The sequence below is a fragment of the Ischnura elegans genome, chromosome 1, assembly GCF_921293095.1.
Source record: "Ischnura elegans chromosome 1, ioIscEleg1.1, whole genome shotgun sequence".
NCBI lineage: Eukaryota > Metazoa > Arthropoda > Insecta > Odonata > Coenagrionidae > Ischnura > Ischnura elegans.
This window is the reverse complement of record NC_060246.1, coordinates 1,031,193-1,103,281: the sequence shown is the minus strand read 5'-3', so window position 1 is coordinate 1,103,281 and position 72,089 is coordinate 1,031,193. Positions and strand designations below refer to the sequence as shown.

General features: G+C 39.1%; 1 protein-coding gene across 1 annotated transcript; it reads left to right on the top strand.

Moving 5' to 3' along the window:
- The first annotated feature begins 15,751 nt into the window (after nt 1-15,751).
- On the top strand, nt 15,752-46,716 carry LOC124154128 (zinc finger protein 497-like). The gene is made up of 5 exons (XM_046527665.1): nt 15,752-15,764; nt 17,131-17,343; nt 20,116-20,403; nt 44,485-44,698; nt 46,171-46,716. The coding sequence occupies exons 1-5, from the start codon at nt 15,752-15,754 to the stop codon at nt 46,616-46,618; spliced, it is 1,176 nt and encodes a 391-aa protein (XP_046383621.1). The 3' UTR covers nt 46,619-46,716.
- The last annotated feature ends 25,373 nt before the right edge of the window (nt 46,717-72,089 follow it).

Here is a 72,089-nt window from a genome sequence, read left to right as displayed (position 1 = left end):
TGATTTCTCATGTTCTCAAGGGTGTGACTAGAACCGTAGCTAAGGAATAGAGGCCGAAATGGGGTCACAAGGCGCGCAATGGAATACTGTCTTCTGAATGAACGTTGGCCATCTGTGAAAATTCCCACAAAAAATATAATTTAACTAGTTTAATAGAGGAACACGTTTTGCTCAATAGGGAAATTGCATACTTTTTATAAACAGTATGCTGATATACTACAGTAAACACTTAGTACAGCAATATACTTTTTTCCGCTTAAAATTCAGTTTATACCCTAGAAAATGACTCCCAAAAGTCGCCCGAGTTTCGCGGGCTAAAAAATACCGCCCCCACTAATCTTTGGCTGTGACGTCATAGTTCAGTACGAGTCTAAGATCCAAGCCCAGTAACTGCAGGTTTGGAAGAGCCACGTTGCGTTTAAAGGAGAACATGGGTGAAATAAGGAAAACATACAAGTGGTGCATTGTTCCTCTGTGCAATAACACCCCAGAAAAAAATTTCGTCTGCATTCCCACGGAGGAAATTAGAAGAAAAGCCTCGATGCATGCCGTCTGTCGGGATGAGCGTTTCGGAAAAATAAGAGTATGATAAACGGAACGATAAACCCGTGTGCTATTTGAGCGAAGATAACTTTAATATTAATAATATTTCCATATTTCATTGACTGAATAACTTGAAACATAGATTATTCGATAATTCGGCCGCCGTAGAATAAAAACTCAACTTCCGAACAAAAATCGAGATAGATGTTTCTCGATGGTTACGATCGTTACGATGGACTCAAATTATTAAGGCACTTGTCAAATTTCAGTTACGGAAGGACATAGAAAATTCCATGATGTTTAAAATCAAGGGAGGAAATATGAAAATATAGAGCAACGTTGATCCTCATGCATTCGAGTGCCAGCCGAGAAGACAGCGTTTTCTTCTACTGTCGGCGTCAAAATGATGTGCCGCTGTACTTGGCAAATTTATATCCTGGCTTCACTACATGCTATAATAATGAACTATACGTCATTTTAAAGGAAATTTTATCCTAAATTCTGATTTATTTTATTACAAAAAAATTGAAAAATGTAGACACGGTCAGTGCAATAAATGACTCCGCGCACCGAAAAATTAGCCGTTTTGTCAACTTCATGAACTTTGCAACTCAACCTAAGGAAAACTACTACGTTTACAGCATTCATCTTCCACATTAATTTACACTCATCAGTGCGGATCAATAAAATGGATTTTGGGTATTTTTCGAACTTATATTTTGTTATAAATTAATGAAAATATTTAAACATTATCTTGTCCCATGGTTTACCCCGAAAGATAAAGGAAGTTGTAGATGGAAAAAGAATGGAATCCAGAGGTGGTCACAAAAAATGAATCGCAGCATTCTTTGATTTTATTCTACGCCGTTGCTTGCTTTTCAAAAAAAAGTTGAGTCACAAGAGGAATGTTCCGCTGCCTTTGATTTGGAAACTATGGAGATAAGAATGGACATGTGTGGATCAGCAATTTCCATTTAGTTGGTTGTCAGGATAAACCAAGGATCCATTTAAAGGTTGTCAGGCCATCGTATAAAGATAGGACTGATGTGCACCACAGGGGAAATGGTGTGTTTAAGGGAAAGTCAAACCCAAAGTTGCCCAAAGAATGCGCAGTTTTATGTTGCTCTTTCCCCAGTTAAAACCAAATAGAAATTGGATTGGGATGATATTTTCACCACGGGTTCCAGTGATAGTGAGAGTGCAGGTGATCACGGTCATCGTCGAAAGTCATCCCTCTAGGATTTCCGATATGGAATTTTTAAGTGACAACCGATCGCAATGACGATGAGCTCGCCTTTAGAGTAGGTTTCAGATATATCGTGAGAAAAGCTCCCAAAATGTATTAAAGACTCTGTTTGGAAAACATGCACATTTTAATGCTAATTTAGGAAGTATTTCATTTCAAAAGTAACTTATTAACACCTGAAGACGTTGTGTTTATTATATTGATCGAAGTGCGATTGACCGATTCTTTCTGCAGAATAGGAAGTGGCTTCGGGGTTTTTAGTCACAAGATGGTAGATTGTGTTGGAAGTTCGTCTATATTATCGCTACTTAATTGAAACATTGATAGTCTGGCTTCCTCAGAGCTTCCTGTCGCCCTCCAGGCAAGGTATTTTTAAGTTGAAAGTATCATCGACAGCTTCGAGGTGGAAATAAGTTCACCATAAGACTCTACCGGACTGCCAAAAGAATACACATTTCACATGAGTATACGCTTTCGCCAATATTATACGCAAGTCTCACTTTGTTATGAACTATAAAACATTACAGATGCACATCAGCTACCTTTCCATTTCTCGGCATCGACTTTCCGAGCCGACGAAGTCTACAGTTTCACTAAAATACCCTGTTATCATGATGGAATCAGTAACAGGGAGCTTGCTAGGATCAGCGTAAGAATAACCATATGCCTTCATCTTTACGCAATCTATCGCTTTCGATGGAGGAGAAATAGATCAAATAATAGCCCTGAAGTCACAATGAACAACTCCGATACGTCTGCACTTCAATAAATGAATCATAACCACGCCGTCGCATGTATTCAATTATGCAACCTCTACTATGGCCGTGCCGCCGTGCCTCGTACTGAACTATGACGTCACTTTTCTACCAGCCAATCATCGGGCGTTTTCGCTTCTCACTTGAATTTGAAAATTTTCGTGAACTTTGATGCATTAAATATCGCAAACCACGTCATAAAATAATAAAAAAAACTTTCACCGAGGTATGCAAACATATATTTTTATATAATTTTGGGGCTATTGATTATATCTGAAATATATGCAAGTTCCCTATTCCACCCAGTTTTCTTACAATTTTACGCTGTTTCTTGCGGAAAAAATGACGTGATACTTGCCAGGACCCCCCTCCCCTCCACGTGAGATTGGGTGAGAATCGGTTCGACCCCCTTGCCCCTGAACGATTCACGCAATCAACCTGCTGCGTGAACGGCGGTGATATATCCATGAATTTCCCATGAGAAAATATTCCCCTGAACCGGGAATCGAGGCTGTGATCTTGGAATTCCAGGCCACTGAGCAGACTTTCTTTGATTCCCATGGCAATTGTTCCGAGGCTCATGGTACAAGATGAGAGTGGCGGATCCATGGGGAGGGGAGATGCTTAGGAGTCGTAACATACGCTATAGATAAAAATTGAAATTTTCATATGTCACTACTTTGACATAAAGCAGATAGCAAAATTTTCCGGCAAATTTACCAACTATAACGAGTCAAAATACAAATTATTTTTAACCTTATGGGGCCTATTTTAACGCTTTGGCATTGGTAAAACGATCTACTACGCCTGCATAATATAGTGTCTTTTTTATCAATGAATTAGTCTAAAACAGCCGTTTTTGAGTCTGGAAAATCCTAACTTTCAAAATCCCCGAACCCCCCTTCGGCTAGGGGGAAATTCCCCTGGTTGTGTAGTAATTCACGAAGATAGGCCCCCCACCTAGTTGGTGCAGATCTATATCCGTCACTGCTAGATTTTAAACCCTTGTGGTTCGTCAAGGATGCCAACGCGGGAAAAAAGGACTTCAATGAAGCCGCAACCCAAGACTGGAGCTAGGGCGTTGCAGGGGGGCGTGTGCCTCTGGCGAAGATTTCAGAGAGGGGAGCAGAAAATTTTGAAACATTTATTAGAAAAGTTATTTAACTTTCATAATTAAATTAGTTAGCCAAAATAATTAAAAATCATTTTAAACTAATATTAATAAAAGTTCTTCACAGCATACATACGGCGAGTAATTTCAACTTATACCGCACAATAAAAAAATGGATTACATAGGTATTATATTTTAGGGGTGGAAGAGAGAAGGGGATCACGGGAGGGATAGTGGCAAACTGACCGTTGCACCCCCTGAAAAAAGTCCTAGTTATGGCCCCTTCACGCCTTCACGACCGGTTAAGAGTCTCAACCCTGCCCTAAAGACGCGCATGGCGGTATGACCGCAGTTCGATTCCCGGTTCAGGAGATTTTTTTCTCATGGCAATTCTTGTATATTTGGTAAGTTTTGGTTAGTGAGTAATCATTTCCATCGAAAAATGTTTTGCAATAGGATCCAAAATCAATCGCCTTAGGACTAATTTTCTCGAGACCTCCTTAAAATAAATATCCTCGCTTTTTCTCATTCTTCATTATTTTCCCCTACCAAACACCCTAAAGGTGGCTTGCTGGGTATTATGTAGCTTTACAAGTATTAGAAAGAATTTAGAGCCTCTCTTAAGATAAAAATAACGTAATTTCATCAGTTCCGTTGCTATTTCCCGTAAGATCTCATGTAATAGGGTTGTTCAAGCCTATCAAAACGGTCTAAAAAAACGAATGTATATCACTTCTGATGTAATTTCATTTTGATTGGGATGAATGACAGATGCGTTGAAAAAGTAATGATGGAATTATTAGCAATCAAAATTCGAACAATTTTAAACGCCGCCAAAAACGGTCGGCCATCTTGAAATAGAGGTGATGACGACACAAGCCTGTACGGCTGGCCTGTACCCTCGATCGCTCGATGCCAAGCTGAGTACTCTGCATGCCGACTGGACATTTGCCAAGGTTATTCCTTATTTTGAAATGGCCTATGTTGTGCATGAAGCTTCCGGATGGATCAAGGCGACATGAAATCCTTTCTTCAAGTTAGGCAGGCAATGTGTGTAGCGTTGACAGGAATTGAAAGTTTTGTATTGCTGCATTTGCTAGGAAACTACGTGCAGTGAACTTTCATTGTGCTTCTAGTGCAAGTGAACACAATTTGTGCCCTTAATGTACCCCTAAGTGAATGATTGCATATAGACGATGAAGTAAAGAGTGAAGTGAGTTGTGAATGTAACTGCTTCGACGAAATTATTTATTTCTTCCATGCTAGTTCAATCAACCCTATACATTTCGATCTAAGGTATCTAACTATTGCCTAGGGGATATTTTTCATATTTGAGCTAGTTGTGCTTTAGGGATACATCGAACGCATATTAATTTTCAATCGTTTGTTCGCTTCTAAGTTCCGTTTGATTTTATTACCTATTCATTTTGAGCATTCACGAGTGTTTACATTTCACGAATTTCGTTGCGCTGTTGTTTGTTTTTGTTTTGGTCATATTTTGGTTACGGTAAGAGTACGGGTGAGAGTAATAGTGAAATTCGAAGTTTTTTGATGTTACAATAACCGGTTTAGCTATTTGTTTCAGCCTATTCATTTCATTGTCCTCGAAATGTCAATGTGAAATAACGTAAACTGATTCTAAGTCGTTAGTGATGAGTGAGAAGTGAGGTGTGGAGAATCTTTCGAACTTCAAGGAGTGCAAATTCTTTTAGCGTGTGCATAGTGATTGGAAAACCGATTATCATGTTTTATTAGTATTTTATATGTATTGTGAGTCAAGTTTTTCATTGAATCAGTTGATTCGGAATATATTCGAATAATTCGTATCAAAAAGACAACTCGTGAAATGTGTACGTTGTAGTGCTATTTATGATATGATGAGCAATAAATATGTACCAGTAAGGGTAATTTTGCTTATTATTACTCTTATTAAAGGATAAATTTGGATTTTCTTTAAACACTGATCTGGCGGCAGACGCTGGAGATCTTAAAAAAAAGTGGAATAACCCTGCTGAGCCACTTAAACAACACTGCAGTAGGGCATCTACAGGCTTGTGACGTCACACATCAATTCAAGATGGAAGTAGGGCTTTTTGGCGTAACGTAAAATTTGTCACTGTTTAAAGCCTTCTCTAAACATGTACAATTAAGAAAATAGCATAATATTATTGTCATTGCTCCTTCTGAAGCACGATCTTTCGATTTCTTAAATAAAAAAAATATGGTGAACAACCCTATTCATGTTCTCAAAAGAGCGCCTCTACCGGCCGAAGACTCAACTACGTGCGCTGTCCCAGCCTTTTCCCGACGTTGGACGGCCTTGTATATAACGTAGGCTACGCTCTCATCATGTATCAACTTCGTAGTTATTATATGACAATATAGAGGACTCTGTAATGGCGAAATGCGCTTCCGGCCATGTTCTAAGCGCGTTAATGATCTCAAGCATCGAGTCTTTTAGCGTGGTTTGAAGGGTTATGGCGTGAAATCCAGGATCTTATTCGTGTTTCAAAGTGCGAATCGCATACTAATATCATTATTTGGTGAGCACTAAATGCGATGGCGGATAATGAAAGGCGAGGAGGATACAGTTGGTGTTCTGGAATTGATTGCAAGAATAACTCAGGAATACCCAAAAGCGACCTAAGTTTTTTCCGTTTCCCGAAAGATCTCGCAAGGTAAGTTTGAAATTATTTATGGTATTAATATTATTTATGTTCCCATAATTGGACAACACATGAGGTTCGATGCCTTTGCTTATATTTCAGTGCATCATCTAATGCTGCCTTGTAAAAGATTGGTATCGTTGAGATATTAACTAAACTATGCTGAGTGATAAGGAACAGAGTATTGATTTCTAGATGTTTTACATTTGATTTCTACATTACAACTGAATTATTGGTTATGGATTTCATCATTAGAAGCCAATGTTAAGTATAGTAGAAAAATGGCGGACATGGGAAATACAGGCTCTACTCATACTTCAAGCCTTATTGGCTTCTTTGTAGCGTAATTCTGTGTAAAAAATGTACTTTGATTCAAGTCTTCTGCTTACGTAAGATTTTAAAGTCTGATAAATACTCGCAAGACTACGGCTATTGACGCGTTTGAACCCCTGCCACTTGTGCAAAGGGAAAGGTATATTAATAATGGGGGAATAACTTTCCGCAATCGGGTTCAACTCCGAAGGATAGAAGGGCGTGGGAATAACGATTATAATCGAGAAATAAAGCACAGAGTTCCTCACTTTATATTCAGGGAATTGGCCGTGGACGTGATGGTTGCGAATCAGTGAATGGTATATTTGAATACGCGCCGTCTTTTGACGTGCTTAGAAAATGGCCGACGCGAAGTAGCTTTTGTCCTCTCTGTATACTCTGTGGATGCGGAAAGCGGACTGCGGAAACGCTGCGGAAAATGGTCTGGGGGTGGGGGAGGCTGCGGAAAAGCGGACGGCAGTTCACATGGACGCGGAAAGGTTGCGGAGCGCGGAAACATATTTGCGGGAAACTTGATTCTGAAGCCGCGAAACGCTGACGATAAGTATTCTATTCTGAAATTCAGTCTCTCTATTTTCGACCCTGCATTCTTGGATTTACTCTATTTGATATAATAATTATTTGGTTGCCGTTCGATCTCATTACGTTTATTTTAACTCTGCAATTTATTGGACGACGATTTTTCTGGATACGGAATATAATTGACCGCTGTCAACCCAGCCCTTTTTTTGGAAGGATTATCATCTTAAAGGTAGGTTATACAATATGAAATCAAATTTTATCATAGTATTTGAGATATTTGAGACTTGATACTATTCGTCAAAAAGTCGTCTTATGCCGAAATTAACGTGAAACTAAATGAGGCCCAATCATTAGTGCATGCATTAATTTGCAATATTGCATAACTTACCCAATCTTTGAAGCTCAAAAAAGACCATGGGATTCATAACAACGTCTTTTAGGTACTGTAACCTGTACACTTAAACGCCTTCTAAAGCTTGTTTCTTTTGTGGAATTATTTCATATTTAGGATATGGAGGAGGAGTTAGAAATGCTTCTCATTCTCCGTTTGAGGAGGAGAAGAGAAGGGAGACGAATGAGACAGGCCATTGCAATGCGACGCTGGTGGCAAAGTCACATTTTGCAACGGAGAGTTGAGTATGGCTTTTGGGAGAACCTCATCCAAGAGATGAGGAATCAGGAGCCGGATAAATTTTTGAATTTCCATAGGATGTCAGTCATTCAATTCGACCAACTCTTGCAAAAAGTTGAGCCTCATATTTCCCGTCGACAAGTAGTCCGAGAGCCCATACCAGCCGGCCTTAAGCTATCATTGACTTTAAGGTAAGAACTTTCTCCTATATGGGTGGTGTAAAAGTACAGTTTTATTATTATTATTCATATAGAGAAGTATAATTATACTTCTCTTTCTCGTTATTTTTTCCATCCTTTTTATTTTTCCTAATTCCTGGAGATAACATTGCCTTTTCATGGGATACCACGTTTCATTGTGATAACTATGAGGCTCAGTACCTAAAACAGTACATTCTATCTTCACAATTCTTCTACATCCTGCTACCTGCACCCTAATGAATTTCAAATCTGAAACAACATGTTCTCGGTCTGAAAATGGTGAATTTGGAATAGGTTTGGAACTGAAATAGAACATATGGAACTACTCAGGAATATATGGAAATTTTTTTGAACCATTAGGGAACTGAGCTCAGATTTCATATGTGGAACTCAGGTTCCATCACCTAAACGTACGCTCCACATCTAGAATATCCCCCTGTTCCACATCTGGAACATCAGTTTCATTTCAGAAACTTCAGTCCCCTATCAGGAACATCAGTTTGAGTTATGGTGAATCCACCCGTTCCATATCTAGGACTATAGTTCCATATCAGGAACTTCAGTTCCATGCAAGTTCCATATCTGTTACTTAGTTTCATGCTAGTTCCATAGCCGAAACCTTGGTTCCTCATCAGTTTCAGATGTGAATTTGTTTGGAAAGTAATTGGACATTTTTGATAGGGCAATTCATTGGTCTGGAATATTGAAAGGTTTACATAGACAGTTCATACATTAATGTATGGACTGTCAGCTTTGTAACCCTTGGGAAGTAATCCAATATGGGGAGATAACCCAAACAAGAGAAACCAATAAATGAATTTGTTTCCCTCCACCCTAATTTTTAATGCACTCCCTTTTTTGAAGATTTCATTATCAGTTTATCTCTTTTGTAAGCGACTGAAAAAAAGGCGAAGCGGCGGGCATTGCAGGTTGTTCGTTTAGTGGGCAGTAAAACAGTCAGTCTAAACAAAGTGTAAAGCAGTGTGTTTATTCTTAATTGCGATTACGGTTTTAGCAAAAATTTGTGCAAAATGAATTCTTACGTAGGTGTGCAAGGTTTTACTTGACATAATGGTTTTCAGGAACGTAAAAAGTGATTTCAAGGCATTTTTCCATGCAGAATTTGGAATTTTTGTCGTCACTTTTTTCGCCGTGTTCACAATAATTTTGGTTCCTGTAACTGCGACAATGTTTCAGCTATGATGATGCCCAGGCGACGCTCGCCCGGGCGACCACCATAGCGAAGCCGAAAAGCAAATGCGGGAAGATGCAAAAATGGAGAAGGATTTACGTCACCGCTGCTATTGCCATTGATGAAGACAGGGACTCATATTTATGCGATAGTTCGGCATTCCCACCGTAAAAAAGTGCCCCAGATATGATACGATAATATTTTTTTCGCATAGGAATTGTGAGGTCTAGGAGCCGATATTCACTTTTACATTGCTTCTTATGGGATATTATGCTTCGATTAACGTCATTTCGTTTATCATCACATTTTTCAGGAATGGTAAGTGACAAATATACGAGGACTCACTGTATGTATAAAATTTTAGTATAGGTATTTGAAAATGGTGTAATAGCGGAAACCGGTAATAAAATGGAATCTCTGTGAATTTTGTGGAAGTAACAAAGTGTTTTTCATTATTAATATGGAGCCAAGGCCCTTATATACTGGTTACTAATCTTCGGCTCAATGTTGTTGCCTTGACTGACGCTCCCACCCCTCAAACCCCTCCAGAGAAACTCTGGCGCGCAGTGGCGCTACCACTAGGGGAAATATGGAACTAACTGCGGTCTCGGCGGCGGTTCGAAAGCAAATCGGGACGAGATGTAGTGATAAGAGTCGGATGTGGACGAATTATAGGAGGGACGATTAGATTAATTGAATAATTTCACCATGGAAATGCGCTATGGGCTGTAAATCACTAGTTTCTTAGTTTCGGCGGGTAAATAGGACCTAGTGAAGCCAAAGTAACAATAAATTTATCTGCATTAGGGTTTCACCTAACTCTCGGAATTTTCTGATTAAATGCTATGATCGAAGGCGGCGGCAGTTGGAAAAAAACATATAGGTACATTAAAAGGCATATCTCCCGTTAACGGCCATTTTACACCGTGCACATAATTGCACAAACTGATGAATTTACTAAGGCGCTGTCAAAATAACATCGTGCAAAGCGATAAAGTGCTAGAACGAATACATGCAAGATGGTGAAATAGCCCCTATTCTAATTTCATTGAAATATCCGTGCAATTGCACGCCAGATGGAGATAGAATAAGATCTCATGATGGCCACTGCTAGTCTTCTTTACAGAGTGAGTCAACACTTCCAATGGTCATTTTAACAAAACACAACAAAGAGTCACTCTCTCGTCGCCTAGGGTCCGGTCTCCCAGATGCCAACGTATGGTGAGGATATGATTGATCAGTTCACCTTACGCATGCTTATATAGGGTTATGTTATGCAAGCAGTTACATAACATACAGGGTGAATTCTGAAAGTGATGCAATTGAATACCCCGTGCCACCCCAATTGGTTGGAGTGGGATCAAACTACTTGGAGTAGGAGGAATGGACTCTAATCATTGTTGCAAGACCAATCTGATCGCTTTCTAAGCTATGGAAGGACGTAAGTTATTATAAACCCCCCCCCTTGGCCGACCTTGTCAAGGAAAAAAATGGAATCAACAGTCGAGCAAAGTTTAAGTTTTATGCTAAATATCTTTAGGAAACGAAATAAGTTGTGAGGCTTCTAGCGACTCTGTTCTGCCCTACTCACAAGTTTTGAGGGAGTTAAAAGCCTTTACAATAATAATAATATGCCTTTATTCAGGCGAGGTTGAGACTATGAAGTCCCCTCTTCCACCTATTGAAGGGCTCCTTGCCACAACATGCTACGAATCCACACCCTGGTTCCTGGCCAAACACCAGATTCATATGCTGCCTCACCTGTAGTCCGGAGGTCACCCCATCAGATATTTTTGTGCAAGTTAGGATTAAGGCAGCCCTGAAATGAACCCATTCTTCATCCATAGAAGAGATACAAACAGCCATGAAAAAGACCTTACGAGAAGCCTCCGAAGAAACCTCCTTGGGCATGTACTCAGTCACAGCACAGTCGCTGGAAAAAAATGTGCAGAGGCCTAAAGACAGTACTTAATCAATTTCTTATTACTCTAAATTAATGACACAATATCCAGATCACAAAGGAAATATAGTTAATTATTAACCTATGCTATTTAATGTCTCTTTAGAAGTGCACCCTATAACATTTATTGAATTAGAAATATAGAGCGGCTGTAAAATATACAAGACCATTTCAATGCACTACTCTCCAGTGTTAGGAAAAATCTGAGAGAGTAAAAAGTTCTCTCTTATCTTTTGGAAATAATCACTAGGATTACCTCTATCAGGAAAAAAACACCTTTTGAAGCTTACCAACATTTATTTCCGAGAAAAATTGATAAGCAAACATTTTCAGGTATACATTCTATCAAAAGGAAGTAAATTTCCACATCAATTCGTCAAACAATATCTCTCTATAATGTCATGAAACAGACAGCCATAAAAAGCATCAATTATTCTCCTGAAAACGGATTAAATAAAAGCTAACTGTAAGTTCTTCATTTGAATTCTAGTAGGAAACAGCCACCATAGGTCTTGAATATTGAAGTCCACTGATGAATCATCTTAAGGAACAGCCTTCAAGGAGTTTCACAGACATCATATTAGCTGATAGAACAAATAATAAAAAAGGATTAGCACAAGTATAAGAACATGACCTGAAACATGACCTGAAAAGGTAGAAACCGGTTGGGTTTTTGATGCATACTGTATGGAATGCAACAAATTTTATTTTTGTGTCCATTATATATATTTATTAATTAATATGCTCATGCAGACGATAAATAACCTATGTGGCCTGTGTGTCAGCGTTTGGCGCTTCTCTTTTGTCAAAGGTCCAGTGATTGGTTGGTTTCATCCAATTGGATGAAAATTTAGAACCTGTCCTACCCATTTGGACAAAACCGTGTTTTGTACAAACCAAAGGACCAAAAGCCATAGAATGTAGATCCTGCCATGAATGTCAGTTAGTGGCTAGGAGTGACCCACTAGAACCAATAGTACGATCTGAATTGCCATGTCAACCATTGTAAGTTTGTATTTCCTTGGCCCCTAACCATCAGGTGGCAATTTGTTGATAGTGTTAGATTTGCACAGTCCTTATTTGTCTAAAGGCTTGTTCGCACGGTATGGTTTGCTAAAATCTATTTCATCAGATAATGGACCACCATTTAAAGATGCAGGATTTCAGAGGTTTCTGAAAGATTTAAATATTATCCATCATTTTTCTACACCATATTGGCCCCGGGCAAATGGAGCGGTAGAATGCCAAAACAGGAACATTATGAAAAGATTAAGGATTGCTGGCGCATAAAAGATAAGTTGGATAGAGGAACTTCTGATATACCTATCCTCATATTGAGCCACTCCCCACTTGGTAACAGGTTGCCCACCAGCAGCGTTGTTTTTAGGATGCAAGATTTGGTAAAAAAATTCCTGATTTACAGTTATGTATGCAGGTGAACCTGATATTAGCTGTAATAATTAGAGACAGGGAGTTAATGTTGAAAGATGATGGTAAATTGTATGCTCATTTAAACTGTCTTGCAAAGCCTAGTCTTGTGGAACCAGGGGATGTGGTGTTAATGAAACAATTAAGCTTGGGAAAACAAACTATCCACTCCCTTTAGACAAGATCCTGTGACCATTATAGAATCTAATGGAAATTCGGAGTTCATTTATGATAATCAAGGGAAACCTCATAGAAGGAATACTTCTCATGCTAAACCATATCTTCAGAGGGAACAAGAGAATGGGAATAAGGAAGAGAACTACAATGAGCTAACACCAAGGGAGGATATAGTACAGTTGAGGACCAAAAATACGGAATCCAGAAACCCAAAAAAAAAACAGAATCTAAAATGTTTGAAAATTCTTCTGCATAGGGTTTCGACTAGACACCTCGTGGCACCGGCCTCTGAGCCTTGTTCTGGGACGAGTAGGATGTTAGTACACTCTGTAAACATACACTAACAACCTGGGCACTTAGGGATCTCAAATATCAAGCACAAGAGCCTGAACACATTTATAAATTAATTAATTAACAAAACATACCATGAAGACCAGAAATCCAGAAACCCTTTGGTCCCAAGCTTTCTGGATTTGAGGTCCTCAACTGTAGATGGAGGAAAGAATTTGCAACCTAATCCTTTGATGGCAGGAAACAATTACAGGAAAACAGGAGACTCTCCAGGAGAGATGAGGTCAATGAGGGAATGTAATAAATCTAGTTCTTTGCAGTATTATAAAATGTAGATCACTGAATAACTAGTATTTATTTATTATTTATTTAATGAACACTCAGTATTTAACATGCGCTGATTATTTAACATATGCCAAGCTTGTAAAAAGACTTTTGATTTATCTGGAATGAAGAATGTTATTTTGGTTTATAAGTGAATTGGTGTAGTAAGTATCAGGATTTGCATTTGTTTTTGTTCAAGACTTTACGTTTATGTAAGGGTAAGAATGTCTCTTAAAGGAGAAAAGGGATGTTGAGTCCTAAGGTTTGCCACCATGCTCAGAAGTTGGGAATGAGAGTTCCGGTGTAAGAGTGATGAATAATAAAGATGGCGAGATGCAAGGTGTGCTTACACATCGTTGATACATACTCTAATAGGTGACTGATCACCCAAGCTTGGTAGTACATATACCAACTTTTATGTTATGCTTAATGGTCTAAACTACCTAAACCTCTCACAGATGTTGGACATTGAAGTTGTAAAAATTATCCATAAAATAAAACTTGGGCTCATGTCACCTTACTTAAATTAATAAACAATAATAGTGATATTCATAAATATGAGAGCAAAATTTTCATATTACTTCTCTGAGTAAATCGGGACACAAATGTTCAAAAGAACAAGCTCAGATCAGACATCAATATACATTTACATATTTTCAAATTTACTCACATTGCTGGAAGGCGGCTGTATTTCTCTTGAGGACATACAGTATATTTGGATCTGAGGGTCTACATCATTCTTTGTATCTAAATGTTCGACTCCTCCAGACAGTATTATTAGGTTTCATCTCCCAAAATTACTTCACATTAAATTACATTCACAAAGTTTCATGCTTCACTGGTTTTATATATCAGTTAATCCTGGGGAAAAATAAAGAATAATTAGTTCTCAAAGCCACTTACAGATCCAACATCAATATGCATTCATGTATTTTCAAATAGTAGCACGGTTAGACAGAAATTGTTCATGAAACATGCAGGATGTGTCAGGCTTGTCAGCAACTGGCTAGTTAGTAGGCCATTTATGACTTGGCAGGGAAAGATGGCCAATTTCTCTTGATTATCCAGATAATTTGCACTGAACCGAATCGATAAATCTCAGCAATTGTATAAGCAGATCAAATTGATAAACCTCGACATCCAATTATTTCCAGAAAATTTATTGCAAGGCATTTATTAAATAACTATTTCAATTTGTTAATTCACGCATCTGGTCTTTAAAAGCTCCCGAGTAAAACAGTCATTGGTTCCGGTCATTGATTATAATTAATTGTAATTCCCAAAATATCATATCATAGTAGAACATAGAACACTTCGAAATGGCAGAGCAAAAATGAAGTTAATTACATTAAACGCAAAATCAACCAAAGGAAATTATTGTGCGCGACATTGCGAGATACCTGTTACGCTTTATCTATGAATCCTACATAAAAAGTTAATGTTTGTCTGTGTCTGTCATACAAAAATCATCATATAAATGTGGTTTTTATCCGATCGAGCTAAAATAACGTAAAATAATATTTATCGGTTGTTTAAATTGCAATGCATTTAAATTCTTCAAGACTATTAACCCTGCAAGGCACTAATATACGCTAAAAATAGAGGCTAAGATAGAGAAAAATACACTTATTTGCGGTGTGTAGTAGGATACGATCGAGGAGTACTCCTCTCTGCTACCATGAACAAAACTTATGAACCTTGTGACGAAGAGAAATAAACAATAGCATTTTCACGCACAACGGCCAACTTCAATGCACAAAGAATTAGGCAAATTCTCTAACTCATCTCCGAGCTGCTCAAAACCAAAGGGCTTCTCAGCTAGTAATGTATATAAACAAGAAACCCAAACCAAAACATCAGGTCCATTCCAGATAAAAAAACTTAAAAATAACTTTTCAAGAGTTTGATTCTACTTCCGATAGAGCAAAACAATGTTTAAAAATATCAACTTTAAATGCGAATACTCACTGTGCCATGCGATGGACAGTAGGCGGCACACATTACTTACAAAATTAAAATTAACGTGTCCACCACATTCTGCCATCTTGGAATAAGGTCGGCTAAAAATGTTGAGCGGGATAGGTGTTTCATTTTCGACAAATGCTGTAATATGGACACGCAGTTGAAACATTTGCATTGTTATTAAACTTAATTGCTAAGATTAGTGACACTTCGGGCCTTCACCGTTATCATAACTTAGATACCATGCACAAGAAACAACTTATTCAAAAATGCAACATGTAAACATTCAGTGTACTTACCGCCGCCTTCCACAAATGGGAGTTTATAATGCCCAGTTTGGAATTTTATTTCTTCTTAGCATTATATACCGACTTAAAGCCACGCACTAAAACGATCCCTTGTCGTAAGCCATGGTGTTCACAGGTAAGTAAACGGGATCCCACTACGAGCGAGGGCACGGGATTTGTTTCAAGTCACTACTCCTGAACCATCGCTGACTTTTCTGAGCTAATAGCACCACTTTCTAGCCACTAAACTCAGTTTCGTACTGTCAAAAAATGAAACCTCCAGAAGGCCTCCTTACCACTGAGAAAATGGAAAAAAACACCACAAGTCAGGGTTTAGCCTATACTCGCCATGTTAATTTTCCTACAACTAGAAACCATGGGCACCCTCGCGCTGCCACTCGTTCAAAAGAAGAACTATTTGGTGTCGGAAGATTGAGGCAACAGCGCCCCCTACCGATTTCAATGAGAACCTTTTGGAAGATTAGTAACCAGTATATAAGGGCCATGTATGGAGCCCTTCCGCCATGTAAAAGCTTCTACTTTCCATTTAACTTGCTTTTCAATATGCCCTTGTACATTCATGCACTCAGTGAATTTTTAAAATTTTAAGAATTCTGTGAATATGGAGTCAAAGACTTGATTCAAATCCCTCAGAGATTTGATTTTGGATTGTATTCGTGAAAATTGCAGATTGAAATTGTGGAAAATCCAAAAGTGACTGATGAAACCCAGCAGTCACTGCTGAAGTCCAACAGAATTTGTTGAAATCCAACAGGAACTGTAGAAGATCCAACACTAACTGTAGACAATCCAACAGTAATTGATGAAATCCAACAGTAACTGTAGACATTCCAACAGTAATTGTTAAAATCCATCAGTAACTGTTAAAATTAAACATTAATTGTTAAAATTCAACAGGAACTGTAGAAAATCCAACAGTAACTTTTAAAATCCTACAGTAACTGTAGAAAATCCAACAGTAATTGTTAAAATCTAACAGTAACTATTAAAATCCAACAGTAACTATTAAAATCCAACAGTAACTATTAAAATCCAACAGTAACTATGAAAATCCAACAGTAACTATTAAAATCCAACAGTAACTATTAAAATCCAACTGTAACTATTAAAACTCAACAGTAACTGTAGAAAGTCCTATGGCAATTGTTAAAATCCAACAGTAACTGTTAAAATCCAACAGTAACTGTTAAAATCCAACAGTTATTGTTAAAATTCATCAGTAATTGTTAAAATTCAACAGTAACTGTAGACAATCCAACAGTAATTGTTAAAATCCAACAGTAACTGTTAAAATCTAACAGTAACTATTAAAATCCAACAGTATCTATTAAAATTCAACAGTAACTGTAGAAAGTCCTATGGCAACTGTTAAAATCCAACAGTAACTATTAAAATTCAACAGTAACTGTAGAAAGTCCTATGGCAACTGTTAAAATCCAACTGTTTTTTTGTTACTAACAAATGACAATCTATTCATTCAGCAGATGTCCCAGGAGGTCCTGGCAGCTTCCCTTGCGCAGATTGTGACTGCGTGTTCTCTAGCCGCAAGGATTTGACCAAGCACGTATACAAGACGCACCTGAGGTTCATTTGCGATCACTGCAAGAGGGTCTTCAAGCAGAAAGCTAGCCTCAAATCGCACATCATGCGGTTACACCTCAACCTGCGCAACTTTGCGTGCTCCGAGTGTGGACGCAAGTTCAGCACGGCATGAGAGGTGAGGCTCCACGTGAAGCAAGTGCACGCAAAAGGCGCAAAGGAGTCTCCCTTCTTCAAATGTGAAGAGTGCGGAAAACGGTGAGAGGTCTCTCCAAGTCACTTTCCTTTCTTTTTATTTATTTATTAACATTAAAACCGCGGACGGGACTTTTTTGTCCCATCGCCCTTTGCAAATGTTTGCCATTCATGCACTCCTGTTTTAATCCATTTGAAAGTAACTGGATCATACTAATTTTTTATGCTCTTTCGAGCTGTATCGAAAATATTGTATGATGTTTGGTTTGCGAGAAAAAAACGACGATTTACCTTGAACCGCAGGATGGGACTTTTTTGTTCCATGTGGGGCAAACATACAATTTCAGTTTTTTTCTGTAGACTTATTTTCTATTTAGCATGATAACAGTTTATTACGAAGGGGATCGATGCACAGATATCGTTATTCTGCCAGTTAGAAGTGCAGGAGGGAATAATCTCTGCACTGCGCCGGCCGTCTACTCACGCAACGCCGGCCGCGTCATCTCTGCCCGGCGTGTCTGCAGGTCTGAGATTGCAACCAACATGTCAAAATAAGTTTACTATAATCCTAGTTATACTTAATAAAACGTTTTAAACATTACCTGAACACGTGATTTGTTCACACAAGCCACAAAAAACGTCAATTATTAGTATTTTATCAATGGGACAAAAACGTCCCATGCCATGGTTTTGGTGGGCTTGGAAAGATCGGCGGTTCCAGAGTTAAACCGTCTACAGTGAGTCCTCGTTCTACGTCACCGCATTTAACGTCATTTCGCGATAACGTCACGAAAATTTTAGGACCATGATTCGTTTATCGCCCCTTCGCTTCGCGATAACGTCACATATTTTAAATTTCGCGCGAGAAAAAAGGCGAAGCGGCAGGCGTTGCAGGTTTTTTGTTTCGTGGGCGGTAATACGGTCAGTCTATTCAAAGTGTAAAACGGTGTGTATATTGTTAATTGCGATTACGGTTTTGGCAAATTTTAGCATCAGAGACATTTCCAAGAAAATGTGCAAGAGAACAATGTTCACAATAATTTTGGTTCCTGTTACTGCGACGATGTTTCAGTGATGATGATGCCCAGGCGACGCCCGCCCGCCTTAATTCGCAATTAAAACCATCTCTTCGATTTCATAATCCCAGTTTGCCCGCCCTCGCTCATTTCCGCCATTTTGATTTCGCTCCTGACCGGTCTGAAAAGAAATTCTCGTAGCGAACGTAGGGCCTATGGACTGGGGCACGGGATCCCCGGTCTGTAGCGTCTGGTAGCATTCATTGGACTGCACTCCATAGCGAAGCCGAAAAGCAAATGCGGGAAGATACAAAAATGGAGAAGGATTTAATAACGTCACTGCTGCTATTGTCGTCAATAAAGACAGGAACTCGTATTTATGCCATAGTTTGGCATTCCCACTGTAAAAAATGCCCCAGATCTGATATGCTAACATTTTTTTCGTGTAGGAATTGTGAGGTCTAGGAGCCGATATTCAATTTTTACATTGTTCTTTTGGGATATTATGCTTCGATTAACGTCATTTCGTTTGTCGTCACATTTTTCAGGAATGGTAAGTTACGTTAAACGAGGACTCACTGTACAGTCAAACCTTGATAATTCCTACTTCAAGGGACCGTCATTTTTTTCTTGCTCCCAGAGTTATCTCACTTACAAAGGTTCCAGAATGACCTCTCTAACAATAGGGTGGTTTCCTATTATTTTTTTATTGCCTAAATACAAAGATTATTACTCCTGGAGTACGTATTTCACACTTTCAGATTTTTAAATGACCATATCTGTTTTTCGCGATTGACATTGGTATTGACCATGACAAACTGCTAACATCAAATATGTTATCCATCGGAACCAAACTGAGAATTTATAAGACCATAACAAGACCTATCCTTATTTATGGAGCAGAATCATGGGTTATCGAGAAAAGAACGGAAAAGAAGTTAATAGGGTACAGTTTCCTTCAGCAAAGAAAACGAAAGCTATTGATTGCGATTCCTTACCCACCATTAGTGCGTTCATAATGTACAAATTATTTGGTTTTAGAAATCCCAGTTTAGACGAATGGCAATGGTCAATTTTAACCTCATTAGAAAAAGGCCAGATTGGCACCCATGCGATGCCACTCCACGTGACGCCACTGGGACCTAGTTTCTACACGAGTAGATAGGAGTTTTACATCGTCTGAGATTACCAATGCATGCATGAGGCACAGAGCTCAGGGAAACTTCTCTTAATAATCTCTTATTAAAACTGGCTAAGGTCGGAAAGTTTCCTTTGTTTGATAGGATATTAATAATCCTTATTTAAGGCATACACTACCTGCTAGCAGTGTACTCTGCTACCTGCTAGCAGCCTGCGTCGTATCGATGCTCATAGCCTTGCACCAAGGTGGCCTCGCATGGCAGCAGCCTGAATATGAATGATTTCACACGGTCTTTTCCCAGCATTCATACTTAGCCTTTGCGTTTTCGTGTGCTTGAAAATTTTCACTTTTCATTTACTCGCGAAAAATAGATATCATCATTTAAAAATCTAAGATCATGAAATGAGTACTGTAGGAGTAATAATCTTTCGATCTAGGCAATAAAAAATACATTATAGGAAACCACTCTATAGTAAATCTCTTTCATTAATGCCCTAACTCATTTGATGTTTTGCTTATTTCAAAGGTTTTCCCGCAAGCGTACGATGCGGATGCACGTTAATGCTGTCCACAAGGGATTGAGGCCCTTTACGTGCGCCCATTGTCAGGAACAGTTCTCGCGCAAGGACTACCTGCGCGGCCACGTGCTGTCCGTTCACTCGGAGGAGAGGAATTTCAGCTGCGAAGTTTGCACGCAGAAGTTCAAGCGGGCGGACCACCTCAAGTGTCACCGCGCAACGCACGAAGACCTGCACGACTTCAAGTGCGCAGACTGCGGGAAGGAGTACAACACGATGAATGCTCTGCGTATCCACATGAAGCAACACAGTGGAGTCACGTACAAGTGTCCCCATTGCCCAAAGGTAAGCGCAGTGCTTGTTCATTAACCCTAATACGAACGAAAGTAGTCACACATTTTATTTTATTATTTGAAAATTATTCTGTATCGATTAATGATAGTTCAAACTACAGTGGAACCTCGTTAAAGCAAGTACGGGCTATAGCGACACCCCCGCTATTATGAGGGATAGCCGATGCACCGTCAATTGACCCTATAAAGGGCGTGTTAAAAAATTCATTTTTACGAGACCCTTTCGACGTTGGCTCTCGCCATAGCGAGGGTTTCACCGCCGGAAGACTTTCATCAAGACTCCTTAACCTCTGTAATTGCTAGTGATCTGTTAGAAATGAAGTTAATGGAGTGCTCAGTCTCAAATTTATGTGGTAAACTGTCGTTCGATAAATATAATGATTGACGAAACAATGCTTTGCATGATTTTTATTCAGTGCGGCGCTTATAAATTGTTTGAATAGTTAGTCGTTATTTGAGTAAGGACAGTCAGTGATGCAAAGAAACATCACCTTTCTTCTGGATTTATGCTTACGTTTATCGGATAGATGTTAATCTGTCGTCGCACCACTCCTGTTCCTGTATATCTGTTCGCAACAGGCATATTGGCTATTATTTGCTCCACCTCCGGTAAAGCAACTATTCGCTATAGCGAGTGTTTATTAGTGCACCGTGGGGTGTCGTTATATCGAGGTTGTACTGTATTTGCTAAATTAATAATTCATTAAGTACGTATTTGCCTCTGGCTACTCTGTTTTGTTGTAAGATTAGCAAAGTTGTCCGTGTTTATTAACTACTATTTGAGCTTCTATTAATAAAGCTGGCAGCGCTCGGATTCAAATGTGCTTATTTCTGCTAATTGTGAGTAATACGATATCGTATTATTCCTGGAGTACGTATTCGAGATGATCATGTATTACTAAGGTACTATTTGACGCATCACCAGCCCACAGAGCACAAAATATCTTCAATGTCTTGGATATCTTAACCCTAATGCGGGCAAGGTGAGTCTCTTGGACTTATCGCATCATCTTTTTGAGAATTTTATCATGTTATTGAAATGTCAGCATATTGTAAATTTTTTACTTCTTCCAATTGTATATATCCTATAAATTAGAGTCAATCAAACTTGAATGAACTGGGAGACCGCAATAAACCAAAAATTCATAAAATATTTCTACGCCATTTTTATTGTTTTGTTTAATTTTTCTTTGAATGCTTAACTATTTTAAAACTTATATTAAAATCTTTACACTCCCAATTACGAACCAATTTGTCATAAAAAATTGTGATTTGAAGCAGGATCAAAAAACTGATGCCAAAAACACTAATTGAGTTATAATTATTATATTTATGTATCCATATTTCGCCAGATTCAAAAAAGGCCTTAAATGTTAAAGTTGGAAGGCTAAGTAGTAAGTAGCCATGAAATTTATCCCGCTTATTCCTTTTCTTGATGCATTCTTAGGTAAGTGGCGTGCGGTCTCACAGGCCGCTAATCGAGTTCAATTGCAAATTTACAGAAATTAATAAAAATGAATGTTAAATTTTAAGAGTGGGATGTCCTTGTTATGCAAAAATATGAAGCTAACGAGAATTATAGATATTTTGAAATCTTAATTTTGAAAATATTCACAATTTTAGAAACGCAGCGGTCTCTCAGACCACACGTCACCGGTTTAAGGGTTAAAAATCTTGAATAAGCCGCGAATTTTATCTACTGTGAAAAAAAAACCTGGAAATAGTTGTGAAATTCTTCGTAAAGCCTTAAAGAAATCTCTCAACCTTGAATTTAGAACTATGATTAATGGATCAAAAGAAAAATTATATATGTATTTAAATCAGGGGTGCCGTGTTATTTGGGGAGGGGGGGGCGTCTTGCCTCAAAAATAGTTTTATATAACAGGGGTCCCGCCCCGGGAAATTTTAATAATGGTGTGTGTTTTAAAGTTTTTTTTTATCACATTCAATGCAGGCCCAATTTTCATGGAAGTCGTCAGAATCGGCCGATAAAATGAGAAAGAGAAATAGAGAGAGGTTTTCGTTCCATAATTACAACCTTTTACAGTAAAACCTTTATTTCGTGAACCTCTTTACATCATATACCTCCATACATCTACATCTACATAATACCCCGCAAGCCGCCTAAAAGGCGTGTGGCAGGCGGTGTTAGGACACCAGCCATTTACAGCTAAAAAAAATTAAGTACAGGCGGTCCTCAACTTTCGTACACTCGACTTTCGTACAACGTGCACTTTCGTACGTTCAAAATTGACACCTTTTACTTGACTTTCGTACGCTAAATTCGGACTTTCGGACGTTGGTCCGTAATTTTTTAAAAAGTCCCGCGAAATTCCCGACCAGTTTAGAAAACGTAATCAAATAATGAATTGAAATGTTTATTATAAGAATTAACAGTAATAAATTTGTGGTTAGGAGCCAATAGCTACTATTAAGTATGCAAAAGATAGATATTTGTTTCTGACACCCACGGAATTTTAGCGGCAGCAGGCCTAACCGCCATTTATGTCGCCCTCTATCGCTCAGTGACGAGAAAAAAAGAAAAACAAGGGTCTTAGCCCGTTTCCAAAATAACCTTCGTGAGTTAATATTTCGAGTTACTTCGTATTTTCAACAGAATGTGCTATATTTTCACTGAGATTCAATTACGATCATAAATAACGTAGGATGTGATTATCTTCTGGCGAATATTTGAAGTAAATTCTGTTTGAGTTCTCCGTCCGACTACTGTGTTCCATCATCTTCGCAGACGTTGCCAAAAAAGACTTAATTCTTCATCAGGACTCTATTCTTCATACCGGGTGTGAGGTGACCTGTTCATATAGTACGTTTCTCTCCTTTTATGCCGACAGGAGCAAGGTTCCAACCGGAAAACGACAGGAGAAACATCTTACAGTATCGGAGAAATGTAGATAGGAACGTTATTATCCACATTGATTGTTTTCCTACAAGAGACGTTTTATCATTTCTCCACGTGGTTAAGTATTGGTTCGCTAGCGTGAATTCCCAAAAAATGACACGCAAAAACCTGTTCCGTCACCTCATTTAGTTTTCGTGTTCCTTTCTCCGCCGTATTGAAAGTTAGGCAAAGGATCATTTACATAGAGAAAAGATTTTCTCAGTTTTAGCACTTAAAAATAGTCGCGCCATAATCGTAAATAAATATAGTGTGGAAAGAGCAAAGAAAATAATTTGAATTGAAAAGTCAGCTGAGAAGAAGAGAGACAATTATAAGCGCGGCACCATTTTCCAGATAGTGGAAGATACTTCTTCCGCCTCTCTCCAGTTAATAACTTCCCCCCGTTGCAGGTAAAGATGAACCATGCCCTTCTCCACAATCGGGGAACGTTCCCAGTGGGTGGGGTGAATAAGAGTGGGATGGGGATTGCCTGAGGGAAGAAGTGTGGTCAGCACAAGGACTGGTGAAGGGGGCAGGACAAAGAAGGGTGGGGAAATGGCCTTCAGCTCTGCCTCAGTCTACTTTTGGGGGCCGTATTTTTTTGCGACGCACACAAGCTCAGTCTCCTTAGGGAGGGAGTGAATGGGAAATGCTGGGGAAGGAGGGGTTTGGGATGCGTAAGGTGGGTGTCAGCAAGATCAGCCAAAGGCGGCAGGAGGGAAGGGAAGGCTTTGGAAAGACAGAACCCCAGCATGGGAGAACGGGGAAGCACGTGAGAAGAGAGTTCATGGTTAGACTTGGAAGTGCGTCTTCATTACGAGAAGCCTGAAATATAAATTGGCGGTAAATAGAGCCCAGTACTTAAGATATTTAAGTTGTTCATTCATAAAGGCCAATATATACACGGAAAGATATTATGGCGCGGATTTCTTGTATCAACGTCCATTTCGGGATGTTATTAATTTCTGTTCCCATTTATAAAAGTAGCAAATAGATTTGAAAGAATGATAATCAAGAATAAAAATATATAAATCGATATCCAAACGCACATGAGCAAAATAGATGAATGTATACATACCGATCCATCGCAAGTAATACCGCTCAAGCTCCTTCCGGTATAGGACTTAAAAATCCTGGATAATGCCTTGGTCCAAGGGCTGGGACTTGCTAGTCGAATTCGGGGGTAAAAAGAGGACTCGAACATTAGCCAATTTTAGATCTTCCACGTATTTATGAACGGTGGCATTATCCATTATTAAAACAATTTTGCTGTTCTCTCCAGCAATTTTTCTCTGTAGACGTATAACCGTTTGCTGGAAAATTTCTCGGGTCATCCAGCTGTTTTTATTTGCATGGTAAAAAACGGGGAGGGCTTCCAATTTTACATGTTTTAAGCACCGTGGCCTTTCAAATTTCCCAATGACAACGGGCTTATTTTGTCCGTGCCCGTTTGGTTGACGCACAGCCCCACAGTAACACACACTTTACTCTTTTTCCCCCCATGGCACCTTTGCCCTTTGAAACCCAGGGTTGTGTCAGGTAATGCATTAAAAAATAGCCCAGTTTCAGGGGCCAGCGAGGGTGAGCTCGTCGAGGAAGGCGTCCCAGATTAGGGACCCTTCGAAGTGCTTCGGCGAAAAGTAGTCAAGTAGTCTTCGAAGTACGTTCACAGCAGTGCAAAGGGTTAATTAGGGGTGTACGAAATACTCCGCGCGACCTTCCTGACATGTTAAACTACGAATTATTGTCGATGCTATGTTTACGAACAGGCACGTAAATAGGGGCATAATGTCAGCCGCGATATTTTAACTGAACTCCTACTCCCCCTAAATTCCCACAGTGAGATTTTTGGCGACCCATTTCTCTCCAAAGTTGCATTATCATTTACGATTTCGCACTTTTGATGGACCACAGTTGGAAGCGCTGATTTTTTAGCTACTTACGCCGGCGTAACTAGTTTTGGTGACAAATTTTTCGCCGTAGTTCGTATAAACGAATGCCATTTGCTCCTAGGGACCGAGCCGTGGTTCGTAAATTCAAAAAATTTCGTATAATCGAAACTTCGTATAATCGAATAGCGCCATGTATTTAGCATAGGCTTTTCACCGGGACCGCAATATCACTTCGTATAATCGAAAACTTCGTAAAATCCTGCTTCGTAAAATCAAGAGTTTACTGTAGTTATATATATTGCTATATTATCGCGTATGTTGAACAACCGAGTGATTTCCTACCTTGTGTGCTATTTTGTTTTACGAAAATTATGTATTTGCAGGAGATATACGTGCATCTTGAATCCGTACAGACAGGTTACATTTTGGCATCATTTCATATCCAATCATTATGGCCTCCGGAGTATATTTTTTACATTTGATCATCATTTTGGAATCCATTTTGTATATTTAGCACCACCGCGGTACCTTTTTGGCTTCCTGCGCTGTTGCCAAATATGTCTATCTTATAAACCTCGCTCTTGCTTGTTATTTTTGTAGTATATAGCTGTTATTGCATTCAATAGGTGAAATTATTCCAATTAACTATTAACTACTGTTAACTAAACGTAATATTACTGTAAAAAAAGATTAAAGTCATCATGGGAGTGAACTTCGTGAAACTAGGATTCTAAAAGTTAGCCAAAATCATTAAATGAGTTAATTAAACTCCATTTCGGAAGAAGCATATCTAAACCCTTGGTTTTTATAAAGCCAAGGACACGACGCACAGTGGGCTAAAATTGAAAAAAGCTGGCCAAATATCGGAGGTCTTAAGTATTATTAAATTAAGGAAGGTTTTTATCAACGGTGTGTTGTAAAGATGCAATCAAACTTATTTAGGATGACGTATGCCACAATCTTGTTTAGGAGCACAATATCAATTAAAAATAGGCAAAAGTGATGCGGGAAGCAAACTCGCCAGGGGATCATGGACCTTCTGGTACGGAAATATCAAGGGAAAAATATAATTTTAGCTTAGAATGTCGCTGTTTTCAGACAACAAGCTGAGAAAACCGTATCATTTATTTCACGTCCACTCGATACGGCCCTCAAAATTACAGAAAAGGGGGTAATTAGGTCCTCAGATATTCCTGAAAAGGGATTTTACATGAGTCTGTGTTAGTATTGTCGATTACTTATTATAAATTCTCTCAACAATAATTCCATTTGAACGATTTAATAAGGAAATCTGAAGAAACTGCGAGAGAAATCTCCATATAATGAGTGAAGAGTGAATACGTGAGGCTAAAATGTCGATTGAATGTCAATTTAAATGGAATTAATATATTATTGAGTGTACTTATGCGAAGTTCTTTCAAAAGATTCCGAGATTTCTCACGATGATGTAAGGCTAAATCAATTTCTCCAGATGTTGTCCCCCCATCTGTCAGAATATCCTTCAGCAATGCTACGTTAGTTTTCAGAGGTTTTCCCTTCCTTTCATCATCAAGTCATCGGAGTAAGTGAAAGCTATCATGAAAGAAAATTTATATAGCATCCTTCTGAAAGGTCGTACGATTATACCCCGAGAAAAATATTGGCTTCACTATCTTGAAAGACGCGTATTCGCTAGCATTGAGGCTAGAACAAACTCTATCTCCCATTTACAAGGTTCAAGCTCTTATAAAAAAGGTATGCCGCGGCTCGTTGATGTCCCGTTCTTATATTAATCCATCGGAGTCGCGAGGAAGTACCTCCTATTAAACGGCCTTAAATATCCTATTACATTTAATATGAAAGCAAATTTCAGAAATCACTCATTTTGCTGGCTGATTCCAATAATTTCATGTGCACGGATAGCTATTCCAATGGCTGCGTTCGTTGGCATATCAGCGTCGACGGCATTTTACCACGTTTGCTCCTTTCGTAAAGATAGACTTTATCGTACCCCGGGCGTTGGGAAATGTCCCAGACGTACCCAAAGAACGTTTTGTGGCGACAATATTTAAAGCGATTCTATTCACATGTAAATGATGATTCTGCTTTTATCTTTTGAAAGTGCTTTTGTATTTTTAGCGTGGTGCCTTTGTTTTTGTTTTGCGATATTGCCTTCATGGTTATCCATTCCGTAGGACGGGTAAAAATAATTCATTAATATGACAAAATAACTTTTTGTTTATATTCCGCTATAACTAGAGTGAATTAACGCCTTTCACAAGCTGTATTTTACTATTTTTATTTACTTTTTACTAGCTCCAGCTGGAATCTACCACTCCTATAGGGGTGTTGCTAGTAATTATTTAATATATTCGACAGTATCCAGCGCTTTTTAAATTACTCTTTCATTATATCAAACGGCTTTTTGACTTTACTACGTATTTTCCTGAAAATTAATGAAAATGACATGGAGATACTTGTTATATAAATTAACCTCGCTAATCAATAGCTTAAATATTCCTTCAACGCAACCTTTTTGTTCAGCTGTAGATAATGGCGGTATCTATACGGAAAACTCAGGAGGGCGCTGGACTAACCTATTCAATTGAAGGTCTTGAATATTCTTTAAATGATCTACAATCGGGAACAAAACTACTCGTGGGCAGCCTTGTTTTACCGAATTCCTAGGAGTACTGTACAACGACATGTCTCTGGAACCCTGGGGAAATGAGACACATCTCAACGCCCAAGTAAGGGTGATGGGTTTTGACTTCCTATTTCTCTGCTGCTGAGGAAAAGGAATTTGTCAATGCAATAAACGTTATGGAAAAAATGGCTTTGGACGTCATTAGCAAAAATATTGAACAAATCGCGTTCACCTAATATATTGTCGAAAATCGTTGAGAAAGGAGAGGGAAAAGGGGTACAGATCATCAACTGCTTGTAAGAGCATTTCTTTCGGTAAGGAAGTGGCTGAGTGATATTTTTAAAATTTGTGCAAAACAGATTATTGTGTTGCAGTGACTTTTAAACCTTACCTGCGAAGGAAACGAAAATAACCTTCATTACACCCATGCCTCGTATAGCGCAAGGGATGCGTTCCTTGGGATCTTTGCGCTATACGAAAATGCGTTATATGAAAGCGTTTTAACAATGGGAAGATAGGGATGCGTTCCTGGTGGCATAGGCGTTGGGTATTGAATTTCCTCTAAACCATATATATTCCTATTAACAGACTTAGAAAACCTTTTTCATAAAAACATTTATAATTTAAAATAGCTTTAAAGATAGTAGGCATGCATTCAAAGATTTTTGTTCACGTAAAAAAAAATCGTACGAGCTTTAGAAATTCCCTCCTGTTGTTCGGGTGGGATAACCTCTGCTATCTCAGGGGTTCATAACGCATTGCCGGCAGTTGACAAATTTTCAAACCAACCTAGAAACATTTACTGCCTTATCTAGGCCCCTTTTTCGCCCATCCGAATACCAGGCTATTGCTTATTTGAATACCATTTCATTGCTCGCCGAGTGTGTGAATGTAGAATCAGAGCTGGCTTAAATTTGAAGTTCCGTTAGGCATTAGCAGCTACGTGAAATAGTGTTTAAATGCCATGAAATCTGACGCAGTTTTCCTTCCCTGAAAATGAATGAACGAGATTGCATTCTTTTCCGAAACAATATCGTCTCGTCAGCACTAAAAACTAATTTAGGAAGAAAGGAGCCACTTTCAATCACAGCTTGGAGTTAATCAGAAAATGTTGCGGCGACTCCGCAATCAACACTTGCAGATTCACCTGATATCGCCGCACTGAAAATACTTGCTTGCCGTGTAAAACACTGAAAGCAACCGGATTTTTCACTAAATGTCTCGGAGCGATTACCAACCTTGCCTATTCGTATTTCAAAATGAACTTTCCGTATGTGCTGAGCGCTTGGCGGAAGTGGGTGCAGCTGAGATCACTAATGTTTTAACTTCGTCTTTATTCAGAATAAGACATCGCGAGTTTAACCTTCCGCGCAATATTGCTTTCACGCTCTCCATTTTCAAAGCAATTTACCTCTTACAATTTCTCTTCTAGGTTTATGGTTTTCCTTGATAACTTCTTGATTTTTCTACCTGCATTCCTGTTTTTTGCCATTTTTCTCTGGGCGTTTACTCTTTATGGCTTTATCGAAATGACCTCCTACTGCGGAACTGTATTCCTAATACGCAGAGGGCCTAAGACTGCTGAGAGGGAACGAAGCTTTTGTGTTTGAGACTCTATAGCAGACCCTTTTGTGTGTTGATGCTTTTCAAAACAACTCCACCACCCCTCTATTTCTCCCCCGTGATTACCGATGACCTTGAGGGCTGAAGCGTAGACCCTCTCCCTGGAAGTCAATCGCCCGATAGCCTATGATGACGAAAATTACGTCTCAAACCTTATTACTTTCTTTTAACTCACTTCCACTAGCTCCAGGCATAGTTAATGATCTAAATTAACAATTGTCATTCTGTTAAGGATACGAGGTAAACTACTTCGGTAGGCCGGCTATATGGACTCAATGACGAGTAATGCTTTTGGCCATTGCTCAGCAATGGATTTCGAATAATGTATAAACAAAAAAGATGAAGCAAGCAGTACTATTAATATGCGTAAAATTGTAGCAATTTCGTGCGTACTTAGCGCAAGTTAACCTTTTATCGTGGGAGCGTTAAATTTTTTTTTATTAGGCTACACTGCGTTGGGATGTTTCCCCGAAGAATTAATTTTCGCTATATCAGAATTGCGCTATACGAGGCATGGGTGTACTTGGAAGATTCTTTTCTGATTCAAAATGACGACTCCATTTGTAAGAGAGAATTCTGATAAACCGATTTAAGAATGTGATATGTGACTGAAAATCTATGGAATGAAATTCATTGAAATGAAAGGCGGAAAATAGGAGTACAAATGAAGCATTTTAAATGCCATCGAAACTTAAATCGTGGAACTTGGTCTATAAGAATTTTTGAAACTGGAACTATTAGCAGGATTTAAGTGACAATTTTATGCTATTATCCCCCAGTTCAATCTATTATTTCAACTTATCCCTTTATCTTATTTTGTGTGAATTTTTCTACATCGATTATAATTAAAATCACGAAGTGTTAAAAAATACATTATTTTTACGTTGCTGATAATATCTGAAGGCTGAACAGTGGGGTCTACATGATATTATTTGCTTGTTTCCTATGAATGCCGCTACTGACATTCTGCGAGCAAATGGAATAAATGAATCACATTTGCCGTACGTGCGTAGTAAAAATATTCTTTCCGAATTTTTCAGGGCTATGTAGAGGAATACCTTTGGAATCTTCAACCAATTAAAAACTAATTTAATGTCCATCTTCGAGAGTACTTTCATTATTACGAGTGAAATGTTGCTAATTAGGTCTTTTTGTCACGAAAAATTCATTAAATTCGAAAATAAATTGAATCCGCTATAAGTGAGATTAATAGTACCTTTGGGGTACCATTCTTTAGAAAAAACAGGCTTGATTTTCCAAATTATCCATTTTCTTGTAATGAAATCAGACGCATCATTAAATGTGGATGAGATCCTCAGGGAATGAGGCTCTGATTTTTCAAAATATATTTCTATTTCCAGCTGAATAAATTTCGTTCTCTTATGTATATGATGCGTTAGTCTTGGCCAAAGGGTTGCGGAGCCGTGGGAAGAAATGTTTAACTATTCCAAAGAATGAGTTAGTAAAAGGACTAAGAACCAATGCCTCACGAAGAAAGCACTTCGGTTCACAGCCACCCCGGAATTACTTTGGCTTGTAGATCTACTACCATTGTTACAATGAGAAAAGCGAATGTTTGTAATTCTCGCCAATTATTTCTTATCGAAATACAAATGCTAAGAGAGAAAATCTGACGTTAGTGACGAGATCATTCTTCCTACAGAACAAGTATTAGGAGCATAAATAACAGTGGTACAAGTTTCTATGATTAATGGAATGCAATTTCAAGTTTCGTGGGTTTTTGTACGTATGTTAAGGAACAAACAGCTCTTACAAGTGGTTACGTTGGAGCATAATTCCAGAATATCTTACTAAAATCGTCTAACACCCAAACCTGTAGAGTGGTAGATAAAACTGTAGATGCGCCGTATGGAATTGCTACATCAGACCATGTTACTGACGCTGACATATAGATAAAATGAATCACTAATGTTATTTAAGATCGATGTGTTTAATGTTATCTCGTATCTCATTCATTTTTAAATTGATAGTCACCCAATTTGCTTTTTACTCAAAACACGTGAGTATTATGCGTAGGTACTTGTACAAAATGGACATGAATTACCCAATAAACCTCAAAACCATTGCATAAAATAAAATAAATATTTTTTACCGGTCTAGGGGAACCCCTTCCACTCACCCACATTTTCTCCTACGTCCTCCCGCTCTGCCCCCTTCCAACGAAATAAAAATAGATTTGAGATCCCGAGTCACTCCGCCTCTGCCACCTTCCCTCGCTTTTTGGCTTTATTTTTTTCTATCGTCCTGCTTTCCTTTCGTCTGGGAAGCGCTCATATTTCACGTTCCCGTCTGCGAACCGCTCGTATTTCACGTTCCCACGAATATAGCGTTGCTTTTTCGATGCATACGACATACGGGAACCTCAAAATCATGAGTCACTCCTCCCCTGCCCCCTTCCTTTGCTCTTTGACTTTCATTTATTTTTTCAAGCTTCCTGCCTTCCCTTCGTCTGAGAATCGCTCTTATTTTTCGTTCCCACGAATACAGCGTTAGTTTTTCGATTCATACGACATGCGGGGACCTTCAGATCGTGAGTCTCTCCTCCCATGCCTCCTCCCTCTGCTATTAGGCCTTCTTTTATTTTATTGTAATAAAGAAAATATGCGAGTGGCTATATGATTAAGAACATAGGTATCCAATTATACTTTTAGAGGATAGTAAAATCAGCCGCATTCATTATTTCTCTTGATTTTTTGCGCAAAATATTAATACTGAAAAGACGGCTTTCCTGATACACTAATCCTACAGGTTTGGATGTTACACCCTAAACCCTTTTGGGCGGGGAGATTTGGATGCGCCATCAATAATCATGCGACGTCAGAACCAACTCTTTGGATGTGAGAACCAAAGGCAAAGAATGTCACACCAAACACGTCCAGTCATCGTCCTTTGGATGGGAGAACCAAAGTTATGGTTAGTGCACTCAACCGGTTTAGGTACGAAATTTAAATCTATTGTTACGCGCTCTGGTGGCAATCTCATGAAGCTCTCTAGCACCCGCAGTTCTGTGTTCAGCCGTGGAAGCCGTAGACACGTGTGGACTTGTTGTGGGCAAAACGGGCGAACTCTGCTGCCGCTTGTGCTTCGTTGCTCTTGCTGCTCGAGATTATGGACGAGGGGACGGCGAATTTCTTATCGAAGGCTGGACTTGGAGCCTATATCCATGTGTTCGCTGGTAAGTTGCGAGTTGTTGTTTATTCTCACGGCCATTTTGTGTTTATTCTCACCGCCATGTTGCATTAATTCTCATGCCCGCACTACCACCCTTTGCTTATGAGTTCTTCATATTCCCATTGTTATCTCTATGTGCTTATTAAAACAAAGTTCAAACTCTCAGATCATATTTTGTCGGAAGTGCTGCTGTGCTTATTAACATTGACCTTTATTTATTGAGGTTAAATTGTCTCACGTTTCTTGTATTTCCCGATGATATTTATAATATGCTGTGATTGTATTTTAATAATATTTTATGTTATTGGCATAAAATTTGGTAATGATATTAATTCACTGTGTTTTGTGCACTTTTTATGATATTATAACGGTGGATTCATCGAGAGCCTTCCGGAGTAATCATCGAGAGCGTTGGCACGGAGTTTATTGACGAGGAAAGGAGAATATGAACAAGAAGAGATTGAGAAAAATTGTGTGTTTGGAGTGAATTTTATGTAACTGTGTGTTGGAAATAAATGTTCTTTCTAGTGTTCTACAAATATGGATATTTATTTTTCCACCCGCGCATGTTACAATATGTTGAATTATGTGATAATAGATATTATGATAATCACAGAGCTAGGTTTTCTCATTTTTTAGTTGCACTGTCTTAGTGGCCTATTTCAAAATGTGTTGAAAAAGAACAATATTAAGGTGTAGTGGAATTGAACAGGAGGGAGGAAGGGGTAGGGGCGCCATCTTTTGGGCAGGTGATCTAAAGTTTTCATTCGGCATCCAAACGTTGTTCTGATGAGCTACCCAACTCTTTGGTTCTCACACCCAAAGTACTCGTCCATCTTCTTTGGATGTAGCAACCAAAGGAGTAGTTGGAACATCCAACTCCTCATCACCCATTCCCTTTGGGTGACACAACCAAATGTATGGACAAGTCCTTTCCTTCACCTCAGCTTTGGGTGTGACACCCAAACCTACGACTCTCATATCCAAAGTGTTTTTTCAGTGTAATTTATTTTACTCAAATCCCCCCAAAGAATTATTTTAGTGCCCATTAAAATGCCGTGATAGCAGTAATGTTGTTATTGAAGTTACCAGTGCGCAAGTCCTTTTAACTGACCTTGGACCAGGTAAAAACTGGAGCGGTAGCGCGGGATGACGCGCACTCGGCTACCGCGCAGTCAGCCGAGGGATCAAAACTCCTCGAAGAGGCTAGGGCGAGAGAAATTCATAGCAGAACCAGGCAGAGCGGTGTTGCCAAGCAGTGGACGCCACTTGCTGCTTAGACTGCACGGAGATATTCGGGGGCAGGGTATTCACCGCGGTCAGCGCCGCTCGGCCCGGAATTATGCCGAACTAATAATATACGAAATTTGCACATATTGCTAACAAATTGGCGTCCACACTAATTTTCGGAAATGGGGTCTACATGATGTAATTAGTCGATTCCAGCGATTTTTACACGTTTGTAATCCGGCGTCCGGCATACGGCCGCCAAATTACACTCGGACGCCAGATTGAATGCAACTTGCTCATTAACGGGTGCCAAAATGATAGCGGGATTTATATATATATATATATATATATATTCTGCATCGTTTTGGCGTCCACCAGAAATAGTTATATATATTGCTATATTATCGCGTATGTTGAACAACCGAGTGATTTCCTACCTTGTGTACTATTTTGTTTTACGAAAATTATGTATTTGCAGGAGATATACGTGCATCTTGGATCCGTACAGACAGGTTACATTTTGGCATCATTTCATATCCAATCATTATGGCCTCCGGAGTATATTTTTTACATTTGATCATCATTTTGGAATCCATTTTGTATATTTACCACCACCGCGGTATCTTTTTGGCTTCCTGCGCTGTTGCCAAATATGTCTATCTTATAAACCTCGCTCTTGCTTGTTATTTTTGTAGTATATAGCTGTTATTGCATTCAATGGGTGAAATTATTCCAATTAACTATTAACTACTGTTAACTAAACGTAATATCACTGTAAAAAAAGATTAAAGTCATCATGGGAGTGAACTTCGTGAAACTAGGATTCTAAAAGTTAGCCAAAATTATTAAATGAGTTAATTAAACTCCCTTTAGGAAAAAGCATATCTAAACCCTTGGTTTTTATAAAGCCAAGGACACGACGCACAGTGGGCTAAAATTGAAAAAAGCTGGCCAAATATCGGAGGTCTTAAGTATTATTAAATTAAGGAAGGTTTTTATCAACGGTGTGTTGTAAAGATGCAATCAAACTTATTTAGGATGACGTATGCCACAATCTTGTTTAGGAGCACAATATCAATTAAAAATAGGCAAAAGTGATGCGGGAAGCAAACTCGCCAGGGGATCATGGACCTTCTGGTACGGAAATATCAAGGGAAAAATATAATTTTAGCTTAGAATGTAGCTGTTTTCAGACAACAAGCTGAGAAAACCGTATCATTTATTTCACGTCCACTCGATACGGCCCTCAAAATTACAGAAAAGGGGGTAATTAGGTCCTCAGATATTCCTGAAAAGGGATTTTACATGAGTCTGTGTTAGTATTGTCGATTACTTATTATAAATTCTCTCAACAATAATTCCATTTGAACGATTTAATAAGGAAATCTGAAGAAATTGCGAGAGAAATCTCCATATAATGAGTGAAGAGTGAATACGTGAGGCTAAAATGTCGATTGAATGTCAATTTAAATGGAATTAATATATTATTGAGTGTACTTATGCGAAGTTCTTTCAAAAGATTCCGAGATTTCTCACGATGATGTAAGGCTAAATCAATTTCTCCAGATGTTGTCCCCCCATCTGTCAGAATATCCTTCAGCAATGCTACGTTAGTTTTCAGAGGTTTTCCCTTCCTTTCATCATCAAGTCATCGGAGTAAGTGAAAGCTATCATGAAAGAAAATTTATATAGCATCCTTCTGAAAGGTCGTACGATTATACCCCGAGAAAAATATTGGCTTCACTATCTTGAAAGACGCGTATTCGCTAGCATTGAGGCTAGAACAAACTCTATCTCCCATTTACAAGGTTCAAGCTCTTATAAAAAAGGTATGCCGCGGCTCGTTGATGTCCCGTTCTTATATTAATCCATCGGAGTCGCGAGGAAGTACCTCCTATTAAACGGCCTTAAATATCCTATTACATTTAATATGAAAGCAAATTTCAGAAATCACTCATTTTGCTGGCTGATTCCAATAATTTCATGTGCACGGATAGCTATTCCAATGGCTGCGTTCGTTGGCATATCAGCGTCGACGGCATTTTACCACGTTTGCTCCTTTCGTAAAGATAGACTTTATCGTACCCCGGGCGTTGGGAAATGTCCCAGACGTACCCAAAGAACGTTTTGTGGCGACAATATTTAAAGCGATTCTATTCACATGTAAATGATGATTCTGCTTTTATCTTTTGAAAGTGCTTTTGTATTTTTAGCGTGGTGCCTTTGTTTTTGTTTTGCGATATTGCCTTCATGGTTATCCATTCCGTAGGACGGGTAAAAATAATTCATTAATATGACAAAATAACTTTTTGTTTATATTCCGCTATAACTAGAGTGAATTAACGCCTTTCACAAGCTGTATTTTACTATTTTTATTTACTTTTTACTAGCTCCAGCTGGAATCTACCACTCCTATAGGGGTGTTGCTAGTAATTATTTAATATATTCGACAGTATCCAGCGCTTTTTAAATTACTCTTTCATTATATCAAACGGCTTTTTGACTTTACTACGTATTTTCCTGAAAATTAATGAAAATGACATGGAGATACTTGTTATATAAATTAACCTCGCTAATCAATAGCTTAAATATTCCTTCAACGCAACCTTTTTGTTCAGCTGTAGATAATGGCGGTATCTATACGGAAAACTCAGGAGGGCGCTGGACTAACCTATTCAATTGAAGGTCTTGAATATTCTTTAAATGATCTACAATCGGGAACAAAACTACTCGTGGGCAGCCTTGTTTTACCGAATTCCTAGGAGTACTGTACAACGACATGTCTCTGGAACCCTGGGGAAATGAGACACATCTCAACGCCCAAGTAAGGGTGATGGGTTTTGACTTCCTATTTCTCTGCTGCTGAGGAAAAGGAATTTGTCAATGCAATAAACGTTATGGAAAAAATGGCTTTGGACGTCATTAGCAAAAATATTGAACAAATCGCGTTCACCTAATATATTGTCGAAAATCGTTGAGAAAGGAGAGGGAAAAGGGGTACAGATCATCAACTGCTTGTAAGAGCATTTCTTTCGGTAAGGAAGTGGCTGAGTGATATTTTTAAAATTTGTGCAAAACAGATTATTGTGTTGCAGTGACTTTTAAACCTTACCTGCGAAGGAAACGAAAATAACCTTCATTACACCCATGCCTCGTATAGCGCAAGGGATGCGTTCCTTGGGATCTTTGCGCTATACGAAAATGCGTTATATGAAAGCGTTTTAACAATGGGAAGATAGGGATGCGTTCCTGGTGGCATAGGCGTTGGGTATTGAATTTCCTCTAAACCATATATATTCCTATTAACAGACTTAGAAAACCTTTTTCATAAAAACATTTATAATTTAAAATAGCTTTAAAGATAGTAGGCATGCATTCAAAGATTTTTGTTCACGTAAAAAAAAATCGTACGAGCTTTAGAAATTCCCTCCTGTTGTTCGGGTGGGATAACCTCTGCTATCTCAGGGGTTCATAACGCATTGCCGGCAGTTGACAAATTTTCAAACCAACCTAGAAACATTTACTGCCTTATCTAGGCCCCTTTTTCGCCCATCCGAATACCAGGCTATAAATAAGCGTGACGTCCAATAAACAAAACGTTTACGTGGTGCCAGTAAACTATTTGTCCCAGTTTTAGAAAAACCAATGTATCACTTGGTATCTTTCCCTCAGTACAATTTATTATCCAAGCTCTAGATTACTAGCGAACGAGATAGTTGATTTAATTTATGTTCCATTTCAATTTTGTGGATTCTCAACACTTCAATAAAGTCAAGTTCGACAAATCACGCGAAAGGACCGTGCGATACGAAGCAAAGGAGCGGTGAGACGGTGAGCCGCATGGCCAGAGTCAGTGGTGCAATGACAATTTTCAGTGGACGGGATATTTTGCCGCAAATAGCTCGAGAAGTAGGCAACATATCAGAAAACCGAAAAATGTCTTCCGACCGAGTCTTTTTTTTTAAAAACTCTATCCTAATTGATATTAAGTAAAATAAAAAAACGGGGCAGTCGTGGGACTGGCCCGTTCCGACAGAAGTGAAAACTGATATAATTATTATCCATTTATTTTTTATGTAGATTTAATATTATTAAATAACTAATTTTTCCAGTAATACTCATTTTTCAAGAAAATAGAAATTATTTTTTTCAGCCAACTGTTTATTATTAAATTAAAAATACGATGTGTATGAATAGAAAGTAACATCATTTATACATTAACACGTTGCGTACCGGGGTATTTAAATTCCTTTTAACCCTCTGTTCCGGTGGTTTTTTAAACATCACTCACTGAGCAAACCTTCCATTCGAAAAAATGCCATAACTTATTTAAAAATTAAAATTTTTTCATGCAATTTTGAATGTAATGCTCACAAATAATTTCAGAATCTCTTTCTGGTGTGATACTCCATGAAACATTTTCCCTTGTGGAGTTGAATGCCGCAAGTTGAGCACACATACCTTGTTTCTTTTCTAATTTTTCTCGAAGCGCACATTTTGCATCTTCTTGTGTGATATTTTTTCGTCCCCTTCTCCACAATAGGAACAAGATGGTGTTTGCTAAGGTCTCTCGATAAGCGCTGTGGGTGATCTCTTGAAGGGGCCCGTCCTGTTGGCTTATCATCGTAGTCATCGTCCGAGAATGATTCACTCGACTCCTGCCTACTCGCTGCCCACTCTTTGGCGGTCTGGAGCAAAAAGCCTTTGAATCGAATGCCATTATTTTTGTTTAGGGTTTTATAAACTCTGGAAGCATTGAAAAGAGCGCAATTTATTAGCCACAGCACGACTTTCTTCTACCATTTCATTGTTTTTATCATGAGGGAGTAATAGGATAAGTGCATATCCGCCCTGTCAACACCTTTCATGCACTCGTTGTATTTTATAATACAAGTGGGTTTTTTGATTGCCTGTCCTGTAACCCAATCTTTTACCTTTGAGTTACCCATGCTGGCGTTATGAACAGTGCTAATCATTCTTACTTCCCTCTTGTCTTTCCAAACCACTAGTAACACCTCACCTTTACAAGAGAACGTGCTCTGTCCCTTTTTCAAAGTTTTTGCCTCGCTCTTCAACGCGGGAGGGAGTCCCCAATTTGGTCTTATGGTTCCACACACTCTTACTTTGTTATCTAAGAGCAGTTCTGCAATTTTCTCACTATTATGATAGTTGTCTTGATAGGCATGATGCCAAAGATTGAGATGTGGCTTCAAAAGAGACAAGATGGTTTGTTCTAATTTTTTCCCCTCGGCTGAATAAATTTCTAAATTACTAATGTAGCCAGAATCACTTTCACAAATCATTCGAAGTAGTAAACCATATTTTACAATTTTTGCAGGATTATAGGTCTTGATGTATATAGATAGGATTTTCAATCTTCCTCTCCATGGAATCATGGCTTCATCAAGTGACAATTCCTGCTTTGGTTTCTACACATTTTGAAATTTTTCAACTAAGTATTCCACGGTGGGTCTTATTTTATGTAGTCTATCCGAAGTATCTAAGAATGCTTCGTTATCACTAAAGTGCCACGCTTTCCACATCTGCTAAAATCTGTTTCGCATCAGTAGTCACTAAATATTTTTGTTTCGATGAAAGGATCTGTACTCCAATATTCCTTCAGTGTATCTTTCCTCACTTGACCCATCAGAATCAAAACAGAAAAGATTTTTTTCATTTTAGCCATGGTTATGTTTGACCACTTCCCTGTTTTTGGCGATTCTTTGTATTTATGCTTATTTTGACAGCAATACAAATTGGATTGATGGCACATCATTTCAAAAAAATCATTACCAAGAAATAGTGAGACCACGTCGAGGATGTTAGTGGAATTTTCTGGTAATCACTTCACTGCAGGTTGGCCCAAAAATTGCTCTAAATATCTCTCAAAATCTATTTTTTTCCATGAAGTAGAACTTCCTGCCAAAGCATTGTCTTCATTTTCACTCGCATCGGAGTCACTTTCACTGATAACTAGAGGAATAGGTTTTCTAGTTTCCATATTCACCACAAAATCAGAATCGCTTTCACTTTCGTCGTTATCCTCGTCATACCCTAATGCAGGGGTCGGCAACCTTTTGAGTCAGAAGAGCCAAAAATTACAATTTACAAAATTTCAAAGTTTTAAAGAGTCACAAAAATTTTTCTTACCAACAATAAATAGCACTCGCATAAATATTTTTTTATAAAAAAAACGAATCTATTTATTCATAAGAAAAAATCTATTTATTCTTATACAAGTAGTGTTTTTTACAACAAATTAGGTAATATATCAGGTGTGTGTAAAAGTCTTTACCGGATTTTTCGCAAAATAAAACACGTTATTTCAAGTATTTCCTTAAAATTTATTTAATCAAAGTATTGACCATTCGATTCTATACATCTTACCATCTCTGAAGTAATTTATGGATAAAATTCTAAAAGAATTGTAACTCCTGTGAGTTAAACCATTAATTAACCCATTTTTTAACTTCTTTGAAATTGGCAAAGTGTTGCTCTGCAAGCACATGTCCTATTGATGTGAAAATAAAAACAAACGATAACATACATTCCAAAAATTTAAACTTTATTAAACAATGTAACTTGTACATAAAAGTAAAAACAAACAAATTCGATGGGAGCGTTGGCTTTGCATGGTGTTAGAAAGTTCGGACAAAATTTGGCTCATAACTTGTTGTTTTAAGTTTCATACATGACTCCAAATTTTCATTTGTTAGTTGGCTACTTACTTTACTTTTAATTATATTCATGCAAGAGAATGCTTGCTCGCACGAATATGTCGATCCGAAGATTGTCAGTACTCCAAATGCCAACTTCTTCACCTCACTGTAGCAATCTGGAAGACTATTCCATGCGTCGAATATAAGTGCCTCAACTCGCGGCAATTCTTTTAAAGCTGTCCATTTTTGTTGCGTTACGTACATATATTTCTGGACCTCCAACTCTTCCAACTTGCTTTTCAACTCTGTAAATTTTCCACTCCACAAAGCTTTACTTTTTAATCGATCAATTGCATTTCTAAAGATCCAGTATCAACTCCAAAGGGCTCAATGTGGATTTCGTCACTATTTGTGTTGAGAGTATTTTCTATGAATGCTAGAGTGGTTTGTTTGTTTTAAATTGCTGAAATCTGTCAGCAAATTCATCTATAATTTTTTTATAACTGTGCTGAAGTAAATCGTGTCAACAGTTGCTCTGGTTTTTTAATCGCGATATTGCTTTAGAAATTGAAAATGAAGCAATTTACCGCTCTGAATATGTTCTGCTAAAATAGTTAATTTTTCTTCGAAACAAACCAATTCTTCTACCAAAACATAGACTGGGATTCCCTTTCCTTGCAGTTTTAGATTCAGCTCGTTTAATTTTGCCGTGAAATCTACCATGAAATAAAATTTTTGCAACCATTTGCCGTTCTCTAATTCAGGGTGATTAATGCCTTTTTCATTGAGGACTGTATTTATTTCATTTAAGCACAAAGCAAAACGTTTCAACACCTCACCTTTGGAAAGCCATCGCACTTTATTGTGAAGGAGGTCGGAATACTGAGTCTCCATTTCATTTAAGAATTCTTTAAACTGACGATGGTACAGTGGTTTTGACAAGATGCTGTTAACAATCATGATCAGCTTAAGGTTGGAAGGCGATATTTGGTGGAACTTGTTCACAGGAAACATAATGTAAGTGTATTTTCATTATGTTTCCAACAATCATGATTACCAAATTCATGACCTCAACTATTTCGGCCGGAAATTTTTGGACACAAAGCGCTTCTTGGTGTATTATGAGTTGGAGCGAATTCAGTAGGAAGGCAAAGGTCAGTTTGAGTAGTGACGGACGATTAGAGCGACAATTGCTGGCTTACGTCGTGAACCATGGTTCGCGCCGGACTGGCCCCCACTTCCTTCGCACATCAACAGCACTGCGGCGACGGCTTCATTCGAGAGCTTGCTTCTACCATACTGACGACAGTGACAACGCGTGTCACGGGGGAGAGGTGGAGTGAAAAGCGAGTACAATGGGCTGAGAGAGAGAAATGGTGCCCAATCCTCGTTGGTCGATTCAAAATCGTTTTTAAATGTTATTTTAAAATAAGTAATATTTGCGTATGGAACTAAAGAGCCGCAGTTTCATATCCAAAGAGCCGCATGTGGCTCGCGAGCCGCTGGTTGCCGACCCCTGCCCTAATGGTACATCTGACAAATCATCAGCACACAAGTCTAACAAAATTTCTTCTTCATCCAAAGTGTTGTCCTCCCGGTGTGATGCCATAATATGGAATATTCATATGAGTGGTTTTTAGAGCACAAATGCGTGCAAACCTTCAAGGAAAAAGATAAAAAAGATGCCAACGCTGGTAAGAAGAGGAACGCCGATTCTGGGTGGAGGTGTTGAGAATGGATATATGTGCCTATTAGGGAGTAATGCCTTTGGTTTAAACATGGTTAAAAAGCTAATGTTTAGAATATAACTTTACCCAATCAAACATTATGATGCATCAATTCATTATGAATTACGAACAACAACTGAAAACGTACTAACGAATACGTACTTTACGCTTTAAAACTGTTTAGGTTGATGCGCCTAAATGACAAGAATCTTCGTAATCCGTCCGGAACGTTCGGGAAAAAAATGACGAGAATTCTCGCCATCGGTATGCAACGTGTTAAAATATAATATGCTTTTATTTCTTTTATTTAATATGCTTTAAACCTATAATTGTTCACTATGCATGTGAAAGAAACTGCCTTAAATTGTACTGACCTGTATTTTTATAGCGTGTACACTCTTCTGCACGTTCATGCACGAGCTCTATATATTTAATGAACTTATACAAAATACACTATAGATTTTTATTTTCAATATTTATGTTTTTAAAACAAAAAGACTTTAACAGTCTATATATTAACAAAGTTTATTTACTATACCTAGTGGGCCTGCGTAGTAAAATATCCATTGTAAAATTTTTTAAATTGTATGTGATTGAGAAAAAAATCCTCCCCGGCGGGGAATCGAACCGAGGATGTGACACTAAGAGATGAATTTTAAGACGGAAATGTATATCTCGCAGTAGCGATCGCGGTGTCGGGTCGGTGGCGCTCACGCGAATTCTATGCTTTTCCCCCATCCCGCAAAAGTGCTTAACGCCGCTAGAGAAGTTTTCACTTCAAAAATAGCGCACGAGTCTGCCACGAGGACTATGAAGATATCAAGACGAGTTTTTACACCGTTTTCGTTCGGAAAGTCACATATGCTGGTGAATGGTTTCCTATGATTGAACATTCGTGCATTACATATTTGTATATTAATTTTATCAACATAAATTTTACTTTAATTGAGAAGTATTGAACTGCAACGTTAATCATCGAGATTATAGAATATCACAGTTAACTTTTGCAACGAGTGATACGGAGCTACGAGGTTTGTTCAGAATATATTTTAATCTAATGAATAAAAAATAAGATTGCAACATAGCAACTACCAAAAAAATATACTATTAAGTACATGAAAACTACGCCACATCAATTTTATAATTGTTTTTACTCTAAATCTATTTATTAAAATGCTTTTTAGGATATATTTTGCATATCCTGCAGTGTCGACAGCATAATCGCATGTGTGTTTTGCGTAATGTATACGCGGAAGGATAAATACAACCCACGTTCCAATTCGTCTTTTACGTCAGCTGTGAGTGGAGACGACCTCCAGTCCACTTTGGAGGCACAACCAAGTGCACTATAAGACGAAATCACTGTTCAGCAGCTGCTTCTAACTAGACGATGCAATTTTGATATTGCCAGCAAGCAGCCTAGTCAGATCCAGAACCAGGGGCCAATGATTTTGAGTGGGCTAGTGTTTAGTAGCCGCAATCAGAACTGATAATGCTGTGAAATTTCTTTGACTTACAGGCGCTTTGGTTGTGTTTAGTTATATTCTGATTTGGTTGTACTGTATTGATGTTATCGTGAATCATTCATGAATTTTTGCTCCAGCTGGGAATTTCAAAAGATTTTTCAAATTCATTTCACCTATAATTTTTCCAGTTCAACGCCTATTTTCTGGCCTAAATTTGTGTTTTTCTTAATTACAAGGGCAGTAGCTTATTATTTTTATTTTTTATGACTGCTTCGAAATGTGGAATATCATGCAAACCAATAGAATCAAAATGTCTATCACTCTTTGAGTCAAGTAAGATTCAAAAACACAAAGAATAGAATTCTAGGTGGCTTCAACATCTACTCATGAGGTCTAAACAGTGTCTTAGCTTCCATTGAATAAAGTTAAATTTTAAATACAACATGTGCTAACTAATGTATTCCTTGTCCTTTTAATTACATAAATATAATATTACTTAGGAGTATGTGAGTAATTTTGGTTGTTTTAAAATTCTAATCCATCACAGTAATAACGTGGCATCATGTTGTAAAATTTCTTTGACTTACAGGCGCTTTGTTTGTGCGTATACATGTTCTGATTTGGTTGTACACTTTGAAAGATGTACTTTTAAGTTAGTGTATGTTACATTTATACATACTATGTTGGTATGCTTGTATTTGGAGTTTGGCCTGTGTCTTCACTCTTCTTTGATGCACTTGCATTGTCTTCCGAGAACAGGGCTCGGGGATGTGGCGGATGGGGATAGTGGCAAACATTGCGTGTGCTCGCACTGCGGCAAGGGATTTGGCAAGAGCAGTCAGCTATTGTGCCACGCAAGGACGCACCACTCGGGGGAGCTCCCCTTTGCGTGTGGGGATTGCGGACGACGGTACGTCAAGGCGAGCGACCTGACCCAGCACGCAAAGAGCCACAGTGCCGTCAAACCGCACAGGTAAAGTCATGAACTGAAAGTCTCCTCTCGTGGAAAAAACTTCGATATGGAGGTGGAAGGAATTCTTAAATTTCTCTCGTCCAATTTGTGAGAGATTCTCAAAACTTCCCCAAGGGTGTCTGCTCACCTGTGAGGCTGTGATGTCGTGGAATCATGTGGGCCTTTTTTTGTCTTTTCAGAATACTCTTTGAATTTGATGAAGTAAGACCTTAAAAAAGTCTGCTTTTGTTCCTCGTAGCAAACTGCAAAACGTAATCAGCTTTATTGAATTTGTGCGATGACTTGATTTGATATTTCACATTCATATTTCTGGGTCGAATTTGGCAAAGACATCCCCTTGTTCTCCAACCCCTACGCTCTCATATACAAGTTTAATCAGTTACACAGCCTGAAAAAATTGATTTCACCCTCGGCCATACGCCTATTGGGATGATTTGCGGGGTAAAATGTTAAAGCTGTAATTGGGATTGTTGATGCTTTCCAAGTGATTGTAATATTTCAGCAAGGTCGTACCCCTGATCTAAACTGGGACAGGGGGGTAAAGCCATTGTCTAGGGGGGCGCAAACCAAGTTGTGACTTTAATTTATGAAATTATTTCCTTGAAAAAAATAATTGTATTTTAGTTACAAATCTTATACTAATATTTATCATTTTTCGTGGGTTTAAAGAAAATTTGTTAAATGCTTTCGTTGCAATTCAGTACTGATTTTGCTTAAATACTTTTGCAATTTTTGCTTCAAGGGGGGGCAGCTCCCCCCCCCCCCTGCTCCTCATTGCGTATGGCCATGTATTTCAGTGCATCGGAACTCTTTCACAGGCTCTGGAAAAATTATAGGCACGACAACATTAAGGAATTTCTTCTTTTATTATGTTAACAGTTCATTATTTCTGTCATGTAGTTTCTGTTCACCCAGCGTGACATTTCAATTATTACACTGATGTTTATCCTATCATAACAAAACCATTGAACAAAATCGGTAACAGCATGAGTTTCCCTTTCAATGAAAGCGAAGAGAATTGTTGAGATTGAAATGTAATGCTTCAACTGTTTCTATAAATAACATGTTCATTGTTGTTGTTTTGATTCTGAGTTACTTTACTAAATAAAAATGGAAACCTTAATAATTGAATCAATCGAAAGTTCTTTTACATCCTGAAGTCCATAAAATCTACAAGAATTTATATGAATAGAATATATTCCTATAATGGAAAACCGACTGAAATTGAGAGCAACTTTTAGAAGTTGGAATAATTCATGCAGCTGTGATTTTTACTTAGTTATAATTTTTATAAAATCCTGTTGACTTCACCCACTGCTATATACCTAATAGAGCAGCTTGCGCAGTGATATGTTAATGCTCTCCAGGTCTGTGCAGTGTGTTAAATTAGTGAGATCACGCACAATTGTAATGCACCCACTGCCATATGCCTTTTGGAATGGCTTGCGCAGTAATGTGTCAATGCTTTCCAGGTGCGTGCAGTGCGGTAAGGGCTTCACCAAGAGCAGTCACCTCAAGCGACACTGCATCACGCACACTGACGAGCGACCCTACTCTTGCGCGGTGTGCCGCAAGGGCTTTGTCGAGAGCAGCGACCTCAACCGCCACATGGCCGTGCACACTGGAACGGACGAGGGGGTCGGAGCCGTGGAGTACGCAGCGCAGGAGGGACGCAGGGAATACGTGTGTCATCTGTGCGGCAAGGGCTTTTCCTTCCGCAGCAACTTGGTGGCTCACGTGCGCACGCACAGTGGCAGCAAGCCTTTCGTGTGCGAGCACTGCGGGAGGGGCTTTGCGCAGAGCGGCAACCTGTGCACGCACTTGCGGGTGCATACGGGGGAGAGGCCCTTTGCGTGTGGCGTGTGCCACAAGCGCTTCTCACAGAAGAGCACGCTCAACCACCACGCAAAGACGCACTGAACATTGTTCGTTGGTTGAGTGAAGGATAATAATAATCATAATAGTATGCCTGGCCCAAATAATAATAATAGTAAAGAAGATTCCGGTTAATTGGGACATATCGGGACTTGTGCACTTTGCCCCAATTAAAGCGGCTGCCCCAATTACGCGAACTATCCTGTATATGGGCTTAAACAAACGTTGAAATGATAGAAAAAAGACTAAAGAATGTTTATAATGCAACATAAGTTTATTAAACTTTTAATTTGAATAATAAATCTGTGAGTTTAATTAATTTATTATCATTTTTGATGCTGAATGAATATCTTTAACTAAGTCCTATCCTCCTGCGATAGTATAACAACAAGAGCTTTCAAAATAGGGCAAGATTAGGAACATTTGTGAAAAATAAGAGTAAATCAAAGGAGGAAAAAAATTAGTATTCTGAAAAAAGAAAAATTAATGTCATCACGAGTATGGAGTCTATGTCGCCGACTCGTGGCCCAATAAATCAGCACGCTGTCCCAATTAAGTGGAGAATACTCTGGGATATTCCTCTATTTGGTTCTGTTCTTCAAGATCTGCCCCAATTAAGCGGCCGCCCCAAGTAACCGGTGGACCCTTTGAACGGATTCTACTGTAATTGAAATGACTGACTCTCGCAGTGTCCATCACTATACAGGGTAGATAAAAATTGTGATGTAAGTTTGAACGCTGGATAACTGATGTCTGTGGATGAGGACCCTTTCAACATTACAACACACCAGGGCTAGGACTTAGTGCTTCTGCTGATACGTCCAATCACCCAGGGAGGCCATTGGAGGGGCGATTCGGAACCTCCGTGGTGAGGGTAGAATAGAATATGAAATTTATTATTCCGGGGCAAGTTTGTCCCTTAGGAACATATATGATTATAAATATCATAGAGTCAGACATATCACAAGAATAAGTTGCTTTACATTATACATCGATTTCACAGAATGCGTCTAAATATATGACAGAGTAGAACAAAAAAAATACATATGTATATACCATAGGGTAGTTTCCTTCATCAAAGAAAACAAAATGCATTGATTGCGATTCGTTACCCACCATTAGTGTATTCATAATAAACAAATTATTTGGATTTTGAAATACCGGGTTAGACGAATGGCAAAGGTCCATTTTTATCCTCATTTGAAAAAGGCCAGATTGGCGCCCATGCGATTCCACTCCACGTGATGTCACAGGGACTTAGTTTCTACAGGAGAGGATAGGAGTTATACATCGTCTGAGGTTACCAATGCATGCATGAGGCACAGAGCTCAGGGAAACACGTCTTAATTATCACCTATTAAAACTTGTTAAGGTCGGAAAGTTTTCTTCGTTTGATAAGGTATTAATTAACCTTTTTTAAGCCAAGCGCTACCAGCTAGCAGGGTACTCAGCTACCCGCTAGCATCCTGCGTCCTATCTGCACTCAGAGCCTCGATCAAGGTCACCTCACAAGGTGGGAGGGGGAACCAGAAATACGTCGCACGGACTTTTTCCTATCATTCCTACTTACCCGTCACGTTTTTGCGCGCTTGAAATTTTTCACTTTTCATTTAATCGCGAAAAATAGATATCGTCATTTAAAAACCTAAAAGCATGAAATACGTACTCCAGGTGTCTTTCGAATTAGGCAATAAAAAATAATAGGAAACCACCCTATTAACAGCGAGACAAACGTATGGAGTCACAAATACATGTGATTTTATTGAATGCGACTAAATATATGACTAAATATGAGGGTAGGGTGGGAAGGACGGAAGGGGATAGGGAATCCTAATGCTGCTGTAATTGGGGTGGAGAAACTGAGGTAATTTCTGGAGATTGGGTCAAATAGCATTTTTCTCGAATTCAAATATCGAATACGAATGTCTAAATACAAATATCAGCAGTCAAATATCGAATGCTGCATTTCTTAATACTAATCTATTTTCCCACCATGCAAACTTTGCAATAGAAACGTCAATGAAAATGCTGGAAACTTTGCGAGTCATTTTACTTCAATGCGTTTCTGAAATCCTAATGCAACTGTCTTAACCACGATTTCTTCAAACTTGTTTGCATGGTGAGCACCGCGCAATTAATTTGTTTTTTATTATATGCGTATTGAAGGTTATATTACCGGCAATGCTTTACTGCTTTTATTGCAAACCTTATTTTAAACAAAGAATCGATAATTAATTTATAGTTAAAATGCATAAAACATAAATTTCGTCATTTAACAGTTTCATGCTGGAAAAAGCCAATGTCGTGAGCATTTGAAATTTTGCATACTTTGTTCTTCATGTTGTTCCCATGGAGTCATCAGCATTATGCATATTTTAATGCTTAATTTTAATGGCAAGTTTTTGTGAACGTAATGTGAAGACCTTCATGTGAGATATCCCACCATTGTCGACAGATTTAATTGGAATCGCGGATGATCTGTGCTGTGTATTCGAAAGTCTAATGATTGATAACTTTGTGTCATCGAATATTGAATAGTGTAAAAAGCCCATTTTTCAAGGTATTCAGTGAATCGACTATTCGAGCGAACGTCATATCCCTTGTAATTTCCTTTTTCAGAGACCAAAACTTAGTCAGAAAAAAAGTCGCACATCTAAGACAACAAAATGGCTGTTCCCCAGTGTAATTAATGATCATTAAACATAGCATTCAAGGTTATGTTGACAGTTTAAAGTTTATCTGAAGAATTTCATGGTTTAAAATATGGTGAGAATGAATAACAAATGTAGGGTGTATGCCTCCCACGTGCTGTTTAAAATGTTTGGTTGCGTGCGGTATTGTAATGCTCGCCCCGTGTGAGGGGGGATCGAACCCACACTATTGCCTCGTAGGTTCTCACCTTTGGGTGCCGGAAGTCACGTTTACACAAAAGGTTTGAAGTTAGAGAGGAAAAAAGAGAATTGTCACTGTATCTTGGGATATCCCACCAGCGAGGGGAGATGGAGCGTCAGACGGTGACCCAACGTGTGAGACGAGTGGCTGAGAGACACGAAGTGAATGGGTCAGCTGCCGATTCTAGGCGGAAGGCGTAGTTTAGCCTGAGGGGCCCGGACTTGTTCCTTCCAATGATAGGTGTCGTGGAGCGGAGTAGTTCCAGCGATGGTCCCTCATTCGATTTTGTTTATTCCTTTGTTGCGTTGTTTCCCTCTTGACCTAACAGAAAATAGAGTCTATGGTTGATTAAACAGAGAGAGAAATAAAGATAGCTTCTTTTTATGGTCTACAAAGCTAAAGCCAAGTTCTATTGTTGGTTCGCTTCGTCCACTAAAATTCTATTAGTATTCAAGATCCATATAAATCGTTGATATAACTTTCAATAAAACTTCTCAAGGTTCACAAACCTTGAAGCTTCGGAAAAAAATACTTGTCCAGCTGCACAGGTACGTTGCAAATGACAATTTTCTGCAGGCAGTAACACCGTAACGTGGAGACGTCAAAACCTGCTGCCTGAGGTCATTGGTTTTTTTGCATGAGAATTTGAAAGGATCACATATTACATGATTCATTTGAGTAAGTAATCTTTATTGCAATTGCACAAATGCCTTTACTAAGGGCACTTCTGATCAGTTTAGATATACACATTAATTAAATTGCAGGAATATTTCTCGGGTTTCCCACCGGGTGTCGCATCGGGTTGTAGTTCCCAACGTTTCCATGACTAAGTCCGTCATCGTCATCAGGGGGACTTAGTCATGGAAACGTTGGGAACTACAACCCGATACGACACCCGGTGGGAAACCCGAGAAATATTCCTGCAGAGCATACGCCGGGAAAAACTCAGATTCTACATTAATTAAATTGACGACGTGTTACTAGAGAATTAATTTCAACTACGCTTATGGAACTGTTTAAGGCATTAATTTTCAATCATCTCCTAATTGTGACTCAATTATCATCAACTTTCTTTGTTATCTTTTCCTTATCACATCATGCTAAGCATTAAAAATAGAAAATTCGCAGTGGGATTGAAAAAATGAGAATATATTGGAGAATGTATTGCCTAGTTCAAGAATCACCATCCTCGACTCGGCTCGATTCTCGCGAGTAGTTTTCAACGCGATCAACAGGAGCACACTTCGCGGAGTACGCCCTCACTTGAAGGCTCCCCCAAACCAACACTGCCGTCAGCCTATCTTGGTAGCGTTTATATACCACGTTTTTATGCCCCTAGAGGACCCACCCCTCCTCTAGTTGATCTAGTGGAGTGTGCTGAATCTCCACATTTAGAAAAATACCTATGGCATCCAAGAATGGCGACCTAGATCGGTTTTTGGAAATCACAAGTTTTCCCTGAATTTTCCCATTCGCTTTCAGTGCCTCCAGCCATCCTCTCCCACGTCTCCTCGCTTCTGCAAGTGGACGCAAATAAATTTGTGACCACTACAGTAAAACTTCACATTTTGCCTTTTTGGAAGCTGAATTTGCTGTAAATTTTCTACTTTTTCACATGCTATCCCTCTTCAAATACCTCAATGTGGCCATTCTTGTATTGCGTGAGATGGGCTGTGGTTATGACATACGTTCATGTGTAGTCAAGAAAGTTTTATTTTCACTTGCTCACCCTATATGGTGGCGTTGCGAGGAATTTTGTTCAGGGGGAGGGGTGGAGTCTGAAGCTATGGGGGAAAATGTTTGAAAAACAGGCTGCAATGTAATGATTTTTCAACTAATTTTAACACTTTTAATAATCGACAAAACTTCATTTGTTAAAGAAATATTTTTTAAATTCATGATTTTTCAATGTTTCGTTTTCTTTTTATGAAGGAAAATAATTTTGTTTATATATTTGGGGGGGTCCCGACCCTTTGGCTATGCCACTGATGCTATCGCAATATGAGAGTGAATTAAATTACTACCTCCGTAAATGCAAAAATATACAATGAGCTGTCCAAAGGGAAATTATTATTATAGTATATCGATTAAGGTTGGTTTCCATGGAGTGTTCAAGAAGTCATCTGGAAGCCTCCCTTTCCTTCCAGCACTGCCTTCTTTAATTCACTGTAAGTCCTATTCCCTTTCAATCTACCTAAAAATCCTATGCTTTTCCTTTCCCTCCCTCGTTTCCCTAACATTCTACCCTCTATAACACCATTTTCAACATCCCCTCCCCGCTGAGTACTCCCTCCATCCATACCTTCTGTCTCCTCCGTATCTCATCTAAAAGCTGCCTCTTCTCGCCCACCATGTCCAGCACTTCGTCGTTCCTTTTCCTCTCCGTCCATTTCACCTTCTCCATTCTTCTCCATACCCACATCTCGAATGCCTCCAATCTTCTCTCGCCTTCTTTCCTCAGTGTCCACGTTTCCGCACCGTAGAGAGCTACACTCCAAATCAAACTCCTCATCAAAACTGTTACATAACGATCCTCTCAGAAGCTAGGGAAATAAATGTGATAAAAAGAATATAAGAGCAGAATTAGAATAAGCGTGAAAAATACGTCTAAGACCAATCCAAAACGTCTCTAGGACAAGAGTAATGTTGAACAGTGTAAATAATGATGTACAGTGGCGGAAAAAATTAACGCAAAGCTCGTTGGCGTCTGAGAGCGGCCAGTTCAGGAACTACTTGTCTTCCAAAATTTTGCCCTCGCAATGCTCTCATACAACCGGGAGTTTTAAAAGCAATATATCCCTTATACCGGGGAAATAATCATACCCGTCGCATTATGACAAGGCGCAAAAGATCCAGCTACGAATTCTTCGCCATATTCTCCGAAGTATGCTTCGCCCTCGATTCACCTAGAATAGAATCTACTCTCCTCGGGACATCATCGGACACAGCCTACATATCGGGCATTGAGACTGCCGTAAAACCCAATCGTTTCGGTGGTGTAGTGGGTAAAGTATCATGCTTCGAAGCTGAGGTTCCACGGATCAAGTCCCAGTGACGGATGACTTGATGCTGCACACACACACGCACACACACACTGTAAGCATTTTTCTGATCTTAAATCTTCACAATACCTATCAATAGGTCCATAGGATGTTGCACGGCTATTGACTTCTTACGCGCTCATTTATTTGTAGAAATTCAACCACCATATTGCATAGCCATTTGGGCAGTTGACTGTGGAGTGAATTTTGCCTACCAGTTCCACGTCGTCCAGCACCGCTTCAAGGCCCCTAACCATTAGCTGCATGTGCGATGTGTCACGGCCTACTACTCCTCCCTCATTTCAAGGGAAAATTCCTCGGAAGTTCTGCAGAGCTGAGCGAAGGCAGAACATCAAGCCGCCCAAACTCAGTAGTTATCAGTCTGGTAATTTTGAGCGTTTGCGTATGTATTTCATCAGAAACATTGAGCAAATGGTTAAGTTAACAGAGGTTAGTTATACCTTTAAATTTTCCAACAAAATGAGCATTGCGCATTCATTTTTAAAATATTGATCATTATGATGCAACTAATGTTAATTCGAAGTCATAGAAATATTGGACTGTTCGTGTTTTCCGCTATTTATTTATTCACTACTTCGAACTTTTCGTTACTTTTAGCACTAAACATAGGTTAAGAAATAGCATAAATCTCACAATCAATTATTCGAGGTAATTTCGCGTCAGAAATGGGGTTGTAAGTCATTTATGTTAATTTACAAACTAACATTTTTTAAAATAAAAATGATTTCACATAACCTTTACGTATCAATGAAGAAATTTTATTCTTGTATTTATACGAATTACCGTTCATTGCGACATCTTCATTTTATGGCCGAATTTCCAGTATTCTCCATTCATTGAGGAGGAGCGTTAGAGTTTTGTTTTGACCGTACCGTGAATTATAGAGTGCGGTCGAATTTTCCCATTGTCTTATGAAAAATATATTTCCAGTAAGCCACGTAATGCTTACAAAAATTTACCTCATATACAGCAGACATTTTCTTTTCACTCTCTTACGAAGGATTTACTTCCATGATTGTTGCATGATTGAAATGTGCATCAAAGATGGACTTCTGAAGCAGTCTTCGCAGCAAAAGAAAAGTAAATGAGTTTAATTTTGGACATTAAATATTTTTCGGAAAACGATTCGGACACAAAAATGGAGTGGACAGATAAAAGACTGCAAGGTATAGCATGTGTGTTTCAGAGAAGAGGAGAATTATGCAGGAATTGATTATGAAAGCTAGTATCAAAGATCGGATTTGGACAAAAGAAATATTCATTTGAATTAGAAGAAATAAATTCGAGAAACCATTGATTGATTATTCCTGAACGAGAAATTGACAAGGAAAAACATATCAGTTCATGAGATGTATCAACTTTTAGCAAGGAAATATTAATAATAATTCTAATACCACGGAAATAAATTCTAGATAAAATTCATTACCTCCTAATGATTCAAAAATAGAGTCTAATTCCATTAAGTTCCTTTCCAACCATTCAAATTTCCGTAATCTTTCGAGTTTCTTAAATAACTTTTCAATATGTGAAAATTATAATACTTTTCTGATTCTCATTTTATGTCAGTTTATAAAATTGAAAAACATTTAACGCTTAGTTCAAATACATCTATTTTGATAAAGATCAAAGTTTTAATTGGTGTTGTTAATCAAATATGCGTTCATATGGATCATCTTTGTGATTAAAAATTATGTTTTAAAGACATTATGAAGTTCAAAAAACTCTACTTACTCCTCTCATTTCGCTATGAAAGAAATCGTTTACTGAACTAATTTATCAATTTCTTCGGATAACTACATGAATGACATTATTGAACCTTAAAATGGCCATAACATATTCCGTTGCCTAAGTCAATTCGGCCTCGCATTTCTTTTCAATTGCAGTATGTTACAAGTTGCTCCAATATAATCCTCGGGAAACTGTTATTAGGCGTAGAATATTGAGCTAAGCATTGCAACACTGAACTGAAAACAAACAACTGATTTCTCGGAGGTGGCTCAAAAAAGTGCTTTCATTCTGCTTTGAGGAACTCTATACGAGTTTTCCCTTGAAGGGGAGAAGTGTAGGCCGTGACACATCGCACATGCAGCTAATGGTTAGGGGCCTTGAAGCGGTGCTGGACGACGAGGAACTGGTAGTCAAAATTCACTCCACAGTCAACTGCCCAAATGGCTATGCAATATGGTGGTTGAATTTCTACAAATAAATGAGCGCGTAAGAAGTCAATAGCCGTGCAACATCCTATGGACCTATTGATAGGTATTGCGAAGATTTAAGATCAGAAAAATGTTTACAGTGTGTGTGTGTGTGCAGCATCAAGTCATCCGTCACTGGGACTTGATCCGTGGAACCTCAGCTTCGAAGCATGATACTTTACCCACTACACCACCGGAACGATTGGGTTTTACGGCAGTCTCAATGCCCGATATGTAGGCTGTGTCCGATGATGTCCCGAGGAGAGTAGATTCTATTCTAGGTGAATCGAGGGCGAAGCATACTTCGGAGAATATGGCGAAGAATTCGTAGCTGGATCTTTTGCGCCTTGTCATAATGCGACGGGTATGATTATTTCCCCGGTATAAGGGATATATTGCTTTTAAAACTCCCGGTTGTATGAGAGCATTGCGAGGGCAAAATTTTGGAAGACAAGTAGCAGGGCAACGTTTGGCAGTCGTTGTAACACTACCAATTAATGTAACACTACTCACCTCCCATTTATTTGGTTTCGTGTTACCTTAGGGTATAGACACACACTTAATTATGAAATAACATGCACAAAATATCACTTTTACACTTTCATATTCAGAATATCATGAAATAAGACTAATTGGGCCCAATTTACAATCGATCATCATAACAAACAGATTGTATAACTTCCATTTATATTCCAATGGGCTTTTAAACTCCTCCCCTTGTGTGTTTATTATAATCATTCAAGTCTACTCATCGGGTTCATTGCTCGCGTCTCCACTCAAACACTGCCGTAAGGTACAGTACTCCACAACTCCACTCTCTGCCTGGTATCCTCCTCTGCGATCCCTGTCTCTCGATCATTCTCCACCTTTTATTTATTTGTTCACGCCTTCCTTCCTTCTATCGGTTCTCTCTCTCTCTTGTGTGCGCGCCTCCTTTTCCTTTGCGTCCCCTCTTTTTTCTTTCTTCTGCCGATCTTATAAAACACGTCTTTTTCATAGCTCTCTCAACCCACGACTCCCCTTAGATTTCTCTCACATCCCTCGCTACTATTGTTACCTCCTCACTACGATTGTTGATTTGTTTATTGTGACAAACAACATGGCGGTTTGTTTACATCGTGGAAACGACATAGGTATACATGCTACAGTGCAACCTCGATATAACGACACCCCACGGTGCACTAATAAACACTTGCTATAGCGAATTGTCGCTTTACCGGAGGTGGAGCAAATAATAGCCAATATACCTGTTGCGAACAGATATACAGGAACAGGAGTGGTGCGGCGACAGATAAACATCTATCCGATAAACGTAAGCATAAATCCAGACGAAAGGCGATGTTTTTTTGCATCACTAAATTTCCTTACTCAAATAAAGACTAACTATTCAAACAATTTATAAGCGCCACACTGAATAAAAATCATGCAAAGCATTGTTTCGCCAATCATTATATTTATCGAACGACAGTTTACCACATAAATTTGAGACTGAGCACTCCATTAACTTCATTTCTAATAGATCGCTAGCAATTACAGAGGTTAAGGAGTCTTGATGAAAGTCTTCCGGCGGTGAAACCCTCACTATGGCGAGAGCCAACGCCGAAAGGGTCTCGTAAAAACGAATTTTTTAACACGCTTATTATAGGGTCAATTGACGGTGCATCGGCTATCTCTCGTTATAGCGGGGGGGTGTCGCTATAGTCTGTGCTCACTTTAATGAGGTTCCACAGTATATAATTTCGTTATGTGGGTCCCATGCCAACGAGCTGTGATATCGAAAGTGATGAGAAATGGCGACGGTGGGAGGGACCGTGTGATTCAAAAAAATGATCATTATAAAGCAATCACTTTTCCGGTCGCGAGAAACGACCGCTAAAATGATCACCAAGAAGAAAGAAACAAATCATTGTTTGATTCAGGATTAACCAACGCTTGGGCATCAGGTCTTGTCAATGTCTTTGAGTGAATGCATTACGGCTTATGTTCTGTTAGCAGCTCTGAAAAAAAATGTGAATTCTTACGCACTTCCTGATCTATTGATAATTTTTTAAAGTTGTGGCAACCGTGTGTGTGTTTCTCGGTTAGGCATTAACAATGGCTGTTTCTCGACAGTTTGTGTGTTAAATTTTTGTTTTGTTGAAGCAACCGTTCGTTGTCACTTATTCGTGTCAAAATTTAACTCCCTCCGATAAAACCGATCATTCAGGGTAAGAAAGGATTGATTACTATTGACGGAAGTGTAATGTCAATGTATGTAGTTTGCAATTCTTTGGGGCCATTGAGAAATATTTTGGTTTTCAAAGATAAACTTTATTCTTAGAAATATTCATGCCATAATACTTGTGAACAGTGTGTAAACCAAAGGTTTAAAGTTTTTTGTTACGATCCCAAGCAGAAATCGATATCCCTTCCACATGGAGACATTGTTGGCATTAAAATATGATATCCATGCAATATCTAGGCTAATCCATTAAGCGTGGTATGGATATCTGTCAAATATCCTGGTTGCACAGACTAATGAAGATTTGTGTTGATCAAAATTACTTTCTGTTCGACGGAGTATACTACAAACAAAAGGAGGGCCTGGCTATGGGCTCACCACTATCTCCAATATTAGCCGAAATTTTCATGAACAATTTAGAAGAGAAAATCTTCGACCCCAAGAACAACCAAGTTTCAAATGTTTTATATTGGTTTCGATATGTCGACGATGTCCTTTGCTGTTGGACGGGCAGCCACAGGCAATTAAACAACTTCTTATCATTCCTCAACTCAATACATGAAGCCATCACTTTCACCATGGAACTTGAAGACGACAAAAAGATCAACATTTTGGACCTTTCCATCATTAGAAGTTCGTCAAAACACGATTTTGCCATCTACAGGAAGCCTACCTACACGGACCAAGTAATACCTTCAGATTCCGCCCACCCGATTTCACATAAATTAGCCAGCTTCAATTCAATGATTCACAGACTTATAAATATACCCATGTCGGAGATGAATTATAAAAAGGAACTTGCGACTATTAAGAAGATTGCTGTGACCAACGGATACAGTGCCGACATGATCAACTCTCTCCTCACCAAGAAACGGAAGAAGCACGCGATTAGCCTTAGTACATCCCTCTTGCCAGCAGACATCAATAATGGAAGAAAGTGGTGTAAACATCCGTTTTTTCAAAAGCTATCCTATAAAATAGTGAATCTAATTCCAAAGGACAAATATAAAGTCGCATTCTACACACCAAACTCGCTCAAAAAATCACTGTGTAAAAACAAGGACACTATTGAGAAAACTAATCTTAGTGGGGTATACGAGGTATTTTGTGATTGTGGAGCGAGCTATGTAGGGCAAACAGGACGTGATTTCACCACGAGAATGAAAGAACACAAGAAGTGCAAAGAAAACGGTGATGAGACATCCATGGTAGCAAAACACCTGTTAAGTTCGGGCCATGATTGTGAATTTGATCCTGTGATTCTCCACGTAGCCGACAAAGGAAGGAAACTTGATGCCCTGGAACAAATAGAAATTAACATAAGGAAAAAGAGTAAGAAGCCCCTCCTCAACGAACTTCTGTACTTCACCAGCTCACCCCTCCTATCCATTGACTTCCATTAGCCACCCCCCCCCCACCTTTCCCCCAGGACGCGGTTGCCCACCCCCCCCGCCCCTCATCCTCCTCGACGGCCGACACCATGAGGCATCCAGGGGTAGCTGACCGGACCGAGCGACTGGAGCGTTGGAACCCGAGGGTACCAGGGGCCTTCCCACCTTCCCCTTGGAGGAAGACATTAAGGACAATTAGTGTATTTGTCATACTCCTCTCTAACCCCATCCTCAGTTTTCCCAAGCCCCATGACTGTACACCCTCCCTCCATCCCCTTCCCCCGCCTTACGGCCCACCACCCCCTCCTACCTTCCTATTTAAGCACAGCGCACTTGATATTTTTGTACCCGATGATGCTGAAAAGCGAAACCGGTCGTATCAATAAATGTAAAATTGTGGAAATTGCTCCTGCTTTTTAATTCTATTCTATTGAAGTTCTTGTCCGTTAGCCGGATCTCTTAGCGTCTCCATAATCCTTTGCCAATATTCTTCTCTCGAGAGATGATCTTCACACCTTCCCAATGAATGGCGTGGTTTTGGTTGATGCCGTGTTCGGCCACTGTAGATTTTTCAGGTTGACGTAGCCTGAAAGTGCCTTTGATGTTCCTTTGTTCTCGTGGCAATTGTCCCGCCAATTTCACCGACGTAATCTTCTCCACATTCACGGGAATCTGGTATATTCCGGGAGTTGCGAGGCCACAGGGATCCTTGGCTCTGACCGTTGGTCCGTTGGTTGGTTGGTCCGTTAGCTTGGTACAATAATAAATAATAATAAATAATTTTATTACTCCACACACAAATTGCATGACAAAAGCAAAATTGAGTAATTTTAGCTAGCCGCGAAGAATAACCTGTTTGAGGCTACCATCCAAAATAATAATAATAATACATTATGCTTTACATATAGTGTAGCTTATTTTGTGTTACCTTGATAATCTATACAACCAAAGCTAAGTGCATACATGAAAAAAAACACTCCCCCCCTCCTAGACATTCCGCTATTACGCCCCCAAAAATCCCCGTGACGCCAACCCACGCTCCTCTCTGTAACTACCTCTGGTTTTTTCCCCTATCCCTTCCCACCTTCTCCCTTCCCGTCACTTACCTCCCCCCTCCCCTTCCCTCCAATCACCCGACCACAGAGTATATATCCCGGCAAAATCTTATGTGTATCATTAGTCTTGATAATGGTACAGTTTACTGAAACTAGTCGGCAATATAGTGTGTAGTTGCTGTACGCTGCGACGCTGTAGTTTACAGAGAAATTCGTTCCAGCAAAGATATAGATGAACTAACGAATGACCTTGCTGCTATCCAAGCTTGGTGCGATGCTTGGCAGTTAGAATTAAATTTGGAAAAATGCGTCGTAATGAATTTCTGGAAGAAGAATAACTCCCTACAGCGTAACTATGTCATTCGGGGCGCGCAGTTAAAGGCAGTTGAATCTGTGAAATATCTAGGGGTTAGAATCAATAATGATCTATCGTGGAATAAACATATTCGAGAAATAACCGGTCAAGCTAATCGTAAAATGGGTTTTGTTAAAAGAATATTAGGAAAGTGCGACGACAAAGTGAGAGAAATTAGCTACTTTTCCCTCGTTAGACACACATTGGAATACGCTGCCAGTGTTTGGGACCCTCATGAAAAAGGCTTAATAACAGAGTTAGAACGCGTACAAAGAAGAGCTGCCAGGTATGTGAAAGGTCGTTACGATAGTCTAGTTAGTGTAACTGACCTCTTACATAAACTCGGATGGGAATCTCTGTCGGACCGTAGATTGAAAAATAGACTAAACCTTTTAGATAAATTCAAGAGCAGTGTCTTTTCTGACGAAGTTAACCATATCTTGCGGACCGCACAACGTACTACGGAAGATCAGATCATATAAATAAAATAAGAGAGATAGATTGCAGAACAGACAGATTCCGAATGTCATTTTTTCCACGATCAATAAGAGATTATAACGGCAGCAATAGAACGCGTAAATAGATTGCATGACTTGTAGTGTAGCCTACTAACCTATGTAAAACTTACTGCATGTTTCTGAATTTCTATTCTATATTCTATTTCTAACAGCATATAGTTGTATAGTTTGTTATTATACGGGACGTTTCTTGGACGGTGTGGTGTGCATGTGGGAGTCCAAATGCATGCTGCATGCTGGTGATTGATCACCCCCTGCCAAACACCCTAGAGGTGGCTCGCAGGGTAATTTGTAGATGTAGATGTAGATGTGTGTTTTGTAGAAAAGCAAAGTAATTTTCTTCCAACCATATGAAAAAAACAACTGAAGTAGTATTTATAATCCATTTGCATCAATATCTTATAACGTCAATATTTGTTCTACACTTTCTTTAGAGAGAAGCCACGAATGCGCATTTTGCAAATACGTTTTCAAATACTTTGAAATACAGCATGACTAGGGTAACATTAAAAACCTTTGGTCCTACGTTCAAAAAACATCTTTTAAACAAAGTCAAATTTGGTTGTGGTAAGGGCACACTTATTTTACGCAGGGTAAAGGTAGAAGGCAGGGACTGAAATATTTTAAGAGTTGCCACTTCTGGCATAAAAACATCTTAGGACCTTATTATAAATATATTGTGACGAAAAGCCTCGTCACGGCGCATTCTGCGTCCAGCTCTTCTCCCCGATTCATATTGGCGCGCGGCAACAGCGAGTGATGAGCGACCTTCTTTTCTTTTTCCTGTGTTGTCTGCTAGAATTTAGCATGTCTTTTGTTTTGTAATGGGTATATAAGGCCCGGTATTGTGGGATGTGGGGTGGATTCCTGAGAAAGCGGCAGTTGATCCGCTAGAGAAGACGAAGGTCAGCTGTGACAGTGCCAAGGTGGGGCGACAAGACGGGGCTGCGGCAGACGAGGGCTACGGCAATTTCGGAGGTCGGGCAACGCGACCAGGGGAAGGGCGTGCGGAGAGAGAAGCGTGGAGTACAGCGAGACACGAGAAAGGTGTCCTTGCTTTTTCGTCAGGACATCACGACATCGTCCAAGGATTTGCGGGAGGTGGTTCCCCGCGATCGACGCATCGTGACCCGGCGGCCAGGATTCGGACCCGCCGTCTTTGACACTTAAGTACTCTAAACCCTCTCCCGGGACGGGGAAATAATCCCGATCCCTCCCCCGCTCCAGCCAGCCCACGCGCCCTGTACGAAGAAAGTCCCCCAGTGTGCACGTGTGTCATCCTAATACTCATGTGGCTTCTGACACAAACTCACGTCTCTCTTTCTCGGTCTAAAGACCATTTTTAATTGTATCACGATTCTCCCGTTCTCGTCATCCCATCTGGTTGACGTCAGACTCATTTTTGATTGAACAGAACGTGGAGCATGTAACATTTGAAAGTAGAACGACGAACATTACTCATAATTGCCTTTGAAGTGCAGCAAGATTTCGAGTGCCCGTGTCATAGCAATCTTTGAGAGTATACAGTGTTATTTTTGTCCATTTTTGTTCATTTACCCCAATAATCATCTCATCCCTCATTTATTAGATATAAGATTTCTCTTTCTTTTTGTGTATGGCATATTTGCTTCATTTTTATTTTTGCAAGTGTATCATTGATGTCTCGCCCAATTCAGCATCACTATTCCATCCCTCATTAGCGTTTAAGGACAGAAGTGTTCGTTTATTTTTCTCTAATAAATTTTTGTATGACAGTCATTCGCTGTGTACGAGGTCATTCATCCCCTTGCTGTGCCATTGTGTTTAATGCCGCGAGTTCCCATCTTGACCGCGAGCCCCAGAACCTACGAAAAATTAAGAACTCGGATAATAATCTCAGTTCGACGGTGCATGGCTCACGGGAGTGTTCCGTCACAATATAGATGCCTCTACGGAAGCAAATGCAACTGAAGAGAAAGTGGGAAGGATCTTTCAAATCTGTCCTTTTTCAAAACAATACCTACAACTCTTTTTTGTAAAAAAAACGGCAGGTTTCAGGAGTTTTAATATGCGCCATCCCAACAAAAAAATGCCATAGCTCAGTCTGGTATTTACTATGGCTTTATATATTATCTTTAGAAAGCTTTCAGGACATTTATTTCTGATGAAATAAAAATTTGCCAGTGTGTGACGCATAACATTTTTGAGACTGTTGATATGTTGATTCCGCAATTTAAGGAATCGTCAATTTTTACTCCTAAGTACTTAATACTCCTTGGAAACCCGTTCAATGGGTATAAACAGCTACAGGGCCGGAAGGAGGATTCAATTCACTGTCTTTTTTTAAATTCTGGAGATTTTGCTGGAAATCGTGGACGCGCATGGTTTTCCGGCTCTTGCCACCGGTTCCTGGCGTTCTTCATCCCTACGTGCACCTTCTCGATTGCTGAAGGCCCTTTTTAAGGACCGAAGATGTCTCCCCCTTGTTGTGTAGCCATACATTCAGGCGGAAAGTCCATCCCCAAAGAAGATCGGTTTTCTCCACGCTATTCCACCGACCCACACAACAGAGGATATTCCTGGAATGTCCTATTTTGATCCCCATATATTCCTATTTCGTCCCAGGGATATTGCGAACCAGGGGGATAAACCCCCCCCCCCCCCAGAGCTCAGAGAAATTTTTAAGTTAAATATATTTTACCACTGGTGCAGTGAGGGGGGTTTTGGGGATAAAACCACCCCCCCCAGAGCTAAGAGAAATTTTTTTAGTTAAATCTATTTTACTCAATTGGATTTATATCGCTTATAGAATAGCGTGAGGATTTACTAAATATCCAACGGATACAGTGCCGACATGATCAACTCTCTCCTCACCAAGAAACGGAAGAAGCACGCGATTAGCCTTAGTACATCCCTCTTGCCAGCAGACATCAATAATGGAAGAAAGTGGTGTAAACTTCCGTTTTTCAAAAGCTATCCTATAAAATAGTGAATCTAATTCCAAAGGACAAATATAAAGTCGCATTCTACACACCAAACTCGCTCAAAAAATCACTGTGTAAAAACAAGGACACTATTGAGAAAACTAATCTTAGTGGGGTATACGAGGTATTTTGTGATTGTGGAGCGAGCTATGTAGGGCAAACAGGACGTGATTTCACCACGAGAATGAAAGAACACAAGAAGTGCAAAGAAAACGGTGATGAGACATCCATGGTAGCAAAACACCTGTTAAGTTCGGGCCATGATTGTGAATTTGATCCTGTGATTCTCCACGTAGCCGACAAAGGAAGGAAACTTGATGCCCTGGAACAAATAGAAATTAACATAAGGAAAAAGAGTAAGAAGCCCCTCCACAACGAACTTCTGTACTTCACCAGCTCACCCCTCCTATCCATTGACTTCCATTAGCCACCCCCCCCCCACCTTTCCCCCAGGACGCGGTTGCCCACCCCCCCGCCCCTCATCCTCCTCGACGGCCGACACCATGAGGCATCCAGGGGTAGCTGACCGGACCGAGCGACTGGAGCGTTGGAACCCAGCGGAGAGGGTACCAGGGGCCTTCCCACCTTCCCCTTGGAGGAAGACATTAAGGACAATTAGTGTATTTGTCATACTCCTCTCTAACCCCATCCTCAGTTTTCCCAAGCCCCATGACTGTACACCCTCCCTCCATCCCCTTCCCCCGCCTTACGGCCCACCACCCCCCTCCTACCTTCCTATTTAAGCACAGCGCACTTGATATTTTTGTACCCGATGATGCTGAAAAGCGAAACCGGTCGTATCAATAAATGTAAAATTGTGGAAATTGCTCCTGCTTTTTAATTCTATTCTATTGAAGTTCTTGTCCGTTAGCCGGATCTCTTAGGTCTCCTCCATAATCCTTTGCCAATATTTCTTCTCTCGAGAGATGATCTTCACACCTTCCCAATGAATGGCGTGGTTTTGGTTGATGCCGTGTTCGGCCACTGTAGATTTTTCAGGTTGACGTAGCCTGAAAGTGCCTTTGATGTTCCTTTGTTCTCGTGGCAATTGTCCCGCCAATTTCACCGACGTAATCTTCTCCACATTCACGGGGAATCTGGTATATTCCGGGAGTTGCGAGGCCACAGGGATCCTTGGCTCTGACCGTTGGTCCGTTGGTTGGTTGGTCCGTTAGCTTGGTACAATAATAAATAATAATAAATAATTTTATTACTCCACACACAAATTGCATGACAAAAGCAAAATTGAGTAATTTTAGCTAGCCGCGAAGAATAACCTGTTTGAGGCTACCATCCAAAATAATAATAATAATACATTATGCTTTACATATAGTGTAGCTTATTTTGTGTTACCTTGATAATCTATACAACCAAAGCTTAAGTGCATACATGAAAAAAACACTCCCCCCTCCTAGACATTCCGCTATTACGCCCCCAAAAATCCCCGTGACGCCAACCCACGCTCCTCTCTGTAACTACCTCTGGTTTTTTCCCCTATCCCTTCCCACCTTCTCCCTTCCCGTCACTTACCTCCCCCCTCCCCTTCCCCTCCAATCACCCGACCACAGAGTATATATCCCGGCAAAATCTTATGTGTATCATTAGTCTTGATAATGGTACAGTTTACTGAAACTAGTCGGCAATATAGTGTGTGTTTTGTAGAAAAGCAAAGTAATTTTCTTCCAACCATATGAAAAAAACAACTGAAGTAGTATTTATAATCCATTTGCATCAATATCTTATAACGTCAATATTTGTTCTACACTTTCTTTAGAGAGAAGCCACGAATGCGCATTTTGCAAATACGTTTTCAAATACTTTGAAATACAGCATGACTAGGGTAACATTAAAAACCTTTGGTCCTACGTTCAAAAAACATCTTTTAAACAAAGTCAAATTTGGTTGTGGTAAGGGCACACTTATTTTACGCAGGGTAAAGGTAGAAGGCAGGGACTGAAATATTTTAAGAGTTGCCACTTCTGGCATAAAAACATCTTAGGACCTTATTATAAATATATAGATGCCTCTACGGAAGCAAATACAACTGAAGAGAAAGTGGGAAGGATCTTTCAAATCTGTCCTTTTTCAAAACAATACCTACAACTCTTTTTTGTAAAAAAAACGGCAGGTTTCAGGAGTTTTAATATGCGCCATCCCAACAAAAAAATGCCATAGCTCAGTCTGGTATTTACTATGGCTTTATATATTATCTTTAGAAAGCTTTCAGGACATTTATTTCTGATGAAATAAAAATTTGCCAGTGTGTGACGCATAACATTTTTGAGACTGTTGATATGTTGATTCCGCAATTTAAGGAATCGTCAATTTTTACTCCTAAGTACTTAATACTCCTTGGAAACCCGTTCAATGGGTATAAACAGCTACAGGGCCGGAAGGAGGATTCAATTCACTGTCTTTTTTTAAATTCTGGAGATTTTGCTGGAAATCGTGGACGCGCATGGTTTTCCGGCTCTTGCCACCGGTTCCTGGCGTTCTTCATCCCTACGTGCACCTTCTCGATTGCTGAAGGCCCTTTTTAAGGACCGAAGATGTCTCCCCCTTGTTGTGTAGCCATACATTCAGGCGGAAAGTCCATCCCCAAAGAAGATCGGTTTTCTCCACGCTATTCCACCGACCCACACAACAGAGGATATTCCTGGAATGTCCTATTTTGATCCCCATATATTCCTATTTCGTCCCAGGGATATTGCGAACCAGGGGGATAAACCCCCCCCCCCCAGAGCTCAGAGAAATTTTTAAGTTAAATATATTTTACCACTGGTGCAGTGAGGGGGGTTTTGGGGATAAAACCACCCCCCCCAGAGCTAAGAGAAATTTTTTTAGTTAAATCTATTTTACTCAATTGGATTTATATCGCTTATAGAATAGCGTGAGGATTAACTAAATATCCCTCAGAAGGCCGTAAAAATCAACATTTTGAACCATTTATCTTAAATTTTTTCTGGCGTAGGGCCCCCGCTACTCCGGATTACCCTGGCGGGTATGCTACACCCCATGGCACCCCAGTATTAGGCTTGCCTGAAACCCCCCCCCCCCCCCACAAGCCTTAATTCCTCGCTGCGCCCCTATTGCGAATCATTACGGGATATTCGCGGAATATTTTTTGATAACAGGCTTTTGTGTTTGTAATAACTGAGTCACAGGTGTTACTAAATGATATTAAAAAATTATAATAATAGCTACTTTAATCTTTCGAGACGGCGGAGTTTTCGTCTTAGCATGACTGCTGTACGTGCTGAGACCCAAGAGACACTTCTTTCTCGTGGTACGGAGCAGGGACGCAGCTAGGAATTAAGGCTGGTTGGGGGGTATAGGTGCACCTACAGTAGATTCCGTTTAATGAGTCCACCGGTTACTTGGGGCAGCCGCTTAATTGGGGCAGATCTTGAAGAACAGAACCCAATAGAGGAATATCCCAGAGTATTCTCCGCTTAATTGGGACACCATGCCGCTTTATTGGGCCATGAGTCGGCGACATAGACTCTATACTCGCTACGAAATTAAAATTTTTTGTTTTCAGAATACTATTTTTTTATATTTTCCTCCTTTGATTTACTCTTTTTTTCACAAATGTTCCTATTCTTGCCCTATTTTAAAAGTTCTTGTTGTTATACTATCCGCAAGAGGATAGGACTTTTCTTTAATAGGACTTACTTAGTAAAAGACATTCATTCATCGTCTTCCGAGGCTGTGAAAAGTATTTTTAACTAAATTGTTATAATTATTAAAAATGATAATAAATCAACTAAACTCGCTAATTTATTAATCAAATTAATAGATCACTAAACTGAATTTGCATTATAAATATTCTTTAGTCTCCTTTCTATCATTTCAACGTTTGTTTATGCCCATATACAGGATATTGCGCAAGTCCTGATACGTCCCAATCAACCGGAATCTATTGTAATGCCGGGGTGTGTGGGGGTATGGAATACCCACCAGGATAAGCGGTAGGTGCGAGATTAATAAATAGAAGAATTTTAATATAAACGAGCGTGCTGCGCCTGCTCCCAGCGCGGGCTTCCCCCGCTCTTTTCAATGCAGGTCCACAGAGGGATAGGCACGTTTCTTATTTTAAAATGTGGAAAAAATGGCAGGATTATGTACAAATTTAATTGGAATGTTCATGTACAAATTGTCAGAGGACCTCTTTAAACACATCATTGGAAGTAATTACACTATCCTCTGTTAAACGCACATGATGACTCATACTTACGTATCAACAGGAGACTTGAATGTGGAATCAGCCGCATTTTGGTAAAAGCTATTTGAAGAATGCGAGATATTGTTGCAAATGAACAAATTTATCAGTTTGTGCGCCGTTAACATCAGGAATATTTACCGTTTTCCTGTTTTTTTTTTAATTACTTAAAAACCAATTTCAGGAAACAACAGCAATATTTAGGAAGTAAGATATGCCGTCACATGTTCTCTGATAAATTCTGCGCATTTTGGTACCTCATATCCAGAGTTTGATTGCGTATAAGTTGAGAAAAAGGTATCTATTCAGTAGAAATAAGGTGGTTGAAAATGGTGAGTTTTACGGATTTCTGAGGGATATTTTCGAACTCGAGCGATCGGTCCGTATCCGACTCTGATAGCCTAGCACAGGAGATTAATTAAAAAGACTTTCCACCGAAATCAAATCGGGAAAATATTGCAAAAAGCCGAAGTGAAGTCAACGCTGAAGCCATTTGCTGAGTTTTCTGCCTGTTTCTCCGCAATTGTCGGGAGAATCAATTGGGGCAGTGTACTTAATTACAATTCGATTAATTATCCGAATATCGTACTCCTAATCCGTATTTATTTTCTGTGGTTCTCTTTTAAATGGTAGGTAATGAAATGATATTTTGTAATTTGTAATAAACGTAGAACCATGAAATAAAATGAGATCATTAAACATGGATGACACACCTATCGCTATACTGGAATAAATCATTTTAATCCAATCCAATGCATCATAGTTCATGAAATACTAATTATTCATGCATACTATGTATGTTTTTAATTTTTTAAGCTTTAAAAATAATTATATTGTTCCTCTAAATAGTGCTAAAATTATGAGAATCCGATGACGAGATACGCTCGTCAATACAGCGCAAGGGATTCATTAGATTGCTATAGTAACCTTAAACAGACAACTTATGGTCTGAAATGACTTGAGCGTGTGGTGCGGAGGACGCTTTAGTTGTCCTGCCTGCGCAGTACCCGCATGTCGCTTGTATTCTGTTTTTGCTGAGCTATCGGAGGATGAAAAAAAAAAGAAACGGCCCTCGCATTCCGATCTAACCGTTCCTTTGCTGCCATATTTCGAGGAAATTGGTACACCTAGAAGGTATTAAGAGAAATACGCGAAGCGTTCATAGAAATTAAAAGAAGTTTTTATATTAGATACGGCCGGGGCCGTCTTAAGGTCATCGTAGGCACTTTCAAAGTCGTAGGCCCTCCCCGACTTCATTTTTAATATTTTTCGAAAATGCACTCGCACTTCTTTGCGATTTGGAATCTAAATGAACTTTCCGCATTGTTAATTATTCTATGCAGACTCTATGCAGTGATGATGTGGTAATTCCGGTGTTACATCATGAGCTTCGCATTCGTTGTTTATCGTTAATCGTGTGATTCACTTTCTTAAAATTTTTTGAAAAGTTTTACAGTAAGTTTCCTTTTCTAAACTCAACTATGGGACAAACACGACTATCCTCCCTGGCATTAATTTCAATTGAAAAGGATTTGATGAGGGAAATGACATTTGAGGACGCCATATGTGACTTTGCTAAAGCCTTAATCACACGATCATTTTTTTTCGTCGCGAAAGTGATCACTATTGCGATCACTACGCAAAATGATCGTCGGCAGCAATTATTTTTCGCGATCGCGATGAGGATTCCCATCGCTATTTTTCATCACTCGTCCGGTCACTTTTTCCGTCGCTAAAACCGTCCCTAAAATCCCATATCAGCCAATCGGCACGCATGACCGTATGGTGTGATTGCAGCGCAGCGTTTGACAATTGTGGGAACGACATAAATAAACAAACACGCTATATATTTTCGTGATGTGGGTCCTATGACAACGAGCTGTGATATCGGAAAGAAAAGCGACGGCGGGAGTGACCGTGTGATTCAGACAAAGAGCTGACAAGTTTACTGTAAAGATACTGTAATTTACAGATCTACAACACTGCAGCTTGACTTGCTCAGGTGCTCATCTCACTCGGTTATATATACAGTTACTTTAATACAAATATTATTAAATTTTACTGGCATGCTGAACTTGTTTTCACTTTATGTTCTGGCTTTCGTAGGCCCTATAGGCACAGTGCCTACTGTGCCTAATTGATGAAGCCGCCCTGGATACGGCGATACATTATAGAATTACGGAAACAATTAATTAGATGCTACGTATGGAGCATGTTTCTCTATGGAAGCGAGGCTTGGACGTTTACAGCATCAGAGAAGTCAAGTTACTATATCGCCCTAATATACGTATATACGAAATAAAATAATAGTTTTTGGTCGAAATACTAATATTTTTTACCAAACATCATGCCAATCCACCCCTCTACGGCTAACAGTGGTGGCGGAAATAAAAAAAAAACCTTCACAAAACCGTAAATTTTCTCATTTTTTTTGGAAATCAAAAATGGTTTAGTCTGATAATATATTGTGTAAAGATTAAAGAACTATCGCTATTTAAATATTTGGTTCATCCATAAAAACACCAGAAGCCGTTAAAAAATGAGAAGAAATAATAGAAAAGATTCCAATCGGAATTTACGCAAAAATCGAGTCGACTTTACTTTCGCTCGCGAGTTGATTAGCTTGTTTTAAACAATTTTAAAACATAATTTATGAAATAATTAACGTATCTTAAGAATTATGCGTAAAAATATATCGATTTTATTAAATTTTTCATATAATAAATAATTAAACATCGAAAGTTTTTCTATTTTTCTACTATTTTTTTCATGAAGTGGAAAAAAATCTTTATGAGGGCGACGAGACGCGATCGAAAAATACATATATGGCAAGAAAAGTCTGAATCTTTACTGTACGTTTCAGAATAAAAATCTAGCGCTAACTCCTATATTTTATATATATCGTACATATTTTGTGCCTTTTTGTGTCCTTTTAAGTTCAAAAGACTGAGTTACGAATCAACATCTTGTGAATAAAAAATGAATGGCGGAATACATTGTATATCAATCGGAGAATAGAATTTGTTATATTGTTGTGATCCGCCGAATGATCTTCCATTGCGGGTATTTGTCTATTTTTTGTTTGAGTTTATAGTGATCCCAATCCAATGAAGAAGTTTGTTTGTTTGCCAAGAAAGACGTAAATCTTTGCTATATATTTCAGAAGACAAATCTTTCGCGAACTTGCACCTTTTCCTTTACGGATGGGATATAGCTTAGTGGCAGCCGCCCGACCAGATAACAATTAGCCACGGGAGTTTACTGATTTGGTAGTGGCTCGACTTGAAAGCAAATAAACTTTCCACCGATTTGATTAGAAAAGGTGCTGAATTTAAAAGTAAAGGCTAATATTTGGCTACTAGTGAAATAGCACTCAACAAAATTCACTTACTCTTGATTAACTTTGTGGTATTCCATCATAAGTTTTCGTGGATATTAAACAATAGGGTAGTTTCCTTCATCAAAGAAAACGAAAGGCATTGATTGCGATCCGTTACCCACCATTAGTGTATTCATAATATACAAATAATTTGCTTGTAGAAATCCCAGAGTAGACGGCAGCAGGAATAGAGGCAAATGAAGGAAAACCCAACACTTAAATTTGAACAAATTGCTAATAACAGGAGTGTTGAAGATATGAAAACTATTGCATTGAATGTGCAGAGAGTTCTGTGTATCTAGGGGTAACAACAAATAGGTTAAATATTGAAAATTTTGAGATAAAAAATTAGCAAATGCCAATGCAGGCTTTGGAGCCCATCGTAAGTATCACACATGTTATTATCGCCCTATCACCATGTTACAAAATACGATTGTATGAAAGAAATACAAAACCCGTCTCACTATATGGAAGTGAAGCTTGGGTCCACACTAAGAAACCCTGCAACTCACTTTATGAAAAATATAGGAAAGGGTAGTTTCCTTCATCAAAGAAAACGAAAAGCATTGATTGCGATTCGTTACCCACCATTAGTGTATTCAAAATATACAAATTATTTCGTTTTAGAAATAGCGGTTTAGACGAATGGCAATGGTCCATTTTTATCCTCATTTGAAAAGGGCCAGATTGGCGCCCATGCGATGCCAAACCACGTGACGTCACAGGGACCTAGTTTCTATACGAGTGGATAGGAGTTTCACGTCGTCTGAGATTACCAATGCATGCACGAGGCACAGAGCTCAGGGAAACATCTCTCAATAATCACCTATTAAAACTGCCTATGGTCGGAGAGTTTCCTTCGTTTGATAAGGTATTAATAAACCTTTTTTAAGCCAAGCGCTACCAGCCAGCAAGGTACTCAGCTACCCGCTAGCATCCTGCGTCCTATCAGCGCTCAGAGCCTCGATCAAGGTCACCCTACAAGGCGGGAGGGGGAACCAGAAATGCGTCGCACGGACTTTTTCCCATCATTCCTACTTACGCGTCGCGTTTTCGCGCGCTTGAAAATTTTCACTTTTCGTTTAATCGCGAAAAATAGATATCGTCATTTAAAAATCTAAAAGCGTGAAATACGTACTTCAGGAGTAATAATCTTTCGATTTAAGCAATAAAAAAATAATAGGAAACCACCCTATTGTGTTATATCCAAGAGAAACAATAACACTTTTTATGGCAATTTTGAAAGTGGAAAGTTCGCCGTGG

Bases quoted from the DNA above. Each gene is read 5' to 3' on its own strand.
- LOC124154128 (XM_046527665.1), top strand. The intron at 17,344-20,115 runs GCAAGTTCAGCA...GCTGTCCACAAG, and splicing joins TGCGTGCTCCGAGTGTGGAC to GGATTGAGGCCCTTTACGTG. The intron at 20,404-44,484 runs GTAAGCGCAGTG...TTCCGAGAACAG, and splicing joins AGTGTCCCCATTGCCCAAAG to GGCTCGGGGATGTGGCGGAT.